Here is a 64,824-nt window from a genome sequence, read left to right as displayed (position 1 = left end):
TGGCCTGTGGTATACCTATACAAGTTAGACTAGACAATCATCATGATTCCTTCTGGCCTTCAGAGCAATGGATTTCATCTTCCCTAGGTAAAAAAAAGGTGAGTTTTCAAGCACCTGTTCAAATTTTAGGTTTAACAGGGGGGGTTGACCAGCTAATGTGCTAACAGAATAGTTTGCCTTGTCTGTGTTAGAATTGTAACATGTGTTAGCTAACTCATGTTAAAACACACTTTTTCCCCTGGTCTGACATGGCCAACCAGACCCAGTGGTTTGAGCATTGGACTGCTAAACCCTGGGTTGAGTTCAATCCTTGAGGGGACCATTTGGGGATTTAGTTGGGGATTGGTCCTGCTTTGAGCAGGGGGTTGGACCAGATGACCTCCTGAGGTCCCTTCCGACCCTGAGATTCTATGATACTCACTGTGATGGTGCAGTAGTTTTTTGGGCAAGCAAGGGAAGAAAAAGAACATCCCCCCAGTAGCTGCAGTCACAGGCAGAGTGGTCAGTATTCTTATGACATTTGGATGCTTCAAAAGAATATTGGGTCATGCTGAGCTTGGTAGTCACTGGAGACTCGGGTGGACATCCTGGCTGAACTGAACTCATATTGACTTCAGTGGGGCCAGATTTTATTCATGATGTTTGTCATTGGGTAAATATATAGTAGCTAAGTCATTTCCCAAGTGCACTGTAGTTGTATTTGTTGAAATAAATAGGCAGCAAAGTAAAGTTTTATTACAAGCTCCAAATTTGTTATTTAGCTGTGTGAGTAGAGCACAAATGGAAGAAGCAGGGACCGTCTGTAATGTGGCAGCCCAGACTTCAGAGAAGCAAACCCTGCTGGGGGTGGTGTCACTTGACAACATGGATATGGAAGGTTCTAGGCCAGCATCCCTTCCTATTTGTTTGGCTTTTGCAGAGTTTGTTGAATTCATCACCCTTTGGCTGCATCTTGGAAGCATCATTTCACCTTTTCAGTCTGATCGTTGGCCGTGGCTGGCACGAACGTCCGTCTTGGTGCTCTGTAGTGCAGTGCTGACACTACCTCATGCAAAGGTGCCTCCAGAAATCCGAGTGAGATGGTAAATTCTATGTTGTAAAACATGATGCAGAATATTTGCATCTCCTGGAGCGTTTTGACCTTTGGCCTCCTCCGCAGTATCCAGACTCTGGGGATAACAGTGCTGGCATGCTGATCAACCCATCGACTGCCCGTGAATGTGTGGGCCTTCGACATGATGTTCCAGACAGATCACGTTTTGGCTGAACATTGTTCTTTTTGCAATTGTACTCCAACAGTTATGAATTGCAGGAGCCTCACTCGATTTACTAATAACTAATTTTAACCACTGACTTGGGCATAGACGAAAATTGGGGCCTTACAGAAAACTGAGTGCCTGAGCTCCAGGAAAATCATCTGCTCTTTGCACTAGCTTCATCAAAGCCCAAATCCAAAAATCCATTGAGATCATCAGCTCCTAAAGTTTGCAACTCAGGCAATATCTTCTCTGCTGTGTCTCTGCAAGGCATACCGTTGCTTTCTGTTAACTGGAACAAGTTCTCTCTGAGTATATGGTGGTGCAAGTATCTAAATCAAAATGATTAGACATTCCTTTATTCCCCACTGTGGGGGTGGGGCCAGAGTGGGGGTAGGAAGAGACGGGATGGAGCTGGGGAAGGGGTGGGGTTGGGGCCAGAGTGGGGGTGGGAAGAGGCGGGATGGAGCTGGGGAAGGGGTGGGGGTGGGAAGAGGCAGGATGGGGCTGGGGAAGGGGTGGGGTTGGGGCCAGAGTGGGGGTGGGAAGAGGCGGGATGGAGCTGGGGAAGGGGTGGGGTTGGGGCTGGGGCCGGAGTGGGGGTGGGAAGAGGCGGGATGGGGCTGGGGAAGGGGTGGGGCTGAGGGCAGAGTGGGAGTGGGAAGAGGCGGGGCGGGGTGGAGGCTTGGGGGAAGGGGTGGAGTGGGGGTGGGGTTTGGGGTGGAGGGGGTATTGAGTACTCCCCGGGTAGAGAGGAAGTCGGTGCCTATGGCTCTGGGCCCCAGCGAGTCTAATGCTAGCCTTGCTTGGCAGACCCCCTGAAACCTGCTCGCGGCTGCCCCAGACCCCTGAGAGGTTGAGAACCACTGCTTTAGAGGGGTGTACATTTTAATTTGCACTAGAGTGCTGCACACTTACTGGCCTGTACGAACTCTGCTGGTGTGTATGAAAAGCTCCCCAGTGCAGATTAATGTAGGATTGTTTGAAATGGGACTACATTGATGTGCATGTTAGCAGGGGCCACATGGATTAAAATGTACAATGCTCGGCTGTGGACTAAAACACCATGTTGACAAACCATTGGTCACGCTCTGTACATACCTATAAGGGAACAAAGATTTGATAATGGGCTCTTCAATCAGACAAAGGTAGAACAAGATCCAATGGCTGGAAGTTGAAAGTAGACAAATTCAGGCTGAAAATATGGCACACATTTTTACCAGTGAGGTGATTAACCATTGGAACAGTTTACCCAGGGTTGTGGTGGATGACTGGCCATTTTAAAAGCAAGATTGGATGTTTTTCTAATGGCTACATTGTAGTTCGAGGAGGAGTTATTTCCGGGTGGTTCTCTGGCCTGTTATGCAGGTCAGATTAGATGATCACAATGGTCCCTTCTGGCCTTTGAATCTCTGAATAGATTTGTTTGTGTGCTGTTCATCTTTGGGACCATGATATCCCAAGCCCTTGTCGCCAATTTCAACAAACCCCCTGATAAACCTCAGGCAGGATTCCGTCATTCTGAGCAGCATCACTCTCTAAGACATGACTGTCATCTGTGACCACTAATCAAGGCACCACAGCATTCAAGAGAAATGATTCCCAGATCGGATCAGACCCAACGTCCATCTAGCCCAGTCTCCTGTTCAGCACCATCTGCTTCAGAGGAAGGTGCAAGAGCCTGCAATTATGGGCTAACCTGTCCACAGGCAAAGTTTCTCCCTAACTCCTGTCAGTTAGAAGCTGTTTCCTGCCCAGAAGCTTGATGGCATCTATCCGTTCCCAAACTCTTGTTTATAAAAAATGTTTATCAGTAGCAATGCCCAATACTTTTTTGAATCCTGCTGAACTTTTTCACTCAATGATATCTTGTGGCAATGAGTTCCACAGGTTAATTGTGCACTGCATGAAACAGAGCCATTTTAAATGTGCTGACTTTCAATTTAATTTAGTGCCTCCTTGTTCTTAGGTAGATGACAGGGTGAATAGAAACACCCAATCTACTTTCTCTGTACCAGTAACAAACCCGCTGCTGCTTAATGCTGACTTATGAGGAGAGGCTGAGGGAACTGGGATTGTTTAGTCTCCAGAAGAGAAGAATGAGGGGGGATTTGATAGCTGCTTTCAACTACCTGAAGGGGGGTTCCAAAGGGGATGGAGCTTGGCTGTTCTCAGTGGTGGCAGATGACAGAACAAGGAGCAATGGTCTCAAGTTGCAGTGGGGGAGGTCTAGGTTGGATATTAGGAAACACTATTTCACTAGGAGGGTGGTGAAGCACTGGAATGCGTTCCCTAGGGAGGTTGGTGGAATCTCCTTCCTTAGAGATTTTTAAGGCCTGGCTTGACAAAGCCCTGGCTGGGATGATTTAGTTGGGAATTGGTCCTGCTTTGAGCAGGGGGTTGGACTAGATGACCTCCTGAGGTCCCTTCCAACCCTGATATTCTATGATGGCTCCATTAGCTTCAACACATTTGCAGAGATTTCCCCTTAATTTTTGTACCTTATATCACAGCAGGCATTAAGGTGTCCAGACAGAGCTCTCAGGGTCAGTGCTGTGTTTGCTTCATTCCAGGCCTGTGCTACATCCCAAATGCTCCAGGATTTTACATGAGCAATGGACTGTGGGTAAGTAAATTTAGGCCTGATCATGCCAATTCTTGACTGGCTTCCTGGTGGTCCAACCTTGTCTGTATTCCAAAGCTAGATTTTAGTTTTGTAGCTGCTTTTATAACATCCATGTTGCGTCCTCCCTGAAGATCATGAAATCCCTTCTTATTCCCTGTTCTTTGGGGGGCTGTAATGCAGGAGTCACCAAGTGGTGCTGTTACATATAATGTTACACATTCTTTTTCCCAGCATGTGAGTGCTGGTCAGTTGTTGAAGAAATGCTATGTTAATGTTAGTTGTGTGTTTGGGGAGCTGTGGCAGGCAGCAAGGGAGTGTGCTCTCTGCCTTAATCCTTCTAGCTAGAGTCACTTTTGGAGGCAGATTAGCTCCCTGTGGATTGGGCACTGATGTTGGGCTGAGATTCATGAAAGAAGAAAGTAGATGTGAGTCATTTGTGACCATCTCTGTTCCAGGACTGGTGTCTATAGCATTAAATAAACAAGTTGTCCTACGAATATACCCAGATGCTGCGTCCCTGATTTCTGCTCCAATGGGAAGCTGCCCTGCAGGGCCCTGACCCTTGCTTCTGCTCAGCAAGAGGGAATGAACTTCTGTCCCTGACAGCCTGGCCCTGTATCTGGCTGCCTTTCTGCCGGCCTGTTTCCAGTACAGAGTTTTCCTTATTGCCCATTCTTTGAGCAGCCCCTTTTGAAGTCCCACTGGCTGCTTCCTCCCCATTGCATTCTTGTCATGCAGAGGGCTTACTTCTAGAGTCCTTTTCAGGGGACTTCTTGCATTCCTGGCCTTCCTTCTATTACTCCGGGCATGCAGGGCTGGAGGCTCCTGCAGCCATGAAAATCAATGGGGCTTTTCACTGACTTTTGGGGCAGCAGAATCACGTGTCTCGCTCATTCCTGGTTCCACACATGCTTTTTGTCTCCTTGCCAGCCTGCGTCCCCATCCCTTCCAGTGCCAGTGGCTGGGAGCACCAGTGCTGTGATTCTCAGGCAGTGTCTTGCTGTCAGCAAAAGGCAGCTGCTCAGCCGTTTCCTCTCTGGCTGGGAAGTTTTATTTTTTGGATCATTTTATTTTCTGCTCTGGAAGGCAAACTCCCTCGGGCCATGGCTGGCCGTATTTGTGACCCAGCGTTTACTGGGTCCTTAGTCCCTATGAATATGGGATCCAGGGAGTCTCAGCTCCAGGAACGTTAGCCTAGACATGGCCTGTCTCGCTGCCCTCTGGACCTGGGCTCTGTGGCAAGCAGCCACTGGGGTTTGCCTCTCTTTTCTCATTGTGATTCTCCCCGAGGGTGACCAGACAGCAAGTGTGACAAATCGGGATGGGGGTGGGGGGTAATAGGAGCCTATATAAGAAAAAGCCCCAAATGTTGGGACTGTCCCTATAAAATCGGGACATCCGGTCACCCTATTCTCCCCTGACCCCTTCATTGTCATAGAACCATAGAATCTCAGGGTTAGAAGGGACCTCAGGAGGTCATCTAGTCCAACCCCCTGCTCAAAGCAGGACCAATCCCCAACAAGCTGGATCTCCCTGGTTTTCAGTCTTTTCAGATTTAGCACCAGGCCTCCACTTCCCCGTCAGGAGAACGGGACCCTGGCAAGATTTACATCCAGTTATAATCCGCCACCGGCTTTCACTGCACCCACAGAGCGCGCTTACCACAGACGGCACCAAGAGGCAGCACCAGCACCTCCTGGGAGTATTTCTGTCTTAAAGAGTTTGAAAAGAAGCTGTGATTTGCTAGGTTCTCCACCACACCCTAGTCACCAATCACCCCAGCTCAGGGCAATGAATACAGCGACCCTGTGTTCATTGCTCAGTAGATATTTACACGAAGAGGCAGGTTAATTTCTACGTTGGTTACTGAGGGCTCAGGCTAAGTTTGCCCTGGTGCATCTCTCCCCCACAGGCTCCGGAGTACATTGGGGCTGCGTGGAGTCGGTCCGGTATCCGATTCCTGCAGAGCGGAGGTTCCCACAGGGCCTCAGCCTCTCGCAGGACTGTGCAGCTGTGTGAACGGCCCTTAGCCAGAGAGAGAGTGGTGCTTCTGGCTAGTCCTCAGTACGGCCCACTGGCTAGACCACCAGCTAGTCCCTGGCAGACACTGGCTAATTGCTGGGGGTTTGGAGAAGCCACTGGGGATGCTGTGTTGAGGAGGAGGAGAGGGATTTATGGTCCCTGGGACAAAGGCTTGGATTCATGCCTGAGTGAGTCCGGATGGGTTCACCCAACTGAGACTCACCCTCATACCTAGTCTGTTCCCCTCAGGCGACACGCCAAACCCTGCTGCAGGTCTCCACTCCCAGGACAGAAACACAGACACTTAACCACCCTCCCGACTCCCCCCGGCCAGGCCAGAGTCCAGGAGCTTGGGCGGGAGACCTGGCAAAGGGTGGGCAGGGGCGATGGGCCAGTGCTGCCAGCAGGCCTGTGTTGAGGGAGGAAGGCAGGGCTGAGGGCAGGTTCCCACTACAGAAGGCCTGGGCCTGGCAGGCAGCTCTGGGGCTAGTGCAGCCCCCACAGGATACGTAGCCCCAGCTCGCCGCTAGCAGGGGTGAAGGATGCCCGAGGTCTGTAACAGGAATGTAGCACTGCCGCCCCCTGGTGGCCATGCTGCTGAGCTGCAGGATGAGGCAAAGCTGATGGTCCTCTGTCAGCCTGCACACAACCCTCCTGAGCCAGGAAGAGTCACTCAAAGGCTCAGTGGTGTCTGTAGATAATCCACATTCACGTACTAGACCCGACGTACAAATGGATCAGGGCTTTAAGCCCTCCTGCTTCCGGGCACGAGCCGGACATTAGCTGGAGGTGGGCCCAGGCACCTCGTAGTGCCACCTGGCAAGGGGCACCGAGGGGTTCTTAGGGGTTACAGGGATATCCTGGGGCTGGTAGGTACATTCTGGTTCACCAGAGTGTGATGGGAGGGCTCACATAAAAGCCGGGGGGGAGGGGGAGGGGTGTTTCACACTATCATAGTGAAAGGCGTCCAAGCCTGATTTGCGAGGAGTGATCTATATACACTGAAAACTGTGGTCGTAAAGTCTGTTTCAGCTGAGGTGAAAAACAGGTTTTCAGTCAACCAACATAAGAACGGCCAGACTGGGTAGACTAAAGGTCCATCTAGCCCAGTATCCTGTCTTCCGACATTGGCCAATGCCAGGTGCCCCAGAGGGAATGAACAAAGCAACAGAGGGTCCTGTGGCACCTTTGAGACTAACAGAAGTACTGGGAGCATAAGCTTTCGTGGGTAAGAACCTCACTTCTTCAGATGCAAGAATCTTGCATCTGAAGAAGTGAGGTTCTTACCCACGAAAGCTTATGCTCCCAGTACTTCTGTTAGTCTCAAAGGTGCCACAGGACCCTCTGTTGCTTTTTACAGATTCAGACTAACACGGCTACCCCTCTGATACTTGAGGGAATGAACAGAACAGGGAATCATCAAGTGATCCATCCCCTGTTGCCCATTCCCAGCATCTGGCAAACAGACATATAGAACTTGCTTATTATAGAAACTTCTCTTACCTTTTGAAACTTAAGACTGTAACTCATTTGTGTGTGTATGTTTGCCTGCTTTAATCTTGTACATAACTCTTGTTTCCTTTCCCTAGTTAATAAATCTTCAGATAGTTTATTGTAGGATTAGCAACAAGCATTGTTTTTGGTGTGAGCTCTAAGGTGTGATTGACCTGTGTTAAGTGACTGATCCTTTAGGACTGGGAATAACCTGAATATTTCTGTGATTCTTGGTGTAAGGGACTGTCTATCACAAAGGTAGGCTCACCTGGGTAGCCAGATAGACCGGAGTACCCATGGAGGACTGTCTGTGACTCCATGTTTAGCTGTTATAGTGCCTGAGGAGTTTACACTTGATAACTGGTGGGTGAAATCCACATATAAAATTCACAGCCAATGTGGTGTTTGTGCCCTGGTTCCTAATAGTCTGCCCTGAGGTTGGTTCTCACATTCTTGAGTCACTGCAGGCAGTTTGACAGTGTATTGCTGCGATAGGTGACTACATATTGGTCCAAGAGGTCCCAGAACACATCGTTAACAAAGTGCTAGAAGGTTGCAGGGGCGGTCATAAGATCGGACGTCATCACTACGTTCTCTAAATGATCATAATGGCTTTGGAAGGTGGTCTTCCATTCATCCCCTGCCCAGATGTGCACCAAGTTACAACCCCCCGCCAAAGGTCTATTTTCGTAGATAGCCAAGAAGACCTTACATGGTCAGAGCTAAGGAGTACATATGTAGGGTGGTTGGCTCTGTTTCAGACATTGTGTAGATTCGAACCTAAAGGGCCTGTGCTCCAGACTGCAAATCTATGGGGCAGTTGTAGTCCCAGTGCGGGGGTAGGGTAGCTGCATTATTTTTCTCAAAAACACCCCCCTAGTCTTGTTATTGACAGGTAGGTTGAGGGTCAGTCCTGAGTATGGCCCCATCTGACTCCCCACCAGTGCCCGGGATTCCCTTGAGATGAGCACTGCCTCATGCTAGAAGGGTCTACCCAGGTCCAAAGACCTATGGCCGGCTGTGGGCAGACAGACTTGCTGGCAACATTTGTAGGGGAAGCTGATGTTTTGTTACCACCAGAAGACCTGAGGGTTGTAGAGAGCCAGAAATGAGACACTGCTTATCAGCGGGAAATGCAGGTAACGGATTGCACTGAATCCCAGTGCCGCTCGGTGTCCGTGGAAGGTGACTTCCAGGGATGCAGTCTCTTCCTCCATCAGACCTGGGGACAGGAGTGACCAGACTATCATCTCTAGGAGGTCCAGGGTAGATTTCAGCCATTCGGGGATTTCCACAGCTTGAGCTGTACTGGTGTCTATAAAGTTATCAGCAGCATCAGAATCAACAAGGGCCCAGTGTGAAGGTATTTGTCGGCACTCACCCAGAATGCATAACTGTATCAGTACTTGAAAGTGCGCTGGGGACCTATGTGGCCCAGGGCACATTCCAGTCAGGTCTCTCTGGGCTAGTGTTTGCAAAGGGCAGGCAGCCAGAGCGGGGCTGGGCTCACTGCCATAAAAACATAGGTTATTACGCCAGCATCGCTCCTCTCCCTGGTGGTCAGATGCCAGTGAGCCAGACTGACCCGCCTGGGCTTGGGGGTCTGGTCTGCAGATGATGGGGCCGGGGTATCGAAAGGACAGCTGCGACACCCTTTTTTCTCCTCCCTTCACTCACACAACTGGTTGTCAATACAGAGAGCTAAGTTGATGAAGGCATCCAGACTTGTAGGTGTTTCTGCCTGGACCTGCTTGTCCTTGGTCTCTTCCAGAGCCCGCCTCGGAACGGAGAAAGCCGAGCTGTCCCATTCCATTCTGCGTCAGCAGTGAGCCATTGGAGAGGTGAGGTGTACGAGCTAGCCCGGCCCGGTCAGATCCTCCGCAGGGTGGCTTCGGTTGAATAGCATGGAAGAGTTGAGAATGCCTGCAGGGAAGTGTTCCAACCCTCCATCACTGGGGTGTTTTGTTCCAAGAGGGGAAGGCCAGTCTAACACTTCCACTTTTGCCTGCTCTGTGGAACAGGTCTGGGGTGGAGCAGGAAAAATAGTTCATAGAATATCAGGGTTGAAAGGGACCTCAGGAGGTCATCTAGTCCAACCCCCTGCTCAAAGCAGGACCAATGCCCAGACAGATTTTTACCCCAGTTCCCTAAATGGCACCCTCAAGGATTGAACTCACAACCCTGGGTTTAGCAGGCCAATGCTCAAACCACTGAGCTATCCCTCCCCCCCAGTTGGCATTGATTGAGGAACCCTCTGGATTTTTGGCTGCTTCTATCAAAATGCTCAAGCCGAGGTACCTGGGACCTTGTTTGGGAGGCAGGGCCATGACCCATGCCTGGCTGCGGTGTTTTCTTTGGGCCAGCGGGCCACTTGTTCCCGAAGGGGCTGATTCTCAGCCAAAAATTGCATCACCTGAGCTCACCGTGCATGATTTTCTGCCTGGAGATGGTCAACCTGCTCCTGTGGTCCTGGTGTCCGTTGGGGTGTGCTGGGGGGCGGTGAGCCTGCTGCTTCCAGTCCCTCACTGAGGCCATTTCCACAGAGGGAGTTAGGGGTGTGGCCCATGCAAACTTTCACAACTGGGGCTTGGGTGGTCAGGCATAGTGGCTAGAGCAGTGACGGTCAGAGGCCAAGAACAGCATCGAAGGGCAGAGCCCGAGTCAGGAACCAGGGGTCAGAGCCAAGGCTCAGAGCTGGGGTCAGTTGTCCAAGAGCGAACTGGCAGGCAGATCTGTAGCTACAGCTGGCGGAGGAGTCTGTCTTGTTGCACAGACGCTTCTGGGAACCCCTCCTGGGCTTAAATAGGGAGCCTGGACCAATAAGGGGCCATGGGAGAAGCTGTCAGTTCGGCCATCTGGGGTGGTACTTTCTGTGGTAGGTACGTCCATAGGGTCTATGTGCTAACGCTGCTGGGTAATGACATGGAGGCACTGGCCATCCCGCGCCCTGCCCATCTGGGTTGGGGTCTCTGCAGCACCTCACACCCTGGCATCCTTCACCTAGGAGGTAAGCGGACAGCAAGAAAGAGGGCTGTTGGCCAGGCCTGGCTGAAACCATTGGAGAGAACTTTGGGTGAGAAAAGCTTCTTTAGACAGGAGGGTCAAACCCGGTAGGTACGTTTAGGCTCCAGAAAGCGTGTTATTGATTGTGTTTTATACGTAACCATCTGTTTCCAATGTTCTGACTCACTAGCTCTAGACTGTTCTTTGCTAATATTCTTGTTTTCGCTCGTGTGTGTTTAGCAGAGCTGGGTTCTGAGGCCTAGGTAAGAAGCTGGTGTGTTGGGAACAGCGGTCCTGGTAACTCAGTGTTCAGGGGAGCAGGGGCTGGATACTACAGGGAACATTTGGAGGACTTGGGGCCTTTCTAGCGCTCGCTGTGCAGAGAGAGCGAGGCCTGGGAGGCAGTTCTTGTGCTACCAGAGGCTGGTGGTTTCAGGGAGCTGATCCCAGCAGGGTCAGACAAGACGTCCTCACAGGAAGGGCAGGGGCCTCACAACCCTGGGTACCCCTGGGAGTGTCACCGATGGGTACAGTGAGTAACTTCCCTGGGGCGGGTTAGTCCACCATTATCCACTGCAGGACCCTGGCCACTGTTGGAAACAGGCCCTGGGCAAGATGGACCATGGGTTTCTGGCAGTCCTTGGGCTCCTCCACGGGGCAGTGCTGTATTTCCTACATGCCATGTTATATTTATTACGGACGCTAGTCCAGTCTTTGCTTTAAGGCAGGAGCACTGGTGCCCCAGAGGAATGTCGTCTGGAGTAAGCCTGCACTGCCACGCGTGGGGATGGCACAGGGCTATGCCAGTGTGGACAGAAAATAGGGGATGCTGGCCTGACCCTAGTTTCAGGTCACCAAGGAAGAAGAGGCCTCTTGCCTGCACTTCTAGAATTTACTATATTGGACAAGTTCCACATCGCCCAGGGATACATCACTCAGCACATCAGATGGGCAGTGCTCAAGGCAGGGCTCCTGCCTGAGGATAAAAATAAACGTAATTCAGCTGCGTCATCCACTCAGTTTCCAGTTCATCCTGTGCACTGAACAGGCCGGGGTTCGGCAGGAACAACATCTGTGAGCGTAGAATTAAGGACGGGATCACAATGCATACACACCAGAAGGCGGAATTAAGGCGGCATGGACATAACTGACATTTCCTGCCTCTTCAGCTCTTCATTGTGCAGCCTTAATGTGCTTTGAACAATTTTTACATGGAATTATTAGAGCATTAATTAACACTATCAAGCCTAATGACCGGTGGTTGAGATACAGAGTACTAGAAAGAGACGGACAGTTCTGACGTAAAAAGGCTCCAGGTGATGAAGAATCCACTACATCACTTGGTAGGTTGCTGCAATGGCTAATTATTCTCAGTTAAAAATGTGTGACTTAGTTCTAGGCTTGGCAGAATTTGATTGTTTAAACATGTCATTGGACAATGTTGATATTTATTTTGAAGCATTTTTATGAACAATTTAACTTTTTACAGTTGTGGGGAATTATCGGAGGGGTTGGACAATTGTTTCATGACAGAAGCGCTTTTGAATTTCAAAAAAGTAAAGCTTTATAAACCATTGAAACACCAATTGTCAGCATCATGTCAAAGTATACAAAGTAAATACCCCTTACGTCAAATCATAACGGTTGTCAATATTCATTCACTAGCCCATTTGCAACAAGCCTGACCCAGACGTCTAAATTACCGGGTTTTGATTCTGATGAGTTCTCAAGCAGAGAACTCCCCCACCCCCCTTTTGCCTATCTGTGAATTCTTCTTATTGATGGAAATGTTTTTTTCACCCATTTGTGTGTGTACAGTGAAATTGACATTTACCGATCTCAAATCCTTCCAAATCTACCTATTTCCAGTTTAAATGTTTTATCTTTAAATTCCAGCCCTTGAACCTTGGCCTGCCTTGGTTTGCTAACTTAAATATCTCTGTTATCAGAGACCTTCTCCCCACATAAGTATTTACAGCCCGCGATCCAGTCATATCTCAACCTTCTCTTGAAGAAACTAAATAGTTTTAGCTTTAGTTTCCCTGGGGAAGGTAGGTTTTCCCGACTTCAAGTCATTTGTGTGGCTCTTATCTGAACACTTTCCAATTTGTCAACCTCCCTTTTTGAAACGTGGACACCAGAACTGGATGTATGATCCTAAAACTGTCTCACTCGTGCCATATACAGAAATTATCCCATCTCCTTACTCCTGCTTGATGGTCCTCTGCTTAACATCCAAGGGCCACAGTAGGCTTCCTACACACTGCCGTGCACTGGGAGCATGTTTAGTTGGTTTCCACCAGAACATTGACATCCTTCTCCATGTCCCTGCTTTCCAGGAGACAGCTCTGTATCCTGTCATTGTGACCTATATTCTTGGTTCCTAGACGGATGACTTTGCATTGGGCTGCATTAAACCACATTTGTTTGTGCCCAGGTTACGGAGTGATCTAGGGTTTAAACAGTGAAATCCTGGATTGGTCTGTTTCCTTCTGCAAACCCTGTGGACGTCAGTCACTCAGGGGAGGAAGGTGGGTCGAAGTGGTTTGTTTCCACTCGAGGGTTAATAAAGGCGACTCCCTGTCCTAGGTGGAGCTGTCGTGTTTTAATGTGTTCTGAGCTGCATGTGAGTAGTAGCATAAAGAGTGTCTACCCCACAAAGAAGCCCCATGGCAGTGAGTCTGAGAACCTGGATTCTATCAATGGTTCATTGTCAAACTGGGAAGGTGTACCTAGTGGGGTCCCCCCAGAGCCAGTCCTGGGTCCGGTACTATTCACTATTTTCATTAATGATTAGGATAAGGGAGTGAAGAGTATGTTTATAAAATGTGCAGATGACACAAAGCTGGGAGGGGTTGGAGACAGCTTGGAGGACACAATTAGAATTCAAAATGACTATGACCAGTTGGAGAATTGGTCTGAAATCAGCAAGGTGAAATTCAATAAAGACAAGTACAAAGATCTTGACTTCAGATGGAAAAATCAAATGCACAGCTACAAAATGGGGAATAACTGGCATGGTACAGTACTGCTGAAAATAATCCGGGGGTCATAGTGGATCATGAATTGAATGAGTCAATAGTGTGACGCAGCTGCAAAGCAGACTAATATTGTGGGGTGTATTAACAGGAGCATTGTATGGGAATTGGGGGGGGGGTAATTGTTCCACTCTACTTGGGCTCAGCTGGAGTACTGTGTCTAATTCTGGACACCACACTTTAGAGAAGATGTGGGCAAATTGGAGAGTGTCCAGAGGAGAGCAACAAAAATGATAAAAGGTTTTGAAACCTCACCTATGAGGGAAGGTTAAAAAACCCCCAATAACAACTGGATATGTTTAGTCAAAAGAAAAGAAGACCGGGGGGGGGGGGGGGGGGAAGACCTGATAATAGTCTTCAATTATGTTAAGGGCTGTTATAAAGATGACTGTGATCAATTGTTCTCCATGTTCACTGAAGGTAGGACAAGAAGTAATGGGCTTAATCTGCAACAAGGGAGATTTTAGGTTAGACAGCAGAAAAAACTTTAACCACAAGGGTAGTTAAGCTCTGGTGTAGGCTTCCAAAAGAGGCTGTGGAATCCCCATCATTGGAGATTTTTAAAAACAGATTGGACAAACACCTGTTAGACCCTCCTTATGTTTACTTGAGCCTGCCTCAGTGTAGGGGGCTGGACCTGATGACCTCTTGAGGTCCCTTCCACCCCTACATTTCTATGATTCTATAAGGGGAGACATGCTTACAATCTAGAACTACCTACATAGAGAATAAATATTTAATAATGGGCTCTTCTGTCTAGCAGAAGATATAACCTGATCCAATGGCTGGAAGTTGAAGGTAGACAAATTCAGGCAGGAAATGAGGTGTGAATTGTTAAGGGTTGAGTATAATTAACAATTGGAACACAGTTTACCAAGGGTTGTGGTGGAGTCTCCATCACTGGCCATTTTAAAAATCAAGATTGGATGTTTTTTTGAAAAGATCTGCTCCAGGAATTATTGTGGGGCAGGGCTCTGGCCTGTATGAAGCAGGAGGTCAGACTAGATGATGACAAAGATCCACGCTGATCTTAAAATCTATGAACAACACAGGCCAGACATGGCGTTGCTCCTTCCACCAGTTCAGGGAGCTCTTCACGTGCAAGGGGACCACGACCTGTCTGTCCAAGGTGTCCCTAGTCAGAGAACAGGCAGTTCTCAACCAACCTTGGAAGAAGTAGAGGTGTAACCTTGCACGGTGTCGATTGGTCCCAAAGGTGCACGCTAGCATATTGCCAAGGAGTTGAAGACAGCGCCTTAGTGATGTCTGAGGGCTTCCCTGAATCATCCCTACCAGTCCCCACAGTCACAAATTTGTTTGAAAGAAGGTACACGCCGGCTGTCCCTGAGGCCATGTATGCCCCTATAAATGGTATTCCTTGCACTGGTACTAATGTGGGTTTCTTTACATTCAGCTATAGGCCCGACTCTCAGAACAGAGCCTTCTGCCTGGATGACATCGCCTGGAAAGAGCAGCCTTTGAGAAGCCAGTCGCTGAGGTACAGTAAGCCACCACTACCGCTCGAACCTTCAAGAACACTCTTGGGGCTGAAGATGGACCAACAGAAAAGTCACTTGTTATTGGAAATGATCTTTGCCGACAGTGAATCGTAGCTATTTCCTGTGTGATGGGAATTTGGCTATATAGAAAGAGGTTTTTTCTAGGTAAAGGGATGAAAACCAATCACCTTCCTCTAGAGCAGGAATTATGATTAAGAGTCACCATCCTGGTCTTTTTAGGTTTCACAAATTTGTTCTTAGATCTAAGAGTGGCCTCCAATCTCCATCCTTTTTCAATACTAGGAAATATTCTGAATAGAACCCCCTGTCCCTGTGAGGGGAAGGGACTGGCTCTATCGCTCCTAGCTGGAGGAGTGTCCAGCTCTTGCCTTAGAAGACCATGAGAGGGTCCAGGAATGGGTGTGAAAGGTAGTGGCAAAAACTGGATGGCATAGCCCGATGTTATGACCACCAAGATCCATTGGTCTACGGTGATCCGCTCCCAGGCCTGGTGAAAATGGATAAAGCGGTCCCCACAGGGAGTGAGGTTAGAGATGTTGGAGGGCAGATGAGGAAGTCACCCCTGAAACTCCCATTGTGTTGTTGCTGCTGGATGAGGTACTCATGCTTCCCCCCTCTTTCCATCGCTGACAATTTCAGGGCCTCCTTAGAAGGGTAGCGAGTGCTCTACAGCTCCCTCTGGAGGATGTCAAAGACTAGCAGCACAGACTGCTTGATGTTTTGCACTCAGCAACACCCTCCAGAGTGGCACCACCTGTTAATGAGGCTCTCCTGGATCCAGCTCAGACAGCATGGCAGAGGCCATGCCACCACCATCCAAACAGGTTCCAGGTGAAACTATTGGCTGAATCTGACCCAGATTAGTGAGTAGGTGCAGTCCCTCCCCCCCATGAACTTTTTGGGGCACATTTACTATTCACCAAATTTTTGTTTGCCTCTCTACTCCAGCAGGATCTTTGTGCAACACCTGCTGATTCATGATCGGAACCCTTAGGGTTCGCAATAGTGGGAATCACAAATCAGGCCTTTCAAAATCCTGAGATTTTAAGTGTCAGGCTCTGTACATTGACCTTCTGATGTTTCCATCCCAGCCTGGAGGAGCCACTCCCGCTTTTCTCCCCACACAGGAGGGCTAGACTGACCCTTGTTTTAAAGGCCAGCTGAGATTCTCCCATATTCATAGGAATCCAGGAGCTGGGGTTTCATTGAATTCATCACAGATCATGAGACTAACACCCTGAGATACAAGCTTTCACTCTCATCTCTCTCACCAACAAAAGTTGGTTCAATGAAAGGTATTAACCCCCCCAGCCCACCTCTCTGATGTCCTGGGACTGACATGGCTACAACACCGATAACATCCTGAGTCAGCCACACTAGACAGCTATTATAGGTGAGGCCTTGACAGTGGGGAACACCATGGTAGTGATGTAAGAGGGGCCCTCATCTTCAGGGCAAGAACTACTTGCAGGCAGGGGTGGTTTTGTGTGAGCACCGGGGGAGCAAGCCCTATTCCAGGGACTTTGCTTGAAGACTTGTGTGCCAAGGGGAAGAGGAGCAGGAGATGCGTTAGGAGCAAGGAGTCTGTCATGGGCAGGGAGAGAATTGCCAGCTGGAGGGAGGCTAGTCCCCAGCCCCACCCCTTCCACACCAGAGCTCACAGCCCCACACCGTGGCCACGGGCCCCCACCCCAGGTTAATGCCCACAGCCCCAGGAGGGGGTAGCACAGCTACAGCCTCCCCAGCCCCAGAAGGCATGGCCCAAGCCTGAACTGGGGCCAGCACACAGAAGGAGCTGCAGAGCAGGAAGGGGTCTGGGGCAGGGCCACGCCTGGCTGTTTGGGGAGGTACAGCCGCCCCTAGTCTAGGATACCCACCGCCCATAGAGCCTCGGGTAACCCCAGAGGGGGAACGACCGAGGGTAGGATTCCTAGGGCCTGCAGCAGGGCTAATCCTCCGAACCCCTTTCGCAGGAGACTCAAGAATGAGGACTAAGGGCCAGGGCGGCTTTCTCCCATCCCTTATGCCCTGCCAAAGGCAGCTGTGCACAGGCTGGGGCTTTTAATGAAAGCAAGCTGCTTTAGCCCCCCCCCATCTCAGGCAGGGGAAGCTTTATGAGCCAGGAAACCATTTCCACATTGCTTTGGTTCAGCCCCTGCTTGGCAGCCCGGCAGCCAGTTGATTTACAAGGGGGAGAACTGCAAGCGGGAGGCAGATGCCTCTAGGGGTTCACAGGCCCGCCTGAGCCCCCCAGCCTGCAGCAGGGACAGCGGGACGCCCCTTCTGCATTTGTGGGATCTGTTTTATGCCCCGGGAGCAGGTGCCAGCAGTGGCAATGAGCCCAGCGGGTACCAAGCCATTGGGAAGGTTGCTGTGTGCTAGTTCTTCCAGAGGATGCAGGACAGCCCTTTGAATAGTTACTGCCCTTCCCCCCACCCCCCTTTCAGTTGCACAGGACCCTGGACCCCCAATTTCCCCCCCTCCAAAAGCAGCCTGCATTTTAGTGCCTGCCCTCTGGGCTACTCCCTTGGGGGCCGAGGGCCAAGGCTCAGAGCAGATTGCTAAGAGGTACTCAACAATACTCAGCTCATGGACCGTGCAAGCCCCAGCCAGGACTACTCTAAGCCAGCCCTGAGCGTGCTGAGAGGCAAGTCCTTCTCCCCTGCAGCCCAGGCTCACCGGCCTAACAAACAGCAGCGACGCTAGTCTAGGTATGGTGGTAGGTTTAATACAATCTCAGTTCTTTTTTCCAACCCAGGGGGCCCAAGACAACCCAGCAGTGCAGACAGCTGGGCCACATATAAATCACAGTTCTAACAGCAGCACATTTCCCCCTCCCCTCCCTGAACCACCCCCCGCCCATTTACCTCATTCCCACGCACAGGTGCTTCCCCTTGTGCTGCAGTCAGCACCCCGCCCTTCCTCCAGCTGCAGGACAAGGGAAGCGTTGGCACAGGCTGGCTGGGTGCAGTCTGTGCAGAGACCAGCCGCGTTGCCGCCCAGACTCTGTTCACAGCTAGGTTAAGCAGCAGCTTGGAGAGGCATTACCCCCCTGGCATGCTCTGCTACTGGTCCTCACCCATCCCCTCCCGCCCTACATACAATCCCTCAGCTGGGCAGGCCCTGGCCTCTAGTGACCAGGTTACAGGCTTTGGCTGGTGAGGGCAGGGGGGCTTTGGAAGTGTCATGTACTGGAGTTCCATCCCTTGCTCCGGCCCTGCACAGCCTGGGAACAGCCCAGCCAGCAGAGGGAAATCCAGCACAAGCTCTTCCATAAAGAATCTACAACCCCTCTCCTACCCCTCACAGAGCGAAGTCCACCCTCAGCTTAATCCCCAACCCCCCTTAGACAGCGAGGCTGGCCCAGCCTGGGGAGGAAGGGGTGGTGGTGGTGGTGATGATAAAGGCACTAGCCTGAGAACCAGTCTTGGCTCTACTAGACTTCCTTCCTGTGTGACCTCAGACCAGTCACTTAACCATTGTGTGCCTCAGTTTCCCTATCCGTAAACCAGGGACACTCCCCCTGGTGAGGACACAATGCAAGACGTACGTAACCCCTAGCAACGGGCAGGCCACAGAGCTGCCTGGATGGAACCTCCCCCTACAGTGTGAACACCCAGCTCTCACTGTCCTCACCCCACCCTGGGGTGGGAACCAAACTACAACTGCTTTCTGATGCCTTATCCTCTGACCCCTGGGGCATGCCATCCATCCTCCTCGGAGCCAGCAACAGGATCTTGCCAGCACCAGGAAGATGGATGGAGTCACAAGCCAGTGGCTATGGCTTGCAGTGACACGATTGAGAGTCCCACTGTTTTACCCTGTCGCTGCTCTCCCACAAAGCCCTGCCTTTAACTGGGGCCCATTCTGCAGTCGTATTAAATCCCAGAGAGGCAACGGTGTCCTAGGACAACATTTAATTGCACGGGTGTAAGGACGTCCTTAAGGAAACGGCTGCTCCTGAACCATCCCACAGCAGGGACAGTGACGTGGGCCCGCTGCGGAGATGTTTACTGGAGGGTCACTGGTGCAGGTCAGATATTAACGCACTAGAGAAGGTCTTCGCCACGGGAGAAGGCCTCTGCGGGGAGGACTGAGATTGGTGGAAAAGGGTAGTTGGAGAAAAACAGCAGCAGTTATTAAAAAGCCGCTAGGTCTGCCTGTCTGGGACATTTGCTGCAGCATATCCCAGCCCAAGGCAGGGCAGGTTAGTGGCTTGGGTTACAGAAGAGGCTGCCAGTGATCAGTCTTCTCTTGAACTCACTCCAGAGGAGGTCCCTCTCGCGTTTGGCTCTCTTCATGAAGCCCCTGTTTTCCAGGGCCCTTCTGGACAGGTACGGCAGCACTTCGTTCACAGGGCCATAGGGAACGTATTTGTAGACTGGATAACCTGCTTGCCCTGAGGAGAGAAATCAAGGTAACTTACAGGATACAGTGGGCATGAATCTCTGCTAGTGCAAATCAACCCCGCTCCATTGACACCAGTTCACACCAACTCAGGATCTGGCCTCCCAGAGCAAGATTTTGGAATTGCACCTGGGAAATGCTCCTAGTGCAGCTAGACCAGAGGTGGGCAAACTATGGCTCGCTGGCCACATCCAGCCCACAGGACCGTTCTGCCCGGCCCCCAGCCCTCTCCCCTGCTGTTCGCCCCCCCGCAGCCACACGGGCCGCGCTCTGGGCGGCGGGGGTTGCGTGCTCCTGCCGAGCAGAGCGGCAGCATGTCTAGCTCCGGCCAGGTGGCACGGCTGCCAGACATGCTGCTCTGAGTGGCATGGTAAGTAGGCTGGGGGGTTGGATAAAGGGCGGGGGGTCCCGGGGGCCAGTCAGGGGACAGGGAGCAGTGGTTCTGCGGGGGAGGGGATAAGGGTACTGGGGGGTTGGATAGGCGTGGGGTCCTGGGGGGCCTGTCGGGCCTATTCAGGGCAGGGGTGTGGATAGGGGGTGGGATCCCAGGGGGGCAGTTAGGGGACAAGTAGCAGGGGGGTTGGATGGGTCAGGGGTTCTGAGGGGAGCAGTCGGGGGTGGGAAGTGGGAGGGGTCAGATACGAGGCGGGGGCCAGGCTGTTTGGGGAAGCACAGCCTTCCCTACCTGGCCCTCCATACAACCCCAATGTGGCCCTCGGGCCAAAAAGTTCGCCCACCCCTGAGCTAGACCACCTCCACGGCCTCTGGAAAGAGACTCACTGCAGAGCGCCCTCTTGTTTTAACATCCCAAGCAAAGGAATTTGCACCCTGGCCTCGAGGCAGCCCAACAGGAAAGCGCCACCCTACATGATCTGCTAACGCCATTTCTTCTCATTCCTTTGTTACACCTCACCACGTTCACTACAGTCTGACTGCAGCACGTTGAACCCTTTCATGCTTCATGTAGAAATCCGCAGAGACCGCAAGACAGGATGCAGGGAGGAGCGAGAGCAGCCCCAAGGTGCCACAGGGTGGAGGGACAATTCTGGAAATGCTCTGAAGGTACCAAAGGGACTCTAGAGAAAGGTTCAGACTCAGTGTGAACCTAAGTGACTCTCCCATGAAGCAGAGCGGAGGAAGATGAGCCATAGAGAACATGTCTGAATCATTCCGCAGTAGTCCTGAGAGGCAGATAACACCCAAGTTATGACAAACTTGGTCTTTGCCAGCCAGCGCCAGCAGGCCCGTGACTTGGCTGAAGGAGACTGGAGGGGCCAAGCCACCCTCAGCATGCCAAAGAAACTGCTGCGTTAGTGGGGTGACGAGTAACAGCCCAGCACCGCCGCTGCGTTAGTGACAGGCACGTGAACCGTTACCATGGGCCTCGGCGCTCCTCATCCGCGCCAGCTCAGGCAGTGTGAACAGCGCTGTCCTACGAGGGACTAAAGCAAGGGTGGAGCAGCGCTGGGCAGCTCTGCACAGTGCCCCAGGCAGACCACACCACACCTCCACGTGCACGACATTCCCATGTAAATTTAGTGCCACAGTAGCCACGGCATCGGGCACATTTCCTCCTCTTCCCTGTAGGCATAGCAGAGGAATGCTGGCGAGTGCGAACGTGCCTGTGTCAGCAGAGCATGCGGGGAGACTGCGGCAGAGGATGGGATTAGATGCCGGGGCTACTTACACAGGCCAAGGGGGGAAGAAACCACTGGATCAGCTCTTCCAATTGTCCCACAAGCTTTAGTGATTAAGAGCAGCCAGCAGTTCCACCATGAAGGTGCATCAGAGCTCCTGAAGCCAGGCCGGTGTGGACACAGGTATTGCCAGACTGGGTCAGTGCTATGGCCCACTAGGCCAGTATCCTGCTTCAGGGCAAGGTGTAAGACACTTCACAATAGGTAGTGATGGGATAGTCACCTGCCCCAGGGGAGTCCCCTCTTGACCTCCAGTAGGTAGTGAGCTCCAGCCCAGAAGCAGGAGGGTTGATGTCTTTTCTTGAGCTTTTTAAATTTAATTCAACTCCTCTGGCTATTTGTTACCCATAGAAGTGTCCAATAGCCTTTGAATGTGGCTTAATACACTGTGGCAGTGAGTTCCACAGTCTCGTTACACCTAGAATGAAAACACTTTTTTCCTATTCTTTGAATTTGTCACCTTCCAATGTCATTGGATGTTCCTTGCTCTGGTAGACAGAGGACACAAGCACACAATCTTCCTTCTCTAGATCAGAGATTTTATACACTTCTATCCTATCCCTTATGTATGTATCTCCTTTCAAAGGAGACCAGTGCCCATCTTTTCCATCTCTTCAGCCAAAGCTTTTCCTGCCTCTGGTCATTGTCACTTGGCTCTGTGCCCCTCTAACGGTGCAATATCCTTTAAGATTGGGTGAAAGATACAGTACACAGGATCCAGATGTGCGCCAACCACGGATTTGTATAATGAACTTACGACTATATTCTCCGTCCGGTTTCTTATGCACCTTAACATCTGGTTGGACTTGACCACAGCCATGCATTGAGCAGATCTTCAGTGAGCTGGCCACACACGCTGGCCCCCGTCCTGAGTTCACACAGTTTGTTACAACGTGGCAAGGTGCACAAGCTATTGTGTCCTCTCCTGCATTGCTCAGCACTGAGCTGCCCTCTTCCCTGGCCTAGCCAGGCCCCTCGGAAGCTCTGCCATGCCCATGTTGGGCTTGACTAACCTAAGTTACGGCCTCTGCAAATTGCATCACTTCACTGCTCAGCCCCTTTCCCAGACCATTAAACCCCGCCCCGCACACGCAGCCTTCTGGCACCTGCTCTTAACTTTTTGCCATGACAAAAGCGACGTATTCCTCGTGTTTTTTCCTCTCAGCCAGTTTCTGATCCATGATAACACCTAGCCTCCTACCTCATGATTCGTCTCTTTAGTAATCACGCATGAGAGATCTTGTTCAAGGCCTTTTAAAAAAAATACCAGTCAGATGTTTCTCTACTCACTGACTGAAAACAGCACAGCAATCCCCAGCCCTTCCCCCTCTTGGGCGCCCAGAGGAACACACCACTTACCCAGAGGGAAGGTGATCTGGTCACACATGCCCAGCAGCTGCCCGAAGTACACCTTTTTCTCAGAGGGATGAATGCCAAGCTCTGCCATTCTGTAATGGAAGCACCACAGAGTCACATCAGGAGATGCCCAGCAGGAAGGGGGGAGGGAGTGGCCTGCTAAACCCAGGGTTGTGAGTTCAATCCATGAGGGGGCCATTTAGGGATCTGGGACAAAAATCTGTCAGGGACGGTACTTGGTCCTGCTGTGAAGGCAGGAGACTGGCCTCAATGACCTTTCAAGGTCCCTTCTAGGAGCTAGGTCTAGCTCCATATAACAATGGAGAAAGGAAATGCTACACTAGGAGGACAGAGTGAGCTGGAGGGACAGTGAAGCAGCCTCTGGGTCAGGGAATCCTGCTCCTTTTCCAGAGGTCTATTACCCACAGGCCTGGATTAACAACTTCCCCAAGGGTAAAAAAGGAGCAGACTGCAAGAGAAGCATGGCAGAGTTGGGTACCTGGTGCCCATCCCCTCAGAGTGCCTGGCACAGCTCTTCCCTGGAACCGCTGCATGCCCTCACCCACGCATCTGCCCAGCACACAGTGCTGCATGGAACAGTTTACAGCCCCAGCACATCTTCGTCCGGCCGCTGTGCAACATCTGCAGTCACTGGCCTTCATACTCCCACGGATACAAAAACCCAGGAGACTGGCATTCAGCACCGGTCTGAGCTAACAGATTTACACCCACAGGCCAGAAAGTGCAAGCGAAGTCCTTTCCTGAAAGCTGCTTCTGCCAGGGTCTGATCTCCTATTTGCCAGACATCCCAGGGCCCCGATTCAATTTCTCCTAACTGCACAAGAAGGTACATGAATTCAATGACATTTCATGCACAGGCCCCCTCCCTTCCAGCCCCTTTAGAATCATAGAATATCAGGGTTGCAAGGGACCTCAGGAGGTCATCTAGTCCAACCCCCTGCTCAAAGCAGGACCAATCCCCAACTAAATCATCCCAGCCAGGGCTTTGTCAAGCCAGGCCTTAAAAACCTCTAAGGAAGGAGATTCCACCACCTCCCTAGGTAACCCATTCCAGTGCTTCATCACCCTCCTACTGAAAGTTTTTCCTAATATCCAACCCAAACCTTCCTCACTGCAACTTGAGACCATTACTCACTATTCTGTCATCTGCTACCACTGAGATGAGTCTAGATCCATCCTCTTTGGAACCCCCTTTCAGGTAGTTGAAAGCAGCTATCAAATCCCCCCTCATTCTTCTCTTCTGCAGACTAAACAATCCCAGTTCCCTCAGCCTCTCCTCGTAAGTCATGTGCTCCAGACCCCTAATCATTTTTGTTGCCCTCCCCTGGACTCTTCAATTTTTCCACATCCTTCTTGTAGTGGGGGGCCCAAAACTGGACAATACTCCAGATGAGGCCTCACCAATGCCGAATAGAAGGGAATGATCACATCCCTCCATCTGCTGGCAATGCCCCTACTTATACAGACCCAAATGCCGTTAGCCTTCTTGGCAACAAGGGCACACAGTCAACTCAGCCAGCTTCTCATCCACTGTAATCCCTAGGTCCTTTTCTGCCATTCGCATTTCCCTAGGTCTGGCCAGCCACTGTTCCTAGTGCTGTCAGATGCTGTGCAAACGTCACCCACACACTTCTGCTGCCACCCCTCAATGCCTTCTTGCAATAGCAGCCCCTGCTACCCCCATCCTAGGCTCCCACACAGCTGCTTTGCTGCAGCCCCACTGATACCAGACACCTCTGTGTTCTTGGGGAACCAGGGTGCAGTATCCAGCCTGACTCATAAAAGACACTCCTCCCCCGCCCCCCCAGCCTCTGCTTAAACCAAAACCCAGAGGAAAAAACTTGCAGAGAGCAGTGAAGGGCATTGGGGGAGACACCTAGACCCTTCCCAACAAGGGTGACAAGATTAAAGCATCTCAACTTACATACAGAATGGAGAACAGAAAACCAAACTAAATTCTGGGACCAAAAAAAGCAGGGAAGCACTGCATCATGGGAATCTCTGCTCCAGATGCTAATGAACCTATGTCTGCACACACCCAGCTCAGCAATTATCAGACCAATTCTAGTAATAAATCCTTAATTGATATCCAAATACTGAAGTAGCCTAGTTGCATTGTGAGCTCCCTGGAAGAAACCACCACCCATAGCCAAGAGTGATCAGCTCCTATTGTCTAGTCTAAAGAAATCCCTTGAGTCATCAACTTACCTATAAACAAATCTAGTGTTCTCCCTTGAACCATTGTATTTTCTCTACAAAAATCCGTACTCACCCCCTAGTCAGGGTTCTGATGCTTAGATCCAAACTAGGCATCAGTTCCACTGGAACTCCATCTCCTCACTGATCATGCTGGGAACTCTGCCTGTCTCTTGCCCTCAGGACCCTCAGCTACCATCATCACCTGGGAACTCTGACCAGTTCAAGCTCCACGGAGCGGTAAGACCTTCTCTCTCTCTCTTCATTTTCCTGTCTACCTTAGGTATTAGCCTTTAATCATATATGTTATGTTGGTTTAGCCCTCCTTGTGTAGTTATCATAGAATCATAGAATATCAGGGTTGGAAGGGACCTCAAGAGGTCATCTAGTCCAACCCCCGGATCACTATTATTCAATAAATAACTTCGATGGTTAAGTTAGTTGCTTCTCTCTCTCTTGCTGAACTTTACTCGTTTGTGTTTTAGCTTCCCCCATTCACTCTACAGCAACGCTTCTTTTACCTAAGCTAAAGATCCCTGCAGCGCCCAAAATACTGTGGGGTTTGCTCATCAAGAATGTTACTGCCAGTACCATTGTGTTGGGGGAGTGGGGATAGGGACGTGCTGAAGCTGGGAGGCATAAGGGTAACAGCTTGAAAGTGCTGCTTGACCCAGTCCATGGAGCCCTGGGGCATATAAGGAGAGGTAGCTTGAAAGTGCTGCTTCATCCAGCCCAGTGAGTCCAGAGACATATAAGGGGTCAGCTTGACAGTGCTGATTGACCCGGTCTGCTCAGACTTGGGGTGTGGGTGTGCGCGCGCCCGCCCGGTTCTGGGGCTGGAGTAACCCAGCCCTAGGGAACCTAGGTCCTGCAGGATAGCGCCATTGGGAGGGGACTTGCAGAAGGGAGAAGTAGAGCTCCATATGAAAACACAAGTGACACAAGCAGTACATTGATAGGATTACAAAATCCCCTTCCCCAGCAGAGTAACCCGAATAAATAAGCATACCCCAAAGTAATGGGCAAATCTGGTAACACCACCTCCCACCGCTATTTGAGGTCTGGCACCCACTGCTCTTGCCACGCTGCCACCTACCTGCGAATGGTGAACGTCACCGTGTCCTCGTTGTGCGATGCCACCATCACTTTGATTTTCTGGCTGTACTTGATCTCCTCAAGAACGTAGTCCAGGCACCTGTAGGACAGATCACATGTGGGCACAGGGAAGTACCCAGGGCACCACCTCCTCACCCCGGCGTCCCAGCTCTGGCACTCCTACCTCTGGTACATCTCATTGGTCTTTTCGTATGTAGGGTTGAGGGGATCCTCGTAGCCGACTTGGGCAGCTCGGGCCTGCTCTTGCTCCATATATGCGCCTCTGACCAGCTTGGCCCCGAAGTGCCAGCCCTCGCGGCGAGAGAGCTCCACATCCATCGTCACGTTGTCGTATGCCTCCTGCAGCGGAAAGGCAGAGCGGTGCCATCCACAGCCAGGAGCAGTCGCTCCTTGCACTGACACGTGCTGTCCGGGGGGAGAAGGGGAGCAAGGCTCCAAGCCTGCTCCTGGAGTTCTGCCCTGAGACTGAGCTGCCACTGGAACACCGCCTCCTCCTACAGCATGACCCATCTCCACCCCACTACCTGCCACCACTGCTTGGCGCGCTGCACCACTGCATCTGGGGCCCTTCAGGCAGGCAGGTTGCACCCCACACACCATTGGCCCTAGCTCCCCTGCCCGCAGCTGGCACCGGCCAGACCCTCACCTTCAGGTAGCACTGGAAGGTGTTAAATACAACAGCCTTCTCCATGTTGAACTTGCGCTGCATCTCCAGGGTGAGCCGGCTGATGGCTGGCTGGAAGTAGGTCTGCTCAGCGTCCACCATCAGCCTCACTCCCAGCTCCAGGGCTCTCTGCAAGGGGAAGGACACTCCTCAGGTCAGGCCACAAGCAGTGAACAGGTTCTGTCCAGGTGGAGTCTGCAGGGCCAACCCCGAACCCACTGCTGTGTGTAGTACTACACGGGTCCTGCAGATGGCAGCACTCTCACCTGCAGGCCAATGCCTCCAGGGAACACCTTCTAGAAGAGCCCGCGACCCTAGGGCCACAGAGCAGCCCAAACACTTCTGGCACCGAGGCCATGCTGGGGTATGGGTGAGCAGGTCCATCTCCCTCACCGTGGGGTCAGGGCCCACTCTACCCCTCCCCGGCTGGGAGAACTTCCCACCAAGACCCCCATGGTCCATGCCCCAGGCAGGGCAGCTCCTAACTGTGGCCAGGACGTCCATCCTCTGCAGCATTCGCTTCATCTGCAGGTCCTCCTCTTCGGTGAAGTGCGAGAGCAGAGGCTCCAACTGGCCAGTCTGAAAGGAGAAGCACCGGACAGCCTCAGTGCTATCCCCCCGTGGCCACAGCCTGGACATTACAGACCATAAGCCTTCCCTCCCTCACCCAGGTGCAGAGCAGGACATGGGGTTGGCGCTTGTCCTGATGGCTTGTGCCAAGAGCCCATGCAGCTATCCACTCCCTCCCCATTTACACACGTTGGGTGCAGGCACGTGGGACAAGTATCGTGTGCTTAACTGTGTGCATCAAAGTGTAGTGGGAGGGGGCCCGGCTGGGATCAGGTTCCTCGGAGTACCAGCATGCTCCAGACTCTAAGGGGCAGCCACCCAGCCCCATTCACGAACCCTGTGCACCTGCCACCTTCGACTGGGAGCTGGAGCCAGAGCTGGTGGTCCCCAGATGTTACAGAAAGGGTGTAGAGGGTGAGGTGCCTGGGGTCATGGCAGCTGCCGGCTCAGCAGGGCTGGGGAAGCTGGTACAGGGCAGGGTCTGGGAAGTAGGATGGAGCCCCACAAGAAGCTATTTGAGAGAGGAGAACCCTTGCGCCCCTAGCCCCGAACTTGCCCTGGTTCCATGCCAGGGGAACGACTCCACTGGCAGGCCTGGCCGAGACAGCCTGGCGAGCGTCCAACCCATTTCTCTGCTCAGGCCAGCAGCACTGGGCTGTGCAGAGGTGAAGCCTGAGCATCCGCCTCAGTCCTGTCTCCCCGCCCCACCTTCTCGTCCGGGAAGAGCAGATTAGAGCCCAGCTCGGCTGCTGACACCCGCAGGGCCCAGCTCCCTTGCTCTAGCCGGGACATGAGTGCAGCACTGCTACAGCTCCGAGCTGCTGGAGCCCCAAGAGGCAGCAATCATCGAATCCTAGAATCTCAGGGTTGGAAGGGACCTCAGGAGGTATCTAGTCCAACCCCCTGCTCAAAGCAGGACCAGTCCCCAACTAAATCATCCCAGCCAGGGCTTTGTCAAGCCGGACCTTAAAAACCTCTAAGGAAGGAGATTCAACCACCTTCCTAGGGAACCTATTCCAGTGCTTCACCACCCTCCTAGTGAAAAAGTTTTTCTTAATATCCAACCTAGACCTCCCCCACTGCAACTTGAGACCGTTACTCCCTGTTCTGTCATCTGCCACCACTGAGAACAGTCTAGATCCATCCTCTTTGGAACCCCCTTTCAAGTAGTTGAAAGCAGCTATCAAATCCCCCCTCATTCTTCTCTTCTGCAGACTAAACAATCCCAGTTCCCTCAGCCTCTCCTCATAAGTCATGTGCTCCAGCCCCCTAATCAGTTTTGTTGCCCTCCCGCTGGACTCTTCCCAATTTTTCCACATCCTTCTTGTAGTGTGGGGCCCAAAACAGGACACAGTACTCCAGATGAGGCCTCACCAATGTCGAATAGAGGGGAACGATCACGTCCCTCGATCTGCTGGCAATGCCCCTACTGTCCTCTCTGAGGCCCATAGAGCCCTTTCTCCATCCAGGGTAGATGGATTCTAGCCACCCCTCCCCCCCAGACCTGCTCCCACGTAGGGCTCTGCTTAGCCTGGGAGGGCACCTGTACACACTGCCATGTACATCTGACCAACCATCTCCTCCATCCAGTTCAAGTTCTGTCCTCAGAGCCCAGCCTGGCATCAACCAAGGCCATTTCATCCTGTTACTGCCCTCTGGAGCCAAGGACCCTGCCGCCGGCTTTACTCCTACCCGTGTGGCAGCTAGCAACATTCTACCATCACCCACACTGGCACAGAGTATTGACAGGTGCCTCGCCCAGTCACCCCTCCCTACCACTACCAGCTCCCGATCGCCATCTGAGCATCGCTTCAATGCAGAAGACGCCTACATCCATGTCTGCTCCTGTAGGGCTCGTTCTTCGCTTCTGCCTGGCCCCAAATTCAAGTCTTGGCTTAGCCATAGACACCTCAACTAGCACTCCCCCGAGCGCCCGTAACAGGCAAGCAGAGTGGCTCCCAGATGGCTCCTGGCTGTGGGAGCCCCACCTCCATGTCCTAGGTCTGTGGCCCTTTCATTTGCAGACAACCTTAATTCAGCTACTCCACCACAAAACAGGGTTGTGTTCATCTCCCCTCACCTCCAATGGCTCTGTTGTAGCCTATAGGTGAAGGTACTTGCTAGGTGAGGCATAGGTATAAGTTAATAATGCAATGAGCTTACAAGCCTCAACGCCTGTAAGGCAGTAGCTTAGCTAAACTAACCAAGGCCCAAGGCCTAAAAATCCTTAACAGGAGTAGCTAACCGGGAGTAACCCTAGATCATACGACAGCACAAGGCAGAGAGCTGTAGGGACTAAACTGCTACAACCATGACATACTAGTTGATACCAGCTTGGGATATTTTTAGTCAGGGACATCAGCAGATGTCTGACTCTAAGAATGTCATGGGATCTGACATCTATGCTAATAAGCTTGAGGTAAAAGCCCATGGGAGAAGGGCACCCCATTAGTAGGGGGAGGAACAGTAAAGAAGGAAAAGGGGCTGAAACCCCTCCTGAATATGCACTAGGCCTAGTGGTGTCGGTATAACACGAGAGGTGTGGCTCTTGATGATGGTGAGGGGGAAGATAACTAATACCCGAGGCTGTTTTTCAAAGGATGGCGAGAGTCTAGGGATGCGCAGCTCCATCTGTATTAGCTCTAGCTGCCTCACAGGGTTAGTGTTTGTGGCTCTGAACTGTACTAATAGAACTAGAAAGAGTGCGACAGCTGAAGTGTGACTGTTGCAATCCTGCTTCCTGTGGCTCCCAAATCAGGAGCTCTGATAATACCAGGCCTGATCCTGGGTCAAGGACCTACCAAGAACCTAGCGTGGTAACGGGGGAAAACAAATTGATCTAATCAATAGATCAGGCAACAATTCCCTGAATGTCTCAGTTCTATCAAGTTCAGTTTGTCCCACCCAATGGCTCCTCTTCCACAGTCAGTCAGCACACCCCAAACTTGCAATGACGCATTAACAAGAGGTCTGACTTCTCTTACCTGCCAAGACCCGAGCTCAGGCCCTCTGGATTCTGCATTTCTCCAGCTAGTGCTAGTGACAGTGCCCACCAAGGGGAGGTCAGGAATGCAGGTCCTTGCAGCCCAGTGCATGGAGGGATGCAACAAGGACAAACTCTTAGCCCTCCCAACCCCTTTGTGATAGTGCAGAAAGAGAGAGTAACCTGGGGCTGAAGGGTGAGGACCCCAAGGGGAGAGAATTTTGTATGATGTAAGTAGAAGCAATGGGATGCAATCAAGGGATCAGACGAATATCAAGATGAAGTGCCCGACAGGAAGCGCCTCCCATGTGCCTGGCTGATCCCGGATACTTGGGAGTTTTAGAACGGCCTGGCTAAGACATCGGAAGGCCCGATGCATGGTGCCCCCTTCCCAGTCCAGCACAGTACTATGGGAGCTCTCCAGCTGCAGTGTCCCATGCCATTACCTGGGAGGAGCTCTACTGCTCAGGAGGGTTCCCTTGGGGCCTCGCCCTGGGCCAAAATAGTGCTGCTCACCCACCTTCATGTTTGGGATGAGCAGCAGTTTGGAGAGCTTCGTTCGGCTGTCAATCAGGCTGTTCCAGTCCAGCAAGTCCACAGTGCTGCAGCCAGAAAGACCCGCGTTAGCGCCAGCTCCAAGCAAGCTGCAGGCTGGCCCCGAACCCAGCCGGCCTCCCCAAGGGGTGCACCGGCAGCTGCCTCGCTAGTCAGGCTGGATTAGTGCCCCAGAGCCCAGTGCTGCCTGTCATGGCCCAGCTTGGGGGGATTTCAGCAGCGCTCCCTGGGCGTAGGTCCTTGGTCACCAGGAGCCTGGCAGAGCAGCAGGATCCGCATGGCAACTCTGGCTACGTACCCAGGCAAACCCTTCCACCCGAGCCAGCTACTGCTCGGAGAAGTAACACACCCCTCAAAATGCCCACAACAAACATGGCCAACACCACTTCTTACCCCTTCCCAGTGCAGCTCCCCGGCCTCTGAGAAAGGCAACCTCTCCCAGGACCCCTGCCCCGAGCCATTGCTCTAGGATTCGGGAAGCTCCCCTCTCTGGCAGCGCACACACTGGCTGAAATGGAAGCCTTTGGGACCCCTCCACGTGCTCCTTTCTGTGGCACCCCCACCCCTCCCCACTCTGCAGCACATTCCGGGAAGGCCAGAGCGTCAGGCTGGCTGTGGTCCAGGAGGGAGCTCACCCAGACACGCCCAGGTCCTCGCCCGTGAACCAGTGCTGGCTCTCCGCTTTGGTCGCAATCCCAAGGTTCGCCAGGGTCTCCTGCAAGGAGAAAGGAGCAGGTCAGAGTCCCTCCTGCTGCCTGCTGTCCCCAAACTACTGCCTTTGCCCGGACTCTACCCTGAGCTGTGACCCTGCTCTGAGGCGATGGGTGGGGTGGGACTGTGCCCGCTCCTGCACACCACACAGCCCCCCTGGGGTCAAAGGCACCAAACAGCCACTCGGCGCTTCCCAGAGGGATCTCCCCTATGCTGAGCAGCTCTCAGGAGAGAAGGGAGCGCTAGCCTCATGGCTGCAAGAGGGCTAGTGCAGGAGCTATGCAGATACACGCATCAGCCACTGGGACAGACCTCACTGCTACCAACACAAGGGGGCTCCTCCCATTGCCCTGCCTGGAAGGGGCAACAATGGAGCTCAGGAGACTTATGGTGCACTGGGACCTATGAAGGGGGATGGGGATTCCAGTGCAAGGGAAAGACTGGGGGAAATGCACAGAAACGAGTTGGCTAGGGAGCGATTTTACTGGCTCTTTCGGTCACTGGGCATGGAACCAGAACAATGCTCCTTCCAGTCTTAACACTTTAAGGCCAGAAGGGACCATCCTGAACATCTAGTCTGAGGTCCTGCACATCACAGGCCACAGAACCTCCCCCACCACTCCTGTAATAGACCCCTCACTGCTGGTTGAGTGACTGAAGTCCTCACATCAGGGTCTAAAGACTTCAAGTTACAAAGAATCCAGCATTTACACAAGTTCAAGCCAGCAGGTGACCTGTGCCTCACGCTGTAGGGGAAGGCAAAAAAAGCCCAGGGTCTCTGCCAATCTGACCTTGGGGAAAATTCCTTCGACCCCAGATATGGTGATCAGTCAGACCCTGAGCATGGGGGTGAGACCCACCAGCCAGACACCTGAGAAAGAATTCTCTGGAGTAACTCAGAGCCCTCCCCAGTGCTTTGATCCAAGGCCCCAGAGCATTTCACAACCCCCTGAGAAATGTGGGGGCACAGTCCCGCAGGAGGGTGATGCATCCAGGGCACGAGCAGCACAGATGCCCATGGGGCAGAGTTGGGGAGGACAGCTCCTTTGGGAGCACTGCGCCTAGCTCACCTGCAGCTTTTTCACCTCCAGCTTGGTCTCCATCACAGCCAGCCCCGCCTTGCCCTGCTCTGCAGCCATCTGGTGAAAGAACTTCCTCCACTTCATCAGCACCTCCGAGAACTGCAGCTGGGGGAGCAGACCGCAGGGTGAGCTCCCTGCTCCTCTCCCCAGCAGGGATGGCTCAGAGCTCCCCCCACCCCCGTGATTGTATCCTAGGGGTGCTATCCACCCAGCTGGGCACTCTGCCACGCCAAGTGAGCAGGCCTGGCCCTGCTGGGCTCCCAACCGGACAGTGCTGGCACCTCCCACTACCCTCCTAGTAAAGATCAAGGCCCCTAAACCTGACCCTAGGCAGGGGGTCCCCAGTGAGATAACCTGGCATTTAGCCAGCTCTCCATCCTCAAAGCGAGAGGCAAACTCGAGCCCTTCTACATCAGGTGAGGCCTGGGCCAGACATCAGAGAGGAGCTCTGACTCTCCAGGGATGGACTAAGGCCCAAGCTGCTGCCCTGACCAGGACACTGGCCTCCCCAGGGAGTCTACTGAGCATCGCTGACAGACATAATCCATAAGCATGTGCCTGGCCTGGACCCAATGGGAGGGACCATCCTGCCTGGCACCCAGCTCGCTGCACTGAGCCCAAGCGGTGGGGCGCTGCCCTCATCTAGCGTTGGGGCCTCCGTCCTTTTACACGCCAAGGCCGCCTCCTCTGCAGCTCCTGCCACCTGGAAGAGTCTCCAAGTAACTCCCGGAGCATGTCTCAGCCTGAGCACCCCTCCTCCCGGCCTCTCCCTCTGCTATCACGCGGGGCCCCTGGCACCAAGCGTCGCTCACTCACCAGGAACTGAGGCCTTCCTAAAGCTGTCAGCTTAATGGCCGAAAAGCTGTCCTCGGAGCTGCCACCTAAACAAAGGCAGAGAGAGCGGAGGTAGCTGCAGCATCCGTAACTCCAGGGCAGGTAAAGGAAAGCGGCCCAGGGCAAGCCAGAGAGGGGGGAGGAATTCAGAAAGCCCATGTGAGCTGGCAGATCTGCCCTTCGTCCCAGCTGGGTACCCTCCAGAGACTGCAGCAGCGCCTGGCCTCTGCATTGCAGCAGGAGGGCACCCGGAGAGCCACGGCCCATGGTTGGCAATGCAGCCTGTTGGGGGAGGGGCACAGGGCCAGATGCTCCCAGAGGGACAGTTGGGCACAGCCGACACAGGGCACTCTGGTGGTGGCATATGCAGGGCACCTACCAGAGGCCTCGATACAGCGCAGGAACGTGTCCATGTGCTGGTCACACTTGGTTTCGTCTGCGTAGAAGTAGGTGCGAGCACTGATGACCCTGTCCCGACGGTCCCCGAACTCCCGATGCGCAAGGTACTGCTTCTCTCTCTGGGCGGCACCTGGGGACAGGTAGGGGGAGCGTGCTGCAGACACGGCAGAGGAGAGGAGATGCCCAAGAGCCCACATGTCCCTGGAACAAGCCCCCTTACTCTCCCCATTCCCATCAGCTCAAGCCCTGCCTAAGCCTCTGGGGGGATTTCTCACGCCCTAGGAGAAAGTCCCAGGGCTCATTGGATCGAGGTCCTTCTAGAAGATCTGCTCCAGCTCGGCCACAAGCCAATGGGCTGGATGCAGGACTCACAGGCTGGGACTCTCTGGCCTGTGCCATGCACAAGAGAAGATGAGATGTTCCAGCCTTAACACCTATGTGAGAACTCAGCAGCTGCCCGATCTCCGGGATCTCAGCTCTGTGGCAACGTGAGCCCCCAGTGAGCCGAGGCCCCCCCCCAAAGCAGTTTAAACACAGCCTGTGCCTGGGTTTTCAGATTACGAACAGATCAAGGTACTTTCCACCCATGGCCACACGAGCCCCAGGCCTTTCTGCACAACCAGGGTGTGAGGGCCAGAGCCCTGGAGCATGCTGGGGAGGGGAGGGTCTGATCCCACCAGGATGTGTTAGGAGCGGTTGTGTCACTCACCCCCCGTCTCCTTCTCAGACGCAGAGGTACAGGAGCTAGAGGGAGGAAGCAGATGGTGAGACAGGCACCAGGGCAGTCCAGGAGCCCCCCTGGGACTATAGTCCACCCCCTCACAACCAGCAATCTTGGCTTCACAGGGGTCAGCTCCCCGCACCCAAGGGGCCAGATCCCCACAAGCCCCTCATCCTTCCTCTGCTTCACTCCGGCAATAGCCATTCATAGAAGTGCTTCTCTCGAGCGCCTCTGGGCCCAGAGCACTTCGCTGACGGGGAAGGGGATATTTTCCAAAGCCTCCTTCGGGCCTAAGCCCATCAGAGTCAGTCATGTGCAACCACCTCCCCCCACCACATGAAAATCAGTGGGACCTTCAATGCCTTGGAAAATGTTAGCTAAGATTCCTACCCCACCCCATGAGGCAGCCAGCTCTGGGGTGGAGAAACTGCCATAGGGAAGGAGAGCAAATTCCCCTCATGAAACTGCAGGGGAACCAGAACGTCCACACACTAGTTCAGCTGGACCCTGGGGCAAATGCCCCGACTTTTGTGACGAGTGTCACACGGATCGGTGGCAGTCACTTCTGAGGGCTGCCATCGCATAGATGAGGGCCCATCTCCCTTCAACAGGGTCTTTATAACAAACAGCACCAGCCTGTACCGCTTACCCCAAAGCTTTGCACTGCGCCAGCACATACCCTCTACGGAGGGCTGAGGCCTCAGCCCCTTCACTGCATCCATCTCCCCTCTTCCTCCAGGCCTGCTTCAGAGCAGGTGGTGGTTCCTTTCCCAAGCACTGACCCTGCCCTAGTTCTTCCTCCTGCCTCGGCTTCTCTTCTGGATTATTTTCAATGCCAATCGCTCAGACAAACCAGTTTGTTTACATTGACGGGAGATACTGCTGCCTGCTTCTTGTTTACAATGTCACCTGAAAGTGAGAACAGGCGTTCGCGTGGCACTTTTGTAGCCGGCGTTGCAAGGTATTTATGTGCCAGATATGCTAAACATTCATATGCCCCTTTGTGCTTCAGCCACCATTCCAGAAGACATGCGTCCATGCTGATGATGCTCGTTAAAAAAATAATGCGTTAATTACATTTGTGACTGAGCTCCTTGTGGGAGAATTGTATGTCTTCCTGCTCTGTTTTACCCGCATTCTGCCCTATATTTCATGTTATAGCAGTCTCGGACGATCACGACCCATCACATGTTTGATTTAAGAACACAAAGAAGGTACCAATGTGAGATTTCTAAGGATAGCTACAGCACTCAACCCAAGGTTTAAGAATCTGAAGTGTCGTCCAAAATCGGAAAGGGATGAGGTGTGAAGCATGCTGCCAGGAGTCTTAAAAGAGCAACACTCCGATGTGGAAACTACAGAACCTGAACCACCAAAAAAATCAACCTTCTGCTGGTGGCATCTGACTCAGATGATGAAAATGAACATGCATCAGTCTGCTCTGGATCATTGTCGAGCAGAACCCGTCATCAGCATGGACGCACGTCCTCTGGAATGGTGGTGGAAGCATGAAAAGAATGAATCTTTAGCACATCTGCCACGTAAATATCTTGCGACACCAGTTACAACAATGCCATGTGAACTCCTGTTCTCACTTTCAGGTGACATTGTACGCAAGAAGAAGGCAGCATTATCTCCCATAAACGTAAACAAATTTAACAGAGAGTCCTGTGGCACCTTTAAGACTAACAGATGTATTGGAGCATAAGCTTTCGTGGGTGAATACCCACTTCGTCAGATGCATGCGTCAGACGAAGTGGGTATTCACCTACGAAAGCTTATGCTCCAATACATGTTAGTCTTAAAGGTGCCACAGGACTCTGTTGCTTTTTACAGATCCAGACTAACACGGCTACCCCTCTGATAGTAAACAAACTTGTTTGTCTGAGCAATTGGCAGAACAAGAAATAGGACTGAGTGGACTTGTAAGTTCTAAAGTTTTACATTGTTTTATTTTTGAATGCAGTTATTTTTTGTGCATAATTCTACATTTGTAAGTTCAACTTTCGTTATAAAGAGATTGCACTACCATACTTGTATTAGGCGAATTAAATATACTATTTTCTTTTGTTTTTTACAGTGCAAATATTTGTAATAAAAATAAATAAGCAAGCAGTGTATACTTTGTATTCTGTTATAATTGAAATCAATATATTTGAAAACATCCAAAAATATTTAAATAAATGGTATTCTATTATTGTTTAACAGTGTGATTTATCATGATTTTTTAATCTCTTGACAGCCCTAATTTTAATGTAGTTTTTTGTATTTAGTTTACGAGGTTTTTCTAAAAAAGTGCAAGTCCCACCATATGCAGCAAATGATCTTTCACAAGCCATCAGCAAGGCTGGAAGGCACCCTTTGGCAAGATTTCGATAGGCACAGCGAGAGGGACCACCCTCATGCAAAACTCCCTCTTGTCGATTTGAGTCTCTCCTCTTAGCCAAAGGCACCGTAGATTAGCATGCGAACAAGTGGCTAGGCCTAGCATGAAGCTGAGGGAAGGACTGGTGGGGCCCTGGGGTCAGCAATGGGTTCTGGTTGGTTTAGAAGCAGAATGAAATTCCAGATGAACGAGCTACAAAGCCGTCCAATTGCAGCAGCATGGGGCCCCCTTGCTGAACTCAGCGTTCTGCATTCTCTCTGCTACGGCCAATGGCACTACTCAGACCAAGAGCAGTACAGGCAATACCCCACCTGCCTCTGCATTAGGCACCCATGGACCAGTTCAAGGGGCGCATTAATCTGATTGTAGCAGTGAGTGGAGGAAGCACCGGCAATTCAAACAAGCCAGGAGAGCTGCAAATACCAGCCTCGCCTCCCCCCCCCCCAAAGGGAAAGCTGAAAGAGGAAAGTCAAGAGGCAGCATTTAACAGACAGAGGTACTGCCTGGAGAGAGCAGCCACAGAGCTGGGAGCAAGGGACGTGTAATACAGCAAGGCAGAATCCTCCTACAAGTACGGCTGGGGAAGGGACATGCCAGGGCCGTCAATTTCTGCACCTTTTACACAGGCTTCACTGTGCCCACACGAAGGGGCTGCACTGGCTTAACTGTATGCACTTTCAAAGCTGTACCCTGTGTAGCCCGGCTCTTGGGATCTCCAAGAGCAACTGTGCATCTAGAGGCTGCGTGGCAGGCAGCGAAACGGGCCCGGCCAGGCTGAGCGAAACGCAAACCGGACCAGCAGCAAGAAGTTCGCGGTTGGTTTGTTAACATGGGAGAGCGTGCGCTCATGTATCGACATGCCCACCTGGTCAACATTCCTTCAGCATTAGAATAGTGCGGCTTTTCGGTTCCTGGCCCGGGGCTTAAAGTATTAGTCAGAATGGTGCATTGATAGAACGGGGTTTGCCTTTTAATAAAGCCAAAAAGAAGAAAATCCTTTTCCCAGCTGAACAAACAGACAAGCTCCCGGGAACAGCCTGCTTTTTGGAATGTGAATCCCAGCCAGCAAAGACATCACAGCAGATAACCCAGACTTGCTTAAATATTTGCCCACAACCGCTTATGGGACGGACCAACAAGGGACTAAACCTTGTCAGGAGAGAAAAGACACCCCCTTGAATAGAGTGCAAAGCAGCCTAGTGCAACGCCAACACCCCCTGCGCTAGAACAGCCAGCTCCGTGCGCACACAAGACAAGACTAGCCCGGAGCACGGAGGTCCAGCAGGGTTTGGAGGAATTACACACCTGACACCAGCACCTCTCATCTCCCAGGGCTCAGCTGCAGTGTTTCAAGTCCTTCCCCATTTGTGAATTCCTACAGCCCAGCTCTGAAGGAGGCAGAGCTAAAGTGTATTTCGATCTCCTTAGGCACAGTGCCCCACAGCCTGGACCACCCCTGGAAGATCCTCCGATCCAGGGCCAAGAGCAGCAGGCTGGCTTTGGAGTTTGTGCCATGATGAGGGCAGTGGTCTCTGGAGTCACAGAGAGAACCAGGTGTTCTGGAGGCCTGGCCCCAGCCCAGCAGGGGCTTTAAAGATTAGGACCAAGCCAGTGACCTGAACCTGGAGTGGGCAGGGGTGGCATTCTGGTGCCACGTGCCTTGGGGCTGCCATGAACCACGCAGGCTACAGTTAAAGTGGCCTGGAGTGATGTTCCTAGTTACAATCATCCAGTCTTGGAGTGACACTCAGGGTTACTAGGTTCCCACCAAGAGGAGCAGCTGGCGCTTCCTAGCTAGCTGGATAATGGGCAGCCATTGGCATTGCTGTGTGGTTCTCAAAGAGGGGGGGGATGAGTCCCTGCTTCCTTGTTTTTCTGGTTCTTTGTTGCATAACTAATTTTGCAAGATTTAACTCAACTAAGGCGGTGGGGTCTGACTAGGCAAAGAATTGTTTTGCAATATGTTAGGATTGGACAAAACTGCGTAACATTTTAGTGAAATGATTGGTTAAAGCAGGGGTGGTCAACCTCTGGCTACGGAGCCACATGCGGCTCTTCAGAAGTTAATATGCGGCTCCTTGTCTAGGCACCGACTCCGGGGCTGGAGCTACAGGCGCCAACTTTCCAGTGGGCCAGGGGGTGCTTACTGCTAAACCCCTGGCTCTGCCACAGGCCCTGCCCCCACTCCACCCCTTCCCCTGCCATATCCTCACTCCTCCCCCAGAGCCTCCTGCACACCGCAAAACAGCTAATCGGGAGGTGCGGGGAGGGAGGGGGAAGATGCTGATTGGCGGGGCTGCGGTGGGCAGGAGCTGCTGGGAATGTGTGTGTGTGTGGGGGGGAGGCTGATGGTGTGCTGCTGACGTATTACTGTGGCTCTTTGGCAATGTACATTGGTAAATTCTGGCTCCTTCTCAGGCCCCTGGGTTAAGGTATAGCTAAGCAGGACTCCAGTTTCACTATATAAACTGGGTTCCAAGGAGGAGACTGTCTGGGCAAAAAAAAGGAAAAGGAAAGACCTGAAAGAAGAACTCACCTCCAAGACACAGCCCAGAACAGAGCTGCTAGAATCCTCTGCACGACCCTGACATGCAACAAGAACTCAGGTGAGACTGATCTTGCCTGGCCAACAGGTAAAGTCTGCCTGCACGATCAGGTCTGGTGAGGACAGCATTGTGTTCTTAGCATGTGTATTCTGCTCTTGTGATTGTTAACAGAGGGAGGTTAAGGATATTTCACTGATACAAAGGTCCTGCAAACCCACAGAAGAGTACACCTTGATCCCTGGGAACTAGGTAAAGGCGGGTGTCCTAGAGTGTGCAGGTAACACCATTGGCATAATAAATCCACCTCTGCGAGACCTCGCCCGCTGACATAGCACAGTCCACGCTGGTGTACCTTACGTTGATCACGGTTGGGGGGGGGGGGGGGGGGAGAGCGCTTATTCATACCCAAGCGACACAAGTTATATGGACGTAACCTGTACTGTAGACAAACCTTCAGGATGGGCTTGGTGTAACACCATTTGTCTGGAGTAGCTTCTACTGAGGTCAAGTTTGATCTCAGAGAGTTAGTTGGTAAGTCTCCAGGGAAACATTACATCGGATTAATGCTCCATTACTAACAACTTTCACTGAGAAGAAACAGATGCCAGGAAGCTAATGAACATTGCTGGGCAGTTACTCAGGCCATGCCCACACTAGCGAGTTTACAGCAGTACAGCTCGATCGCTGTAATGTTGCTCGTGTAGCCGCTCTACGCTGACAGCAGAGAGCTTATGTCGAACAGTCCAACATGTGTGAAAAATACTCCATGAACCAGCTACTGCACTGATACCTGGATCAGACACATGACAATTCATTACAAAGGGGCAGGCAACAATCCAAGAGCAGAGTGCAGTACGGGGAGACTATTTGAATCCAGTGACAGCAACGCCTGCACCCTTGTGTAAAACTGACGAGCTGTTTGCAAAATAACCTGCTGGAAACAGCAAGAAAACTGCTACAAGGATGAGTCAAATCCAACCTCCTGTCAGTAGCTCCGACACCACGTGCAAGGACACCGGCCGATGGGCATGGCGGCTTACAGGCCCGCGTTAGTGTCACCGTGCAGTTACTTATTGCATCTCCTTAGCACAATCCGTTGCCAGGACACATCACAGCTCTGCGCAGGGCAGAGCCAAGACCGGACGCATGTCTAATTGGGGAAAAGCTTGTTAGACGTTCCTCCGCAGCCACTTTTGTACCAAGTCTGCGAATTCCGGGTAGGGCTACTTCGAACGCTGCCAGTGAGCTGAGCCATGTCCATCTCACAGCCAGTACATGCCAACCCCCCACTCTCCATATGGGGCCAGAACAGACTGGGGGCAGCAGACATGCAGTGGATTGAAATCCTTCTCCCCCGACCAAGGCTCAGCCTTCCCTCCTCTTCCCCCCTTCAGCCACATACACCGGACCCCGGAGAGAGAGGAACCAGTTTTCCTGAGTAACGTGGGGTGGAAGGGAGGGAGCTAATGCAGGAGTTCCCAGCAGGCCAGATGTGTGAAGCTGGCCAGGACCAGGCCGGGGACAAGGTGTCCCCAAAGTGCCCTTCCCACTCACCCCGTGGGGAGGTGTCAGAGCAGCACCTCTAGTGAGGTGCTGATCTGTGGCCCAGCTGTCCATGGATCAGGGTAAATCCTGCTCCTGAAGATGAAGGGGGGTGAGCGAGCGCAGTGCGCTCGGAGCTGCTTTTGGGTCTTTGGGCAGCTTCCACAAGGATTTCTGTGGGTGCCTCAACGGCTTCTTGTCTGGCAAAGCAGGTCTGCAGCTCACTCCTGCAGAGAAAACAGGACTCTCAGGCCTTCCCGACCGTCCCAGCCCCGCATCAACACGGTTCTGAACAGTCTCAGACTGAGCATCTACCAGGGGAGGGATCTAGGGACACAAGTCTTGCAAGAAATGGTCCTTTGAGGGCAGAACTCGAGTACAGCTCTGAGAGGATGGGGAGGGATCCCGGCAGCAGCTCCAAGGCTAGATCTGCCTGCAGGGTGGACTCAAGCACAGAACTTGGCAGATCCCGTGCTTACCTAAAGGCTCTGCCTCAGTGACAGCCAATCAAATGGAAGGGGATGGGCCCTATTGGCCAACTGCATTACCAGGAAGAAGGGCAAGCCCTTGGCAAGTTTGAAAGGGTACATTCTGTCCAAGGCACTTGCAGGCGGAGGCAGAGAGGACAATTTCCCTTCAACTGCACCAGGTGCTCCATGGTAATCTAGTCCTCGCCCACTACTGAGGTCACAGCAAACTGCCCCAGGCCGGGCTTGAGGATTCAGCAGCCCTGACCCCACCCACGTGAGGGGAGGACATAGATCCTGTGCACACTGGTTCAGGGCACATGCTGTATTAGTGCAGGTGCCATTCAGCACCACAGGCCAGAGACAACCTGGCTTGGCCAAACGCAGCTCTGATCCCACAGCAGATGTACAGATCAGAGCGCTGGGGCACACAGGTCCTGGACTGTGTAGAACTGATGAATGAAGTGGTTTTTAATTGTTCACTTTATTAATGTAACTTCGTAAGTAAAGTTATATGAATGAAACAACATTCATTCATGAAACTGGTTACCCCAATAACTGACTAATTGGCCAATACGATGCTTGTTAAGAGCCATAGCTGTTCAGCCAGTTGCCCTTGTAAGTTTCACTGTCAATCCAATTCCTGCTTAAGTCACAGACTTGCACTGTTTCAGCATTGTAACGTCTGTTCACCATTCATTACACTTGGCTACATTGTAACGTCTGCTCACTGTTTGCCATACTGCAATCCAAACCCCATTTTAAAACGCTGACTCCATTTTGTAAAAGCTTGCTGCAACCTTCATTTTTGTAAACCCTGCTGTAATCTTATTAGTTTAGGTTAGATGTGTGAATGAGGTATGGACATGGAAGGGCATTGGTGCATGCCCAACAGAGACCCAGCCCTTCCTTGTGGCCAGCTTTCCTGGCCAGTTAGCCGCCACAAGCTACGAACCCAAGCTGCAAAATCAAGCCACGGACTCAAGCTATGTTCAGGACTGGTAACTATACAGCAGCTGCAGAACATCTGGGGTGTGTGTGTGTGATTGGTCATAAGTCAAATTGTGTTATAATAAATGTGGCATCTTTGTCTTGCCCCCTGAAACGATCCTGTGTAGTTTTGTCTGCATAACAACTGGGCACAACATGCGCTGGGCCAGAATTTCCAAATGACCAGTGATTTTGGGGATCCAACCCGAGACAGCTTAGGGACCCAATTTTCAGAGGGTGGCTGTTCAGCACTTCTTAAAAATCAGACCCTTTGAAGGCATCTCAAATTGGGTCCTTGGAAAAGAGGCCCTTTCTCCGCACAGGGAAAGGAACAGGTAAATTCTTCGCTCCACCTCTCAGTCTCTCAGGGCATGCAGGGGGGGATGACGTCCCAGAAGGAAAATGCTCAGTGGCACCCCAACTACACAATCCTTTGGAGGCAGGGGTGGGTGGGTGGCTTGCTTTTTGGTGCCAAAGCAGAGTGGTGTCAGCACCAGGGAAGCTAGAAATCTGAACTGTACGTTCTCTTTTCACATATGGGCTAGTCTGAGGAGAACATGACCAGAACAGCAAGGCAAGGTCACCATGTCCATGCAGGGCAAACTACAGTGTGAATGAGCGAAGAATTTGAAACGGCTGCGGTGAATGTGTAACAGCCTGAACTGGTTTCCCAGGTCACCAGCTCAAATTTAAAGGTTAAGATAAGTTTGAGGTAGAACAAAGGAACAGAGACCATCAAGCTGTCATGGGCCTGAAGCAAGGCCAGAAAGGAAAGCCAAGGAACCAGAAGACAGAACAGAAGCAGCCAAATCAAGACTGGGACATCCCATTTGTTATGGGATGTGCTTCCCTGGGAAAGCTCAGCATGGACACCAAGCTCCAGCCATTCCCTTTTATAACGAGGCTGCCTGAGCAACATGGCCTGAAAAAAAGGCGCTTAACTCACACTATCAGATAGTTTCTTCTCCTGGGCCAGCAGCAGCCCTGGGATAACAGAGGCGGGTAAAAAAGGGAAAATCCTCAATGGATGGTCCCCCCTTAGGTAACACCCACTACTGGAGCACAACTTGCTGCCTAGTTCATCTCACCCCACACACTAGCTCTGCCCCCTCTCTCAGCACTCCCTGGGATACCTTTCTACATCAGGAGGTTTGAAGAGCCAAGCTCTATTTTCTTGCTCCCCTCATGAACCACAAAAGCTCCCCAAAGGTGGTCCCAGTTCTGATCTCAGGCTTTGGGAGATCTGGCAGTACTAGCCGTGTTGTGTATTTATATCCAGGGACGGTGCTACCATTAAGGCAAACTAGGCAGTTGCCTAGAGCGCCAAGATTTGGGGGGCCCCCCAAAAGCTGTGCCCCCAATTTTTTTTTTTACAGCGTTCCTGGGCTGGGCTGCCGGCGGCGCGCTGACACATGCAGCTCAGACTCCCTCTCCCAGCGCAGCGGCCGCTCCACTTCTCCCGCCTCCCAGGCTTGCGGCGCCAATCAGCTGTTTGGCACCACAAGCCTGGGAGGGGAGGAGAATTAGAGCAGGGGCAGCGTGCCCGGGGAGGAGGCAGCGCAGAGGTGAGCTGCCGCATGGCTTCCGGAGGGGGGGGAAGCTGCCACGGGGCAGGGGCGGGAGCTGCCGCGGGGCTGGGGCACAAGGTGGAAGTTTTGCCTAGGGCACAAAACTTCCTTGCACCAGCCCCGTTTATATCCATCAGCACAGGTTGCCCAAAGCTTTGCTTCTAATTGCCTGCAGTCTGCAAACTAGCAGTTAGAAGCACTCAAACGCTTACTCCATTTCCTTACGCTCCGCCTCCTCCGGTGTCAGATCCTCCTCCACGCTGTAGTCCAGCACCGAGCCCACCCCAAACGCACGGTTTCGTTGGATCAGGGGTTTGATGGCCTCTTGGTCCTCGCCAGCCACAAACTGCCCATAGAAGGTCATCTTCATCAGCTGCTCAAACCGCTGCTGCCCCAGCAACTTCCTGCTGAGGTTCATCAGCTACAAGACACAAAGCCCGCATAAGACACCGCTTTCTTCGGCGCAGGCACCTCCTTGCCCCGCCACACCTGGGCTAACAGCTCTGCATTAGCTTTCAGTGGAGGAAACAGTGCTGGGGAAACCTAAGACCCAGATGCACCAATAGCCGCAGGGCCATGGATTAGCCCGACCTCAGGCTCCAGCCAGCGCTGGTCACACCAGAGCTCTGGCCTTAGCGGTAGGGACACCACCCTGCTCTGCCGGTCACAGGGTCCAAATCATGATCCCCATTTGTACAGAGGAGGGACACGAGGGCGGTCCCAGAACCGTGCCCTTGCAGCACCAGGACTGGAGCCCAGGTCTCCGGCCCCCATGCCAGGCACAGGGCACCCGCGGCCTCTGAGGGAAGGGCAGTGAGACACGGGACAAGACAAGATCCTCTCAGCACCTAACCCCAGACCCGGTACCCCCAGGGAAAGCCCAGGGCCAGCGAGGGAGGCCAGAAGGCATCAGTTACGCGCAGGCTCGAGGGGATCACCGGGGCTTTGTGCCTTGCCCTGATGCCGAGCTCCGCACCCCAGCTCCCACGCCGGGACACGCGCGCCCACAGGCGCAGCCCCGAGGGGCCCGGACCCCAGGCAGCTCCCGAAGCCCCCCCCCCAGCTCCGCCCCGCGGGGCAGCAGCCGAGCCCCGGCGAGCCTGCGCCGAACCCCCCGCGCACGGGGCCCGGGCTCAGCTCACCTGCCGGCTCCGCGCCACCAACGGCTCCAGTGCGCAGAGCCGCAGCACCACCAGCGCCCGCACCAGCTCCGCGCTGCTCTTGCTGCGAAACGCCTCCCGCGGGTCCCCGAAGTCCACAGCGGGCGGCGGCGGCTGCACCCGGCGCGTCCCCCGCGGGCCGGTCCCGCCGCGCGCCGAGCCCCGCTCGGGGTCAGGAGGCGGCGGCGGCCGGGCCGGTTCCCCCGGCTGCTCCTGGCGGGCGGCGGCCGTGGAGCGGAGGCAGCGGGGAGCGCGCAGGCTGCAGGCGGCGCGGAGCGCCAGGGGCCGGGTAGAGCTCGCCATGGCGTGGGAGAGTGCCCCGCGCGCCGGCCGGAGCCGGTTTAAATAGCGGGAGCCCCGCCCCCACCGCTCCTTGGAACGCCCCGCCCCCTCATTGGAACGCCCCGCCCCCTCCCTGGAACGCCCCGCCCCCTCATTGGAACACCCCGCCTCCTTAGTGTCTAACCCCGCCCCCTCCCTGGAACGCCCCGCCCCCTTAGTGCGTTGTCCCTCCCTCCTTGCGGCACCCCCTGCTGCCTGTTGGTGCCCTGAGAAAGCAGAGCGGGTCCCACTGCTAGGGTGACCAGACAGCATGTGTGAAACTCCGGAGGGGGTGGGGGGTAATGGGAGCCTATATAAGAAAAAGAACCAAAAATCGGGACTGTCCCTATAAAATCGGGACATATGGTCACCCTACCCACTGCCAGAGTTATGAACGGCCCCACAGCGCGGGTGGGGGCTGGACTCCATGACCCCTCCCCTCCAGTCCTGTATCCCTAAGGGGCTTTGTCTGATACAGGCACCTATTGCCCCTCCATTACCCTCCCCCCCATTTTCATACTTGCTATCTGGTCACCCTAGTCCCTATGTCACTCCTAGCCTGCACGAGGGACTGTGACCCAACCCCCCCATCCTGCCCCTCAGAACTGTGCCCCAAGCCCTCCAACCTGCCCCTTAAGGGTGGTGGCACAAACCCATCCTATCCGGCCCCTAGGGACTGTACTCTAAACCCTAACCTGCCCTCTTAGACCTGAACCTACTACAGGCCCCAAAGGTCAGAGAAACCAGAGAGCAGCTCCCTGGTCACATTGCCATCTCCCCAGGCTGTGAAGGCCTCAGTGCATTATGGGGCATGAAAGTCGGTGTGCCGAGGGGTTTGCAGTGAGTATGGGATCCAATGGCCATGCATCGTAAGAACAGCTCAGCGAGCTAGGATCTTGCCTGGTCCCCCTTCAGCTGTCGGGAAAGGTGCAGCCGTCGCAGCCCACCATGCTCTGCATGTGGCCAGTATAGCTTTGGGGGGATGGGATAGCTCAGTGGTTTGAGCATTGGCCTACTAAACCCATGGTTGTGAGTTCAATCCTTGAGGGGGCCACTTAGGGATCTGGGGCAAAATCAGTACTTGGTCCTGCTAGTGAAGGCAGGGGCTGGACTTGATGACCTTTCAAGGTCCCTTCCAGTTCTAGGAGATAGGATATCTCTATTAATTTAATCAAACCCAGTCTTCTGTTCAGGAGAGCAAATGGCCTGGGGAGGCCTGGGTGTTGGGCACTGAAGTGGGGGTGTTTTGCCATCGCCTCATCAAAATTAGAATTTTTTAAGGGCCTTTTCCCAACCTTGCCACAACTCAGAACCAATCAAAGAATAATACACAACAACACACACAACAACACACGAGGCACCTTGGGCACAACCACAACTGATAGCTGCATCCCCTAAAGTGTATGGAAACAGGGCTAGGATGGAGGTTGCTCCAGTTGCACCAGCAGCCCCTGCTCCGATAACCCTGCATGGCCAGATGCAGTAACACGCCTCAGTGTTGTTACCCATGAGGAGGGAGGGGAGGAAATCCCCATCAATCCAGGAGGCAGGAGAGGTGATTGGTGACTGGGGCAGGGTAAACATGGGCCAAAGCAAGGTCCGGGTGGCCTTTCCAAGCTGGTGTCAGAGGTTAGGGCTGTCCATGGCCTCTGAGTAGTGCTGGCTTGTCATTGGCTGGCATTAGAATTTTTGGACCTGTTTAATACATTTACCATGCTAGAGGTCCTGAGCGTCAGTGCTAGATGGGGCAGGGAGGAGTGGGGGCTGGGGAGGAGTGGGGGCATGGGGAAGTGCTGGGAGGAGAGGAGTGGAGATATGGGGAAGAGTGGGGGGTGGGGAAGTGCTGGGGGCAGAGTAGGGGGAGGGAAGGTGCTAGAAGGAGTGATGAGTGGGGGTGGGAAGTGCTGGTGGGAGGAGTGGGGAGGTGCTGGGGTTAGGAGTGGGGAGGTGTGGAAGGGGTGGGAGGAACACGGGGTGGGGAGGTGCTGGAAGGGGCCAGGAGGAATGGGGGTGGGAGGTGCTGCGCGGGATGGGAGGAGAGGGGATGGGAGGTGCTGGGGGGAGGAGCAGGGGGAGGTGCTGGGTGGGGGTAGGAGGAGTGGTGGGTGGGAGGTGCTGGGGGGAGGAGCAGGGGGAGGTGCTGGGTGGGGGTAGGAGGAGTGGTGGGTGGGAGGTGCTGGGGGGAAGGAGCAGGAGGAGTGAGAACATCCCCATGGGGTCAGGGTCTCTCGTTGCTGTGTGCTGATTTCGCGCTGCGAGCCGACTCCCTGAGCTCTCCGGAGTGCCGCCAGGGGGACGGGTTCTCAGGGGATGCTGCTAAGGGGGCTCCCAGGCTGGGCAGGAGTCGCAGTTGATGTGGTGACACACTGGCCGACTGGAGAGATGGCGGGTGGTTCTCGGACTGGCCGGCACGTGCTATGACTGGGGAGTGTCAATGACAGGAGGCTGCCGCCCCCTCAGGCCAGTGTTTATCGGAGGGTCACTGAAAAGCCGGGTGGCAGAGGGTGGGAGGAAGGAAGCTTCACCACCCCCAGCTTCCCAGGGGACCCACCATGGCAGCAGCAGGCCTTGATTGCCCTGTCCCTGAGAGATCTTCTACCCATGACCTCCGCACCTCCAGCTGAGCCCTCTGCAGCCCCTGGGCTGAGAGTCCAGGTCCCAGCTGTCCCCCCCACTCTCATGGCTCATTTTTCTCCCCCACCTTATTTCTCCTCCGTTCGTCTCTCCTTTCGCCTCTAAGGGGAGTCTGGCTTCCTCCCCAGGACGGCTCCCCCTTGTCCCAGCGCTGGGAGCAGAGGCAGCCTTGGCAACGCTGTAACCAGCCGGGCAGTGAGTGCAGCTTGCCGGGCTCGAGGTGGCCGATCAGAGCAGGGGCTGGGCAGGGGGTTCAGTGCAGCTGCCAGCGAGAGCCAGCACCAGGGACCCAACAAGCCGTTTTCCCTCTGGTCTTCCTCCCTCTGGGCATGCTGGGCTTGTTTCGTCTTAGAGGAAATAGGATCGGACACTGACAAGGCAACAGCAACAGCTCCAGCCCATCTCCAGACAGGACAGTCAATCCCAACACAAAAGCCCAGCAAACAGAGGGTGCCCCTAACTGCTTAATGCTGGGTGAGCAAACAGGAGCTTTATCACCATCTCCTCCTGTGCTGGGCTGGACCCACGCCTTATCTAGATAGCACAGGCAAGAGGAAGGGAGGAGGAGGGGAGGGGGCTGCAGGCCCTGCGGAACAAGAGGGCAGCATTGCACCGTCTATTCCACGGACCCCCGTGCACAGCCCACTCCTGCTCCTAGCGACCAGCCTGCAGCTCAGCACGGAGACCATTTTAGACAGAAAGGTACCAGTTAGGGTTGCCAGTTTTGGTTGAACATATTCCTGGAGGTTTCATCACATGACATTAAATATTAATCTTTAATTCCTGGAGACTCCAGGCCAATCCTGGCAACCCTAGTACCAGCGAGTGTCCTTTCAGGTATCTGAGCTCCCCTGCATTCACAAGGAGCATGGCCTACTGGTTAAAGCAGAGGACTGGGAACCAGAGCTGTGATCAAGCCCTGGCTTTGCTGTGTCACTGGCCCATTCCGCCGTGGGTCACGCTCTCTGAGGGCCGGTGCTCACTGGCGGATGAGGTGTTGTTAGTTCTCCCGTGTTTGGAAGCCGCTCCGAGATCCCGGAATGGAAGTCGCTCTAGAGTTATGATTCAATATGATTATTTTCAAACCTGCTGGAGCCCTGGACTGGCTCTGAATCATGCTCCCGCTTCCCCACAGAAATGGGTTGTGTATCCAATGGAGAACTGCAAACTCAGAAAGAAGAACAGGAGTACTTGTGGCACCTTAGAGACTAACAAATTTATTAGAGCATAAGCTTTCGTGGACTACAGCCCACTTCTTCAGATGCATATAGAATGGAACATATATTGAGGAGATATATATACACACATACAGAGAGCATAAACAGGTGGGAGTTGTCTTACCAACTCTGAGAGGCCAATGAATTAAGAGAAAAAAAAACTTTTGTGCCACTTCTTATCAAACTGTCTGTACTGGGCTATCTTGATTATCACTTCAAAAGTTTTTTTTCTCTTAATTAATTGGCCTCTCAGAGTTGGTAAGACAACTCCCACCTGTTTATGCTCTCTGTATGTGTGTATATATATCTCCTCAATATATGTTCCATTCTATATGCATCCGAAGAAGTGGGCTGTAGTCCACGAAAGCTTATGCTCTAATAAATTTGTTAGTCTCTAAGGTGCCACAAGTCCTCCTGTTCTTCTTTTTGCGGATACAGACTAACACGGCTGCTACTCTGCAAACTCAAAAGAGATTCTGGGAGCCCCAGTGACATCTAGTGGCTAGTTATGCTAATCACATGTGTGTATGAGGCCATGTCTACACTGCAGCCGATGTTGGCAAAACTTCTGTTGCTCAGGGGTGTGAATATTCCACCCCTCTGAGCAACATAAGTTACACCGGCACATGTGCACAGCGCTATGTGGGCAGGAGAGTTTCTCCCGCCGACATGGCTTATGCTGCTCACCGAGGTGGTTTTATCATGCCCATGGAAGAGCTCTCTCCAGTCACCAGCCGCGCTACAGTGCCTCAGCTGTACTGGTACAGCTGGGCCGCTGCAGCACTGTACGTATAGACATGGCCTTAGAAGGAACCCTCGCGTAGGCAGAACCGATGAAGCAGTAGCAGAAATTACCTGCAAGTATTTGTTTGCATTTGAAAGCACATTTTGATTAGACTGTGGTCGTGATAGAAATAGTTTGCATTATTTTTAAGTACTAGGCCCCCCCACCCTGAATTTTTGTATGGAATTGTGAAGTTTTTACACTTAGTTTTATTTAAAAAAAAATTCAAAATCTGCCAGTTTTAAATATTTTTTTTTGCCTGGAATGTCCAAAGTTGGTCACCAGAGGGAGCTCGCTAGAAATGAGCAATTTTTAAAATAAACAATTTTTCCTTCAAAACAAAGCAGAAATATATCCATTATTTTCACAAATAATTTAAGAATTAATAGTTATACCTAATTGTTGAAGTTTCTTGGAAATATTTTGTTAAATTCATATTGTAGAAGATTGGAGCCTGGTCTACCCTAGGGTGACCAGATGACAGAGGTCAAATATTGGGACGTGGGGGGGGAAGAGGGAAGGGAGGGGCGGAGCAAAAACAAAAAAAACAAAAACAACTGCCGGAGCACAGGAAAAACTGAGAAATCACCGGCAGCTCCACGCCCCCAGCTTGCCTCTGCTCCGTCTCCACCTCCCCCCTTGGGGAGGGAGGGGGGCAACACGCAGAGCCCCCCCCCCCGCCAGAGGGACCTGCCAGGGGGCCAGGTGAGTCCCAGACAGTGCTAACTTTACCTGGAGCGGCTCCCAGGAAGCATCCAGCAGGCAGGTCCCGTCCCTCTGACTCCTAAGGTCAGGTGGGGTCGGGTTGAGGGGGGCAGGGGGCTCGCTGCCCGCGCTTACAAGCCCCGCCCCTGCAGCACACAGTGGAGACCTCCTCGCTGTCTCTGTGCGAGCCTGGGGAGTGGGGCTGCAGCACTCTGCAGGCTCCTGCCGGCCGGCGGGCGGGCGAGCGCCGGGAGTTCAGCTGCGCTGCCCCAGGCCCAGGAAGAAGAGGTGAGCGGTGCCGGCAGCACCGGCTTGTGTCCTCCACCAGACAGTCCCCCGATATCGGGACAAAGTGCGTCCCGACCGATGTAAGGTCAGGACGCGGGACAAGTCCCCTAAAATCGGGACTGTCCCAATAAAATTGGGACGTCTGGTCACCCTAGTCTACCCTTAAAAATTACATCCACTTAGCTACATTGCTCAGGGCTGTGAAAAATTTCACACCCTGAGCACCGTTGTCAGGTCGAGCTAACCCCAGCTGGAGACACAGCTAGGGTGATGGATGAATTCTTTCAGTGTAGACATATCCCAGCGTTTCCCTTGTAAACACCCTTTCCAGGCATTCCCACAATGTGTCCCCAGGAGCGAGCTACAAAGCAGGCTTTTAATTGCTTTATGGAAATAACTCCTTTGAACATCATTACTGCAAGGGGGTTAAACACTCCAAGTCCAGCATAGTGGGTTGAACTTGAGGGTAAAAAAAGATTAAAAACATCATGGTTTGTGTTAAATCCAGAAAGTCGAGGTTAAAAATTAAACAAACCCAACATTTTATTTGATGTTTTAAAGTAAACTAGATTAAAAATAAAAGTCAGAATCAAACCCTAACATTGCTCCACTCCTAACACTAGCACTAGCCCTGCCCCCAGGTCGTCACATTCCTGTGCATTCCAGGGAACACACGGTTATGTTTTGTACCTGGAAGAAACAAGCAAAACTCTAATATTTCCTTCTATATTGTGATTAGTGCCCTGTCAGACCCGAACATCCATGACTGCAATGAAGCTAATGTCATGGACTTAACATGTGCAGTGTGTCAGTCCCAGTATCCCAGGATACACATCGTGGGGGAGGTAATAGCTTTTATCAGATCAACTTCTGTCAGTCAGAGAGACAAGCTTTCGAGACACACAGAGCTCTTCTTCTGGTCTGGGAAAGGTACTCCAAGCGTCACAGCTTTCCCCCCAGCTCATCATTAGCGGTCATGGTAGAGCTCATTCAGACCTGGCTAACACCTATAACACTGCTCTACAGCCAAAATGCTTCTGAAATAAATGTAAAAACTTAACTATCTTAGAAACAGTAGCCAGTTGTTTTAATGGTCATATTTGACTTCAGCACATCAAAAAACATAATAAATAGCACATTTTATCTCTGAAGCAGACAACTTCTCAAAAATTGTAGACCAGTGTAACCGGACAGATGAAAAACATCACCAGCATGACCAGACCCTTCTGCTTCCTTCCATATTGCAACGAATGCCCTTCGAGCGCTCACATCCCCACATATCCCAGTGGGAGGAATCTTATGTCCTCAACATGTCCTGGCAAAACATGCCTCAGAGTGAGAGACTCAAGGAGATCAGTCTATTTAGCTTAACTAAGAGAAGGTTAAGGGGTGACTTGATTACAGTCTATAAATACCTACATGGGGAACAAATATTTAATAATGGGCTCTTCAGTCTAGCAGAGAAAGGTTTAATGTGGTCCAGTGGCTGGAAGTTGAAGCTAGACAAACAGACTAGACATAACGTGTACATTTTTGGCAGAGAGGGTGTTGGGAGGTGGCTGTGTGCTCTGGGCTGGCAGTACTGCCTAAGTGTGAGAGTCCACGGGTCCCTTTACATAAGAACGGTCATACTGGGTCAGACCAAAGGTCCATCTAGCCCAGTATCCTGTCTTCTGATAGTGCCAATGCCAGGTGCCCCAGAGGGAATGAACAGAACAATTAATCATCAAGTGATCCATCCCCTGTCAACCATTCCCAGTGTCTGGCAATTTCAGTTCAGGGTAGTGTCACCCGCTGGCGAGAGTCCAAAGGCCGCTTTGCCTAGCAGCAATAGTTTGGGGTGTGTCCCCTGCTGACGAGAGTGGGGAGATGGAACAACCTGGGTCCATCCTATTCCACTGGGTTCCCATCCAGGGCCTTTTGAAACAGTGCACAAGGCTCAGGTCCTGAGACCCTTAAGTCAGTGGTCCTCAAACTTTTGAGGGTCACCCCCCCATTGCCCCTGTCTGCACCCTCCCGGCCCCCTCTGTAAAGGGGGCCGGGAGTGGGGCTGTGGATACGGGGGGGCATGGACAGGGGTAAGGACGCATAGGCTGGGGCCAGAGCTGGGGGTGGGTCAGGGGCCAAGGCTGGAGGTGGGGGCAGGAGTGGGGAGCAGCACTGAGGGGAGCCAGGGATGCAGCTGGTGATGGGACCAGAGCAGAGCTGGGGTGGGGAGGGCCTGGGTGGCGCTCCCTCCCTGTCCCCCGAGAGATCTGGCCCAGGCCCCACTGCGCACCCCCAGACGTTACTCTTCGCCCCCATCTCTCCTTGTTGACCAGCGCCGACCCCTCTGTTGGCTGCTGTTCCCTCCTCCCCCGCTCAGTGAAGGACCATCCCCCTCGCCACCTCCAGAAGGAGCAGGGCCTTGTGCTTGGCCAACCTCTAGGGCACATCTACACGTCTAGCCAGGGGTGTGATTTCCATGAGCTATACCCATAGTAGCTAGCACACTGAAAACAGCAGCGTAGCCACAGCAGTGTAGTTGCTAGAAGGACTGAGTACGTACCCATCTGAAACCCGGGGTTCATACTCCGGCCGCTAGTCCCTCCTGCCACTTGCGCCACACTGGCTCCTCTCTATTGTAGCACGCTAGCTCAATCCGAGGCAGTGTGGCGATGTCTCCTTGGGCTTGAAATCACTCGTCCGGCCGCCCTTCATTTCCTGTCTCTTCGAACAAAGCCGGCCGTGGAGCTACAGAGAAGCGCCATCCCCGCTCTTTGATCTCCACTTACTCCGTGGATACAATGGCACCTTGCCTTCCCAGATGCTCCAGGTATCTGGCACAGGAGCGAATCCTGGAGGACAAGGGCCCTCGCTCCTCTGGAGAGAGAATTGTGCATGAATCTCTCCCCATCTCCCTGGGCTGCTCCGCCACACCTTGCTGATGGTGCCACACCAGGGAAGAATCTATTATTGATGGCCTGAGAATCCATAACATTTAAGGAAACAACAATGAAGGCAAGACAAATAGGTGAGAAGCGGATTTAGTGCTGGAGGAGATGACAGTTTGGAAGGGAGGGAAGGTACTTCATGCATATTTCATAGGCTGGTGCTCAGCAGAGGGGCTTTTTGACACAGCAAAAACAACAGATGGCAACAAGTTATGGCAAAGACTCACGGCACCTGGGAGGGAAATTTATGAGGTGAAAATTTCGCCTTCTGCATTTTAGTAAAAATGTCAAGCAGGCCTCAGAGGTGATTTCCCTGCAAACGGCTCTGGGGCAGCGTATGCTAATGGACTCCCTGTCTGAGCCAGCCATGGGTCCTTAGCAATGGGCTGCCGGTGGTGCTTTGCACTGGGGCATGGCCTGAGGGCGAGCGTTCTGCTGCCTGAGGCCTTTCCACTGACCCCGCAGTGGGATTTTCAGCCTGCATATTTCTGCCGGACCACATAGAGCGAGGTCTCGGTGCAGGCTGTGCATAGTGGCTTGTCCATGCCCCTCAGAGCCAGAGAGCACACAGCCAGCCGAGCATCTGCCCTGATCCAGGCAGAGAAAGCTGGAGGAGGACGACGGGTGTGGGGCTGAAGGAGAGGGCATGTGCGCAACTGGACAGGCGGGGGTGGGGGGAGCCAGAAGCTGCTGTGCTGGGATTTGGGGCAGCTTTTCCCACTTGCCCCCGAGGCCTGGGCCAGAGGGCTGCTCTGCAGACCAATAACAAACCATAACAGCAAACAATAGCCCCCACCTTCCCCTGTCCTCTGCAGAGTTATGAAGCCTCCCAGACAGTCCCAGTGGGCATCATGCCCACCAGCAATCCGGCACCAAGGGACCCTCAGAGAGCGCATCCCCACTTGGCTGCAGGGGCACCTGGAAGGCAAGCGGGGGTCTGCTGTCTCCATGCACAGCAGCCTGACAGCTGGGGGCCAGCCAGCGCCTGGGGGCACGCCATGTTTCTGCGTTCAGTGGCCATCATGGTGCCCTGTGTCCCACGTGAGGAGGCCGAGTAGCCAACTCCCGGAATGCTCTCCCAGTCCGTGCATTCTGCACCATGCACCGGAGAGCGGCAGGCCAAGGCAGGTGGGCGAGTTGCTGAAGCCAGGCTTTAGCCGGAGGTCTCAGTGCATTGCCAACAGGCCCCGGGGTGGAGGAGCTGGAGGTCTCCCCAGCTGGAGGTCGTACTGCCAGGGGGCCTGTCTCATTCACTCCTAGAAGCATTGGGGTGTCTCACGCCGGGCACGTGTCTCTTCCCTCGCTGTTGTGCGGATGTTAAAGCAGCTGGAGGCAGGGCATAAGCTGCCAGTATTCCGGGCCTTTCTCCAGGACAGTCGAACAAACTCCCTGCTTCCCTCAGATTTCGACACTCCGAGGCCAGCTGCCCAGCCCCAGTCCTGCCCGGTAAGGCCATTGCCCCTCTTCCAAGAGCTTTTCAGCATCCCATGTTTGCCACATTAACCTCCTCTCCAGCAGCGTTGGGAGGCCTAGGCTGGGCCAGACAGGAGGAATGACCATTGTAGCAGGGGTGGGAGGGTCTCACTCTATGGATACGCTCTGCCGTCCCTCACCCCACTGCTCCTCTCCTCTACCCCCCGGAGTAGTCTCGTGCCCCCCAGGGAGGGCCTTCCCCCCTGGTTGGGAAGCACTGTACTAGCCCTTGAATATGCTGGCCCATGATCTGTTGCACTGGGACTCTAAGTCCAGCTGGCTACATGCTTTCCCTGAGAATCAGTTGCCTGCACTCTGTCTGGCCTGCATACCCAGAGCTTTGCCAGGCATTCCCCAGGGAAGAGCGCTGGACCAGAACGCTAGCAGCAATCTGCTACCCTCCCGCCCCCTCCCCCCAGTCAGTGCACTCATTCAGTACATGACATGAGAAACGCCGTCTTGCCAGATTTCCTGTCCAGAGACTTGTGGTATCAGGAGAGACATATTCATTGAGACAGTTACAGCCAGTGCTGCTCATGTGACTAACTGGATAGAAACCCTTAACCCCTCCAAATTCCTAGCAGATAGCATTCCCCGGACACTCGGAGTGCCTCAGCACACGTCTCTTGCCCCTGGCATCTCTTCTGCAGGGCTACTACCCAGGTCCTGATTCCAGGCTGCCCTGACAAAAAGACACTTATGCAGCCTGTGAAAACTGGCAATCCAGTGCTAACGCCGTGGTGAAAATGGAGATGCTAGAGATGGAGACAAAATACACCGGAGGGAGAAATGTGCTAGGTATAAACAAATGGAAAACAGCCCAAGGACATGGGAAGCTGAGGAAACCCTAGTTCACATACAATGATGGCATTTAAAATCAACCCACACTCTGCCTGCTGAATCTGCTAGTGACAAACCCTGAACATACGCCGCTTGCTGCTAGAGAAAATCGGGGTGCAGAGTCTCCCTCAGGGCCCATCAGTACAGAGAGGGCTGCCGCCGTGGGCTAGCCAGAGTCCAGCAACCTCCTGGATTTCCACTGAATGACACTTGGAGGGGGACACAGGAAAGTTTGTTGCCCAAATGCTGCTGCTAGAGCCGATGTCGTGGTTGCCAGTCATCTCCATTTGCAATGTGGTTGGGGTTTCAAGTCCCCAGCTTGCCCAATTGCAGAGGAGTGGGTTAGAACCTGCAGAGCTGAGCAGGAGATGGGCAAAGGTGCTGCCCCTGAGCTCATCTGTAGGGCATGGAGTGTTGTATGTGTTCTTCCTATCCAGGCACAAGGAGCTGGCGTTAGCAGGCACATTATTTTGATTTAAACGTGCTATAACCCCACAACAGGAGCCAGCTGCGAGCTGCAACCAGCCGCAGTGCTGCCCTTCCCCCCAGCATGCAGGGTGCCCTTTGGGGTGCCACTCGGAACGGGGAGTGTGGCCAACTAGCCACCAATGCCAGGAGCCTGAGGCCCCAGGGCTTGCATAGATGCTAATGGGCCGGAATGGCTGTTCAAGGACTATTAATAAAAATAATCACCTGACCGTCCATCAGAAAAGTAGCTTCTCTTTGTGGAACATTCCAGTTTCCTGCCCGGATGATCTCCAGAACTACCCAGAGGAGACCCCAGTGTCACCTGCTCTGGCAGACCCATGCAGATCAACGCTGCTGGAACACCACCCAGCAGATCCCGCCCTGGAAGAAGGAGCTGATGATAGTACTGAGTACAGAACAATAACCAGACCTGCAGGAGAATCCATTCCAGGTAAGCTCCTTTGCTGTAAGCTGGGGGAGGAGTGGCCAAGCCAGAGGAACTGCAAGAAGAGCTGACATATCAGAGCTGCTGGCAAGGGTTTGGTTTTGAGAAATGTATTTCTTCAGTTTCATATTTGTATCGCGGGAGTGCTGAGAGCTGTTCCCCGACTTCAGGGCACCAGAGCGCTGCACACAGGGAGACAGACTCTGCCATGAAGACTTCTAGACGACGAGACATACAAAGGGTGCGTCACGGGGCGGGACTCACCCCTGCGGCGCCGCCTGCTGGTCATCTCAGGGAATTAGCGTTTCCAGCCTCCGGAACGCCCTCTGCAGGCCAGTGTCCCACTGCCCATCCTGTGTCCCTCCCAGGACCCAGTGCCCCTTGTCTTTGGGATGCTGCCCCCTGGCAATACCCCCACAGTCTCAGGGTCTCCCCACCCAGGGGAACCCCCCCAACTTTTTATCCCCACCTTGCCTCAGTCGTGGGCTACTGCCAGTCACCATCTAGCCCCCGCTCACTGGGGCAGACTGCAGTGTAAAAGCCACTCATCACAGGCAAGGGGGGGTTGGACCTGCTGCCTCTGCCCCCTGCAACCCCAGTACCTAATTGGCCTTCAACTAGGCCGCAGCCTGGGGCGTTTCCAGGCTGGAGCTCCCCGGCTCCCTTGGCCTTCCCCCAGCCCTGCTCCACTCCAGGTACCTTCTCTCAGCTCCCTGCAGCCCGGTCCCTCCCTCTACAGCTAGAGAGAGTCTGTCTCTGGCTTCTGGCCACAGCCCTCTTATAAGGGCCAGCTGGGCCCTCATTAAGCCAGCCTTGGCCTGATTGGGGCATGGCCTCTGGGTGAGGCTGCTTTCCCCAATCAGCCCCGCTTTTCCTTTCGTGCCACAGCCATCTCCCCAGGCTGTTTTAAGCCTTTTAAGGCAGGAGCGGGTGACCACCCCGCTACAGGGTGGAAGAAAGGAAGGATTATTTTCCCATCGTACTGGTGGGCAACTGAGCCACACAGAAATGAAATGACTTGCCTGAGGTCACACAAACAGCCCTGGGCCAGTGTCTTAACCGCTAACCCATCCTTCCGCTCACTGGACATTGCTGTTGATTTTTTTCATTTGCAGATATCAGAGAAGCTGAAGTCTGTCCATAATCTGCCAATCACAGACTCCCACGGATACTGCAAACAACTACCAACTCGCTATTGAAGTTCTCGGGTGGAAATCTCCCTGGAGACTGTGACTATCTTGCTAATCTTCCACTGCTTTACACTGTTCTAATTCCATGGACTTCAGAGGACTAACTCCTGATTTACTCTAGTGTAGACAAGACCCGTATCTGGCCGTGGGACTGCTCCAAATTCCCCTGCATTTTCTAATGGATTAAAACAGACATTCAGTGTTTTACTTTCAGTGCAAGAACTAAAACGGAGTCAGACTCTTCCTGAGACTTGCTGCAGGTCTAATATTGCTGAGCAGCCAACAGGAAATACCTTGGTGAATTCCCATCTCCAGAAAGGTCAAACCTCTGCAAAAAGGAGGTTGCATCTGAAAGGGCATCTGGGAAATATTTCAGAGCAAGGAAGTGAACATCAGATTTTCCCAGGTTGTTTTTATTGCAAGGGGCCCCTGTGGTATTCCATCAATTCTGAGAATCTGTCAGGCGGAGCTCTGAGCCGGGGCATCCTGGGTAAAAAGCAGGAGGCCTGTGCTGGCTGTGGGAAGAGGGAAGGTCAGCGAGTGCCTGCAAGAATTCCGAAGCAGAGAGAGCCTAGACAAGAACAAGTGTAAAGGTTTCTACAGGAGCAAGGCTGGGATGATATCTGAGGAATAGATGTAAAAAGTCATTTTCCAGCCTGGTTCCCTGGGCTGGTAGGTTGTTTACAGAGTCTGGATTTCAAATTGCCTGGAAGAGAATCAGTTCTATTTCAGACCCACGCAAATGATTTCAATGCCTCATGCTAAAGACGATTCCCCGGAAAGCAGAGGGAAAAAATCAAAGGAGGAAAAGTCTCAAGTATGGTGCTTAGAGTCCCCAGCACAGGGAATCTCCCGGAGCACCTGAGGGACTGAGACAGAGGAAGCAAACTGCAGGAATCCACCTGAACGCCCCCAGCAGCTGGGCAGGGCTGTCTGAGCCATGGGGGGCAGGGGCAGAGGCTGTTGAAGGCAAGGGGACAAGTGGAATGAAGGAGGGAGGAAGTGATTTGAGCCACAGGGGGAAGTGGGGTGTGTGTGTGTGTGAGTTGGGGACAATTCCTAGGTGTGGGAAGAAGTTGGCCCAGCCACAGTAGGTGGAGTGTACAACTTAAGACAGGCTGGGTTCTGCAGCTGGTGATCGCTCTGAGTCAGAGAGTCTGACAGAGCTCTGCTTCACTGAGGGTACATCTACATTTGAGCTGGGAGGTGGGATTGCCAGCTCACGCAGACATACCCGCACGAGAGCTGCAGGAGCTAGCACCTAAAATGGCAGCGTGGCCTTGGTGGCATGGGCTCAGCCTACCTGCCCTGACTACAATCCCTTCCAACCCCTGGATATGTACTCAGCTGCCTTGCCTGAGCAGCCTCCCATGCCGCCCAGAATACACAGCTATTCGTAGGTGCTTCTGGGTCTGTCCGCGCGAGCTGGGAATCCCACCCCTCTGCACAAACGTAGACTGATCAGCTGGGTTTGGCTCTGATTCATCAGCATTGCCTAACGTGAGTCTCTGCAACTGCCTTCAAGTAGCTCTTGCCACAGTCTCTGAAGGGTACAGTTTCCCACACGGAGCACACACTGATAGAGACTAATAAACGGACAGCTCCTCACCCCTTGCTACCACCCAGGCTCCCTGCCACTCCCATTCTTCGTCTACTGCCCCGACCTCCCTTCCTGTTTCCCCATCATCCAGTTCTGCCTCTCCCTCCTTTGTCCAGCTCCGCTTCCCTTCCTGTTCCCTCTTGCCCAGCTTCTCCTCTCCTCCCATCCCCATGTTGCTCATTTTAAGAACACGTTCGCTGCAGATTTGACAAAACGCAAAGAGGATACCATTGTGAGATTTCTAAAGATAGCTACAGCACTCAACCCAAGGTTTAAGAATCTGACGTGCCTTCCAAAATCTGAGAGGTCCGAGGTGTGGACATGCTTTCAGAAGTCTTTAAAGAGCAACACTCCAATGCAGAAACTACAGAACCCAAACCACCAAAAAAGAAAACCAACCTTCTGCTGGTGGCATCTGACTCAGATTATAAAAATGAACATGCATCGGTCTGCACCACTTTGGATTGCTATCGAGCAGAACCTGTCATCAGCCTGGACGGATGTCCTCTGGAATGGTGGATTAAGTATGAAGAGCCATATGACTCTTTGGTGCATCTGGCATGTAAATATCTTGCGATGCCGGCTGCAACAGTGCCATGTGAACACCTGTTCTCACTTTCAGGTGACATTGTAAACAAGAAGCGGGAGCATTATCTCCTTCAAATGAAAACTAACTTGTTTGTCTGAGCGATTGGTTGAACAAGAAATAGGACTGAGTGGACTTGTAGGCTCTAAAGTTTTACAGTGTTTTATTTTTGAGTGCAGTTATTTTTTGTACCCAATTCTACATTTTTAAGTTCAACTTTCATGACAAGGAGATTGCATTACAGTACTTGTATTAGGTGAATTGAAAAATACTATTTCTTTTGTTTTTTACAGTGCAAATATTTGTAAAAAAATAAATATAAAGTGAGCATTGTGCACTTTGTATTCTGTGCTGTAATTGAAATCAATATATTTGAAAATCAGTATATATCAATATATTAGAAAACATCAAAAATATTTAAATAAATGGCCTTCTATTATTGTTTAACAGTGCGATTAATCGCGCAATTAATCACGATTCATTTTTTAATCGCGCGATTAATCGCGATTACTTTTTTTAATAGTTTGACAGCCCTACTAGTGTTAGATTTTCTTCCAGATGAGTGATAAAAATATTGAATAGTGTAAAGCCAAAACCAGATCCCTTTGAAACCCCACTAGAAACACCCCCGATTGGCAGACGATTCCCCATGAACAATTACTTTTTGAGATTTGTCAGGTAGCTGGGTCCTAATCCAGTTTTTAATATGAATGACATTGATTTTGTACTGTGATATTTTTATTAGAATATCATGTGGGACTTAGTCAAATGCCTTTCAGAAGTCCAAATCTGTTATCTCAACACCTCTTTATCAGGCAAACTTGCGATTTTTTCAAAAAACAATATCAAGTTTTTGGACAAAAAACAAAACCAAAAAACCCATTAACAAAACAACAACAACAACAACAACACCCCGATCATGTCGATTATTTAATCTGCCATCCTTCTTTTTTACTGCTTGTGTCCAGCATCAGCCTTTCCTTGATTGTCCTTGCGATCAATGTCAAACAATGCAGCTTATAGGCACCTGGATCACTCCATGTAACCTTTTAAAATATTAGCACGACTCTAGCTTTTCTTACACTCCTCTGGGCCTTCCCCAGTATTCCAAGAGTTGTTCAATATTAACATAAATGGTTCAGAAAGCTTCTCGTCCAATTCTCTTCAAACTCTTGGCTGCAAGTTATCAGTCCTGCAGATTTAAAAATATTTAACTTTTAGCAGTTGCAGAGATTTATTCTTTGCTGTTAGGCCACCCCTAGTATTCGAACACAGAACCCTTGGTACATAAGAAAAGACTATACCACAAAGCCACTGTTAATCAGGCTTCTTATTTTGTAATCCCGCAGGTTTGAAGAATTCAATGGGTTCTTTTGTCAGGACAGATGTCTCCAGATAGCTCAGTGCTCCTTTTTTAAATGGCCATATACACACCCAGAATCCTTTGCCAGTTACTGAGGGAACCTCTTTGATATACTGATATACTGACAAGCACTCCAGGATGTGTTTTGGTCTGAATCTGGTAGAGGAACTGCAAATAGTGAATCCAAAGAAGAAGGAATATAGAGTAAAAAAGCTAGTCTGGTTGTGACCGGCCTGCTGCCTGGCTCCATTTAACAGAGCAGGGGCATGCACTAAAATCCAATGAACGCTGCTGGAGGGGAGAGCTGGAAAGCAAAAGGCAGCTACGAACAGGTCCCAGCAGGGCAGGGAGACGGAAAACCAAATGCTGGATGCCTGGCTACAGAAAAATAGCAAATTCGATGGCCCCAGAATGGCAGCATCCACAGGGTTCTGCTGGAGATGAATGGGCCAATTCATCCCTTTTAGAGCTATTGTTTCAGGCTCTTTGCAGATTCAGGCAGGCATCAGTTAAACACATTTCCTGTTCACGAGGTTATCTCAATGACCATAAGGGCTGGGAACAATTCTTTTTACATAACTGGGTAAGAAAGGGAGAAAAGGGAGGGTGCTGGCAACCCTCTCAAAAACTGTTTGTGAGGATATGATCAGGGGCAGCAGGGCTCAAGACAGCAAAACCCAAGCTGCCTGGTGGAGGGAGAGCTACCTCCCTTTCCCCATGATCCTTTTCTTCTGTTGGATTGGAGGGCACTGCTCCCCATGGACAGCTCCCACCTCAGGCTCTGTGGTGAGACCTGAGGGGAGAGGAAAGCCCCCAGACACTCCTGCTGGTCTCGGTAACAATGCTCCTTTCCCCAAATGAAAAGCTTTTATAGCAACCCTGGCATGGCTGTTTCCATCCCTTCCCTCACTTCCAACCATCCAGCATCCAGGGACTCTTGTAAAAAACTAAACAGGGTACAAGTGAGTATAAAAGCCAGCATGCTCAAATCCCAGTCTCCGAGAAGCCGGGCCAGCTCCCTCCTTTCTTCCACCGTTGCTGTCCCCAGGCGGCCACGCCGTTTGTTTTCAAAGGGAGAAGCTGGCTTCCAGGGGCTCTCTATAGTTCAGTACCAATGAGCTGGGTCAGGACAGTGGTTCTCCGGACACTGCTTGGGTGTTTAAAGGCCTCTCAGTGCATTGAGGAGGAACGTACGCCCTGTTAGAGCTTCCTGCTGGAATAACGGGGAAGGGACCCGTGCGGGCGGCGTGTAACGCTCTGACACGGCAAGTCAGATGGGCGCTGCCAGAGCGGACACGCAGCATTGTATGACTCTGTGCCTTGTTATAAATCCTGGGCCAGGCCTGGGGCAGCCAGGAGTCGGTGCAGCGTTAGTCAGTTAGCGATTGCAAGGCAGAGGTCGATTCACTGAACGCCGGCTTTACCCTTGAGAACTCGGCTATTACGTATTGATCACTGTAGCGTCGGATGCATCTAAAAATATACTCTTAATTACCGAGCCTCAGGAAGACGAGACGGCTCCCCGTGCAACCCCATCGATTCCTCAGCCTGCCGCAGACGCAGTAAAGCCCCTTTTGTTCCAGAGCAGCTTTGAGGTCCGGTTCAGAGCCAGCTCCTTTCACAGCAGCTGGACCCCTGCCTTACAGGTTGAAGGGAGTCGATGTAGGGTTTGGCAGGCCATGGCTGGCAGTGGATCTGCAGCACTTTCTCACGTCGAAGTCTCGCTTTCACTTTCTTCCTATTTACTGGAGAGAAAGTAACAGCGAGGAACCCCGCAACATTTTCCCAATGGCAAACAAATGAAAAAGTCAGAGAAAGTACTTTCCTCTCCTTCTCTTTTTAAAATTATCACCCCTTTTTCCACTGGAAGAAAGGGGGGAGTGAAAACCTGTTGTTTTCTCCCCACGTTGTCTCACTTTTTTACTCCTCTCCCCCCAGTGGAAAAATGAAAAGGCCCAAGAAAGGGGGCTTGTCCCTACGAAGACGAAAGGAGTTTGAACTCTGGCCTGTTGTACAGAAGGGCCCTGCTGGCTTTACAATCTAAGGCTCTTTGAATCGTTTCCAAATGAAAAACAATCCGCTCAATATTTTCGTAACCAACAGAACTTTTTGCAAATCCTTGTAAATGACGCCACGTTCTTTTCATGTGTCCCCAGGTTCGTGGAAAAGATGAGCCGTTTTGCCCAGCTGATGGAGCAGGAGCTGGGGTCAGCTGGGTCACGCCGAGCTGGCCAAACCAAAGGGATGTGATGGGCCATTCTTCTTCCATCCCCAGAGCCCTTTTCTGTGAAATGCCGCAGGAACTCATCCTCCTTGATCTCCGCATATGTGCAGCCAGCAATGAGGCCAACCCTCGCGGTTCTGTTGCAACTTTATGATATGTGTGTGTGTGCGTGTGTGGGGGGGTATTTCTGGTCTCCTGAAAACACGATGGAAGGTGACAACTCACAAATTCTCCCTTATAAAATGGTTGCCGGCTCCCGTTCCTGTCAATGGGGCTGAGTTAACAAGACACTGCCTTTCCCCTATAGTCCGCTGGCAGGGGGAAGGGAGGCTGCCCTTAATAAAGTTGACTGCCACCTCCCACTGTTTTCAGTGAGATTGAAGCCAGGCCTAGAGACAATGTGGCTGCCAGTTTATGGGTCAGGGGCTGGGCAGGACACAGGGACTGGGAGGGGCAGTAGAGATAGAAGATGAAGGGGAGCAGACACTGGTAGGAGCAGGAGGAAGATTTAGGGGCTGCTGCGGAATGGGTGCAGGGGGATGTGGGAACAGGGGGGAAGCTGAGGGGGGCAGGAGCATGTTGGGGTAGGGGAAGACTGAGGGGGTGCAGGAGGATGTGGGGACAGGAAGGTGGCTGTGGGGTGCAGGAGGGAGGCTGTGGGGTGCAGAGGACACTGATGGGGCAGGAGATGGCAGGACGGTTGGCAGCTCCCCGAGCCGGGTGGCAATGGTGGGGAAGGGGAGCCCCCTCCGAACAGCCAGGGGAAGGCCATATGGCCATGTTGCCAGCTCTCATGAGCTGATAGTGAGTCATGGGACATTGG

General features: G+C 52.6%; 1 protein-coding gene and 1 long non-coding RNA gene across 5 annotated transcripts; one reads left to right on the top strand and one right to left on the bottom strand.

The window, feature by feature from the left end:
• Positions 1-11,042: 11,042 nt before the first annotated feature.
• LOC122172464 (uncharacterized) lies at positions 11,043-15,367 on the top strand. Its single transcript, XR_006172808.2, has 2 exons — positions 11,043-11,744; positions 14,854-15,367. It is a non-coding gene; the product is annotated as an uncharacterized LOC122172464 (long non-coding RNA).
• Positions 15,368-17,665: 2,298 nt separating this feature from the next.
• PRODH (proline dehydrogenase 1) lies at positions 17,666-45,265 on the bottom strand. 4 transcript variants are annotated; one of them, XR_006172806.2, is made up of 15 exons: positions 44,913-45,265; positions 43,983-44,191; positions 34,260-34,294; positions 33,531-33,704; positions 33,134-33,198; positions 32,306-32,422; positions 31,160-31,239; positions 30,490-30,571; positions 26,903-26,995; positions 26,399-26,545; positions 25,916-26,091; positions 25,733-25,831; positions 22,423-22,511; positions 22,181-22,314; positions 19,219-19,358 (listed from the first exon to the last, which is right to left on the bottom strand). XR_006172806.2 is itself a non-coding variant. In XM_042843209.2 (14 exons), the coding sequence occupies exons 1-14, from the start codon at positions 45,231-45,233 to the stop codon at positions 19,168-19,170; spliced, it is 1,878 nt and encodes a 625-aa protein (XP_042699143.2). In that variant the 5' UTR covers positions 45,234-45,264; the 3' UTR covers positions 17,666-19,167. The 4 variants fall into 4 exon arrangements, 3 of the variants coding, with proteins under 3 accessions (XP_042699143.2, XP_008172796.3, XP_042699144.2); XM_042843209.2 differs by lacking the exon at positions 22,181-22,314 and having other exon boundaries at positions 17,666-19,358; positions 44,913-45,264; XM_008174574.4 differs by lacking the exon at positions 22,181-22,314 and having other exon boundaries at positions 17,666-19,358; positions 33,531-33,680; positions 44,913-45,262.
• Positions 45,266-64,824: the final 19,559 nt, after the last annotated feature.

Source organism: Chrysemys picta, chromosome 15, assembly GCF_011386835.1.
Source record: "Chrysemys picta bellii isolate R12L10 chromosome 15, ASM1138683v2, whole genome shotgun sequence".
Lineage (NCBI taxonomy): Eukaryota > Metazoa > Chordata > Testudines > Emydidae > Chrysemys > Chrysemys picta.
This window is presented reverse-complemented; position numbering and strand designations above follow the sequence as displayed.

What these genes read in the sequence shown, in the direction of transcription:
- PRODH (XM_042843209.2), bottom strand. Translation starts at nt 45,233, where the DNA reads ATGGCGAGCTCTACCCGGCCCCTGGCGCTCCGCGCCGCCTGCAGCCTG. An exon ending in TGGTGGCGCGGAGCCGGCAG is followed by an intron (nt 44,192 to 44,912) that starts GTGAGCTGAGCC and finishes TGTGTCTTGTAG; the next exon opens with CTGATGAACCTCAGCAGGAA. An exon ending in GCGGAGCGTAAGGAAATGGA is followed by an intron (nt 34,295 to 43,982) that starts GTAAGCGTTTGA and finishes TCCTCCCTCTAG; the next exon opens with CTCCTGTACCTCTGCGTCTG.